General features: G+C 46.7%; 1 protein-coding gene across 1 annotated transcript; it reads left to right on the top strand.

The window, feature by feature from the left end:
• Positions 1-19494: 19494 nt before the first annotated feature.
• On the top strand, positions 19495-68806 carry ISM1 (isthmin 1). Its single transcript, XM_054981060.1, has 6 exons — positions 19495-19689; positions 52586-52825; positions 58937-59207; positions 60039-60182; positions 65452-65541; positions 67691-68806. Exons 1-6 carry the CDS (start codon positions 19567-19569, stop codon positions 68206-68208), a joined length of 1386 nt encoding a protein of 461 aa, XP_054837035.1. The 5' UTR covers positions 19495-19566; the 3' UTR covers positions 68209-68806.
• The last annotated feature ends 2978 nt before the right edge of the window (positions 68807-71784 follow it).

The raw sequence follows: 71784 nt of genomic DNA, 5'->3' as shown, positions 1-71784 counted from the left end.
GCCCCACTGGAAGCAGTGGGTTCTTCCAGTAAACGTGCATGGGATTGGTTTGTCAGGCTGACGAATAATGGAACTAGACAGCATACAATGATTTTTGTTAACTCCAGGGTCAGATTGCTTCTCAGCTGTCTGTATGCGTCCGCCTGCCTGCATTTTGATGTCAACAGCTATGCAGTTTGAAATGGCTTCCAGTTAATTTGCCTGTCTGGTTCCTATCTGCTGGAATGAGATGAAGAGATGGACAGGAAGTAAATTCCACACATGTGAGTCAACAAGGTAAGGTGTTGCGATAAGAAGCATCCGAAGCTGTAACACAAAAGAGACGAAATAGGAAAAGATTGAGTGTACCAAGTTAAACGCCCTTACTCATTGTATATGTGCAGTCTACCAAAACTTTAAGACAACCATCTTGAAAATATTGAAACCAAATGAACTTCATCCCTTAAAAGTGTGGGAATTCATTCTTGGAATTCTTTGTGCCTTTCAAAACCTAGAGGAGGCACGATTGTCAACCCAGTTTTAAAACAATATGGGACGATTATAACATATTGTTTGCTCTCCCAAGATGAGCACATGTGAAAAGTATTCTATCAGAAACCAAAAGCCAACTGGATTTTTCAGGAAAGATCTGCAAACAGAAAACCAAATTCTGCACTGAATCTTCCTGTAAATCCCACAGCATCTTATTTCAAAAGCGATATTTTTTCATGCATATTTGTCCGCTGGAGATGCCTACACTGACAGGGATCATGCAACTATCCTCCGTGACCAAACTTCAAAGCCTTCCTCCCACCTGACGGGCATTCCTCCAAAGGAAGGCCCACATAAGTTGGGAGAAGGGTCCATGGGCTCAGTCCACGTCACTGTTTATAGCAATGTATTTTACCATGTTGGAGAAAACGTGGTTCAACACCTGCATTTCACTTACTTTTTGGGATTGCTCCCCCACCACCACCTCCCTCCAGGATTCTCCTTTTATCTCTGTTTCTCTCTCTTTCATCTCTACACGCAAGAAGCATGTACTCAAAAGCAGTTTGCACAGATTCATGATCCCTTAAAGGCTTTTAAATGGAACGGGATCAGGCATTTCCCAAGTAACTCAACCAGAGTGCGCTCTCATGAAGGAAGTCCCATGTGGCCCAAGCTTTCCAAAATACAGCTAAGAGCCAAGCTACAAGGGACGCCTGACACAGGTTGGACACTTGTCAGCTTCCCTCAAGTTTTGATGGGAAATGTAGGCGTCCTGGTTTTACAGCTTGGCTCTCCATTACAGCTTCAAGAACAGGATGCCTACATTTCCCATCAAAACTTGAGGGAAGCTGACAAGTGCCCAACCCGTGTCATTCATCACTTGTAGTTTGGCCCTAATTCTACCTCTGGAGGTGTCTTGGGATTTCAGCAGTCTGGGAATGGGCTGCCCTGATAGTGTAGCTAGAAACTGTACTTGTGTGCATGGACTGCCCACATCACAAGTCATCTTCCCCACACAAATGTTTCTCTGGAGACAAACATGCTGCACCCCCTTGCAGAAGATCGGGAATATCTGAATCCGCACAGAGCAGCAGTCTGATAACAGAGAGGATTTCCACCACCTCTGCTGTTGCGTCCCGCCCTGCGTTTCACAACCTACTTCACCACAGTACAATCTGAACGTCCTGACACTTAGAGCTGTTTCTCAGCGGAACAGGCTTCGTCGGGAGGTGGAGGGCTCTTTCCTTGGAGGTATTTAAGAAAAGGCTAGGCGGCCACCTGACAGCAGTGGTGATTCTACGACTCAATATGAATGCATGCAAATTGAGAGAGGGAGGGCAGGAGGGGATGAGCCGTTGGTAGGCTCTCGTGCCCAATAGGGTTGCCAGCTCCACGTTTGTAAATTCCTGGAGATCTGGAGGGAGAAACCTGGAGAAAGTGGGGTTTGTGGAGGAAAAGGACCTTGGCATGGCATAATTCCATAGAGTCCACCCCCCCCCCCCAAAGGAGCCATTTTCTCCAGGTAAACTGATCTCTGTGGCCTGGAGACCAGTTGTAATTCCGGGAGATCTCCAGCCACTACCTGGAGGCTGGCAACCCTAGTGCCCAAGGCAATGCTGATTGCCACTTTGGGGTCAGGAAGGAATTTTCCTACAGGTCAGGTTGTCCAGGGATCCTGGAGGTTTTTTGCCTTCCTCTGGGCACAGAGCAGGGGTCATTGGGACAGTGAGGGGAGGAACCTGTGAATTTCCTGCATTGTGCAGGGGGTTGGACTAGATGACCTTTGGGATCCTCCCAGCTCTATGATTCTTGCCTGATGAGCTCTCCTGCATCTCCTCAGGCTCCAGCACATCAGCGGGGCCCTGATCCGTGCGCTGTCCTCTGATTCCATCATCCATGTGGTCTCTGCGGAGACAGCCGCTGTGGTGTAGCGGCTGGAGCGTCAGACTTTGCCTTGCCCCACAGGGTCATCGCGAGGATAAATGGAGGTGAGGAGAATGGCGTAATCCGCACTGGAGAGAAAGGCACGATATAAATGAAGTCAGTAAATAGATCTGTGCAATCAGTGGCCGCTCCTTCCTTATTCCCCAAGACTTGGGGCAAACAACAAACGGCATGTGAAAGAAGGCGATGCAGTGCAGGGTAGTGGCTGGAGTGCTGGAGTAGACCCTGGGAGACACCGGTTCAAATTCCCGCACGTTCCATGAAAGGGTGTCGGTTGAAGGAAAGTTGGGAGCCCTGAGCTCTTTGGAGGAAGGCTCTTTTAAAATGAAAAGCAGGCCTTGGGAGACTTTTGAGTAGAGGCACTCCCGCCCACCCCACCTCTCTGTGTGTAAGTAATCTTCCCCTCCTGGATCATGTTCCACTGTATTGCAGTTACAACTTTCCCTTCTGCTCAAAAAGTGCAGCCACCCAAGGCTACTTTTCATTTGTGTGTAATGTGTAATTTGCCTCTCGATTATACTATAAATGTGTTAAGCCCCTGTTACCCTGTTTCTGTATAACTTAAGTGTACGTCATCAGTTTATCCAAGCATTCAATTATCCATATGTTTTGAATGTTTCTGTTCCACTCGGTTAAATGAGTCATACTCTTAAGTAATCATGGGGAAAAAATACATAAACAAGAGTTTTATAGTCAACAATGCTGCTTTCATCATCTTTCTTCTCTCGGGGCTAAGTTCCAAAAACATTTTCTTATGTCTTCCTTCAGGGAGAAAAAAAAATTAAGCGTAAGCTTTTCTGGTGATCTATTTTGAAATCAATTACAGATGGATATTCTAAGTGGGACTCTCACTACCCTTTTCTAAGTTTTAGAAATATTATTCACGTTGCACAGAATGAAGTGGTGACTGAGGTGGTAGGAAGAATTTTGGACGGCCCTGCTGCAGACTGCTGTCATGTGTGCCATGTTGTACCCATTTCCAGGGCAGTGTAGGGGCCTGAGCATTGGGCTAGAAATGGGAGACACTGAAGGCCAAGCTATTCCCACTGTCTTAGCCTAACCTACCTCACAGGGCTGTTGTGGATAAACTGGAGGAGGGCAGAACAGTATATACCACCCAGAGCTCCTTGGGGAAAGGACTAAAGATATGTGCAATAATTTGTGCAATAATATGTGCAATAATAATGTGCAATAATAATTACTCTGCATATAGTAATCGTGAACATGAGGGAGAAACAAAGAGAAGAGACACACATACCTACTTTCTAAAGTGTAACAGTCCAGAATTCTGCCATATCATTCTCCACATATATACATATATAAACTCCTTGCAAATAGAATATTATCGCTGTACGCAGAAAGAGCCTAGATCCTGGTCCATTTCTTCTCTCACAGATGTGCTAGTTATCTTATTTAGAGGTGCATTTTAACAAGTTTCATCACGTCTGTATGATTAAACTGCTTTCTCACAGCTGCACACACACATACCTGCTGGTGCTGATTTCTTAAAAGGCACATTGTTAAAATGGAAAGGGTAACTCTGTTAGGCATTAGACATTTTTGACTTGAGACTTACTATTTGAGTGTCTCTGTGTGTCTTTAGTATCAGTCTGCCCATGAACCTAGTTAAGCTTGTAGTCAGTTTTTGCAATGTGACATCATAGGCACCAAAAAACCCCACTAAATGCCACGGATCCAATGCAGATCATTTAAATGAAGCGCAGGCACAAAGGGATAAACAGCATGTGATTCTGTGCTTAGCAGGTAAGCCACTTCAACAACATGACCATAGCCCTGGGGCTAAATTTATCTTCTGTAGTAACAGAAGATTTAACTAAATTCATTATTTGTTACTCGCTACCAAGTGCCCAACCTAATCCTGCTGTATAAGCAGCTGCCATGTTGGTCCAACTGGCTTAGCATGGTGGTTGAGATGAATGTTGGCCGTCTCATCTGGAGTTCACCTTGCATGTAATCAAGGGCATTCAAAATATGTTTGTCGGATGACCAAAGTTCTCCAGACGTCCAGTTTAAATCAGACCTCAATGTGGACTGGATCTGAGAAGGAGGCCCACAGTCTCCTGTGACCTAGTCCACTGAAGGAGGCATGCCCTGTTTCACCCAGAGTGACACAGGAACTCAGATAACATCTTCTATAAACATGGTTTTTTTAAAAAACACAACTTTTTTCACAAAGCAAAGAGTCTTGTGGCACAATAAGGGCTAACAAATGAATGGCAGAATAAGGTTTCATGAGCCAGAGACCGCTTCATCAGATGAACAGAGTGGTACACTCTGGGGTCAGAAGTGCGTACGTGTAAACACAGACCGAGAGAGAGAGAGAAGTACACGTCTGAAAAGATACCCTTGCTGCTGAGCCATAGGGTTGCCAGCCTCCAGGTGAGAAAAGAAACCACCCACTGTGAAAACAGGCTAATTAGAAACAAGGTTTAACCAAAGTGTTTTATACAAGATCTCCTACACAAGCATACAAAACAGCAATTTAAAGACAAATGAACAAATTATTACAATTAAATATAAAGTGTTCTATATCCAATATTTACAATAGCCACACCACGCACACAAATAAGGTCCATATAGATTTCAGGCAAATAATTTGAGAATTCCAACTTCAATGTTGAACTTCTGTAGCTAGAACTTATGTCATAAAGTGCCTTCAGTTCTAAACTTGTACTGTTTAGAACTTCTGTTCACCTGGTGATCTCCCAGAATTACAACTGATTTCCAGACTGCAGAGGTCAGTTGGAGGAAATGGCTGCTTTGGAAGATGGATTTTATGGCATTACTAGCAACAAAGCACATTGTGGGGGAAAATGCAACGGGCTCTAGAAAGGGGAGGGCGGGCAGGTGGGCAGTCCCTCCTCCTCCGTCACTGACGACAGCTGAATGAAGGCAGGGGGGGCGGGCATGGCCACTTCCTCTGTGCCTGAGCCTGGCCGAGTGAAGGGGAGAGGGCACTGCCACCTGCTCTGTGCTTGATCCCAGCCAGGTGAAGGGGTGGGCATTGCCGCCTGCTTTACACCTGATCTCGGCCGAGTGAAGGGGGGCGGGCAGTGCCACCTGCTCCACTCCTGATCCCAGCCAGGTGAAGGGGCGGACATGGCTGCCTGCTCTGCGCCTGATCCCAGCCGGGTGATGTGGGAGCAGGCATTGCCGCCTGCTCTGCAACTGATTCCAGCCGGGTGAATCAGGGCAGGGGGCATTGCCGCCTGCTCTGCACCTGATTCGGGTGTGTCTTTTTGGACGTCCCGTTTCTTCCAACACTACCTACACCTGTAAAAGAAGAAAGAAGAGAACACTGATTATTCAGTGTCCTACGGAGTATCCCCTGCTACTTTCATTTACCTACTTTTTGGACTATTTTTGATTTGGAATCTTTGGACTTATTGGACCTCACCTGTTGGATTGTATACTGGTATGGCATTGTTACGTAACAGCAGCTTGCCTTATGAAGATGTTTGCTAGACTACATTATTTAAGTATATACTTTATATGTTTCCATTGTGGAAATACATAGTAATTTTGGAATTTGATACTTTTGACTTACTTCATATTGATTTTGACTTAAGTATTTTCCCTCCCTGTACAGTTTATTCTGTTCACAGTTTTGACTGCACCTGATTCCAGCAAGTTGAACTAGGGTGGGCATTGCCTCCTGCTCCAAACCTGATCCCAACCGAGTGAAGTTGGGGGGTGGGCATTGCCACCTGCTCCATGCCTGAGCCCAGCCAGGTGATGAGGAGGTGGGCATTACCTCCTACTCTGTGCCTGATCCAGGCCGGGTGAAGGGGGGTGGGCATTGTCACCTATTTTTCGTCTGATCCCAGTCAAGTGAAGGGGGTGGGCATTGCCTCCTGCTCCATGACTGATCCTGGCCAGGTGAAGTTGGGAGGGGGGCATTGCTACCTGTGCCACCTGCTTTGCTCCTGATCCGAGGTGGGTGAAGAGGGGATGGGCATTGCCACGTGCTCCACTCCAGATCCCAGCTGTGTGAAAGCGGTGGGCGGGCATTGCCATCTGCTCCCCTCCTGATCCCAGCTGGGTGAAGGACAGGCGGGCATTGCCACCTGCTTCACTTCTGATCCCAGCTGAGTGAAGGCGGAGGGTAGGCATTGCCACCTGTTTTGCTCCTGATCCCAGCTGGCTGAAAGCGGTGGCAGGCATTGCCACCTGCTCTGCTCCTGATCCCATCTAGGTGAAGGGGGAGTGGGTACTGCCACCTTCTTCTGATCCCAGCTGGGTGAAGGCGAGGGCGGGCATTGCACCTGCTCCACTCTCGATTCCAACTGTGTGAATGTGGGACGTAGGCATTGCCCCCTCTCTGCTCCTGATCCCAGCTGGGTGAAGATGGGGAGTGGTCATTGCCACCTGCTCCGCTCCTGATCCCAGATGGGTGAAGGTGAAGGATGGGCATAACCACCTGCTTCACTTCTGATCTCAGCTGGGTGAAGACAGAGGGCAGGCATTGCCACCCGCTCCAGATCCCAGCTAGGTGAAGGCGGAGGGCCGGCATTACCACCTGCTCCATTCCTGATCCCAGCTGGGTGAAGGCAGGGGGCAGGCATTGCCGCCTGTTCCACACCTGATCCTGGCCTGGGCTTCCTGCCGTGGCGCGCTCTCTGGAGGTCTTGCTGCCTCATCTGGGGTTCCCTCCACAGCAGTGCCCTCTGGAGGTGCACCACGGTAACAAGTGAGTTATCTTGAATACGCTTAGCCTTTTATATAAGAGGATGCCCCACTGAGCTCCCTCCTCTCCCCAAACCCCACCCTTCCCCGGTTCCATCCCCCAAATCTCCAGGAATTTCCCAAGTCAGGATTGGCAACCCTACCTGGGCAGAATCAGGTATCTGATGAAGTGGCTGAGAGAAGCTTCTGTGGTAGTCCTTAAGGTGCCTCCATACTCTGTTGTTTTGGCCACAGCAAGCCGATAGGAGTTTATAACTCCGCAGGAATGTATAACTTTTCTCTTCATCAAGGATCAAAAATTCTGCAAAGTCCAGAAAGAAATTTCACTAGATTATTTTTCTCAGACTCTGTGATGTGGCTTGTCTGTTTAATAGGCTGTACACCCCCCTGATAGGAGTTACACGTAGAACCTGAAGGTCGTTTGTCGCTTACAGATATAGCAGAGACATTTCTGCTCAAAAGCCGGCATTTCCAAACCTCACGCCAAGTGCAAAGAGAAGGGTATCGTACAGCAGGGTTGTCACACAGCAGGGTCAGGCAAGGATTGGTTTTAAAAGTTAGGAACTCAGGAGTCAGGAACACACACAGACTTTAAAAAAACATTAGCCTAGAAAGGACAGTAAGAATTCTTGGGCCTTTGAGAGCCAAGCCACAAGTGACGCCTGACACGGGTTGGACACTAGTCGGCTTCCCTCAAGTTTTGGCGGGAAATGTAGGCGTCCTGGTCTTGCAGCTGTAATGGAGAGCCAAGCTGTAAAACCAGGACGCCGACATTTCCCGCCAAAACTTGAGGGAAGCCGACTAATGTCCAACCCGTGTCAGGCGTCACTTGTAGTTTGATGCCTGGGCGTGTGTCCGTTGAGTGTTGAAAGACGGAGCCGACGGAGATTGCTCCAGAGGGGATGGATTCTCTCACAGCCCTCCACAGACCCGGGGGGGGGGGAATGATTTCAGAATGATACAATTGTGCACTTTATTTCTATTATTACATTATTATAATGAAATACTTACACAACTTGCCACAATGCCGAACCCGTGGGAGCCCTGAGCTTGTTTTCCTGCAATTAGACGGTCCTATCTGGGGGCTCCCTGGAGCCAGCTCTGCGCTCGCCCACCACTCACCTCCTGTGCGGCCCGGTTGCTAACTGGCCATGGATCGGTACCAGTCCGTGGACCGGGGGTTGGGGACCTCTGCCATAAAGGGAGACACGAGAGGCGGTGGAGGGCTGTGAGAGTATTATATCAGAATGCCGGCTCTGTCATTTCAAAACTACACTTCCCAGCTAACATTGCATCTCTGGACATGTGAAGAACACGTCAGATGTCTTGTGTAGAGGGACTCTCAGTTGCCTGAGGAGCATAGGAAAGCAGCTGCTAATTTACTCATGCTGAAAACTAACCGGGGATAAAGGGGGAAAGACGCTCCAGCCCACCATGACTTCAGACCAGAAAAGCTGTATTCTTTCCGGACTACTCATCGTGCACTGGCTGAGAGCCAAGCTACAAGTGATGCCTGACACAGGTTGGACACTTGTCAGCTTCCCTCAAGTTTTGATGGGAAATGTAGGCATCCTGGTTTTACAGCTCGGCTCTCCATTACAGCTGCAAGACCAGGATGCCTACATTTCCCATCAAAACTTGAGGGAAGCTGACAAGTGTCCAACCTGTGTCAGGCGTCACTTGTGGCTTGGCTCTGAGAAGATAACTGGGGGGTGGGGACAGGACATGTTGGAGGTTCGTAATACTATGCACAGAGTGGAGCAAGTGGATCGAAGAAGCTTTTTCTCTCTCCCATAACACTAGAACTTGGGGCACTCGCTGCGGAGAAACAGGGTTCAGGACAGACAAAAGGAAATACTTTGTTACTCAACAGGTAAATAAATTAAATTCCCTGCCAGTGGCTGTCTTGATGCCCTCGGCCTTGGATGGCTTTAAAAAGAGCCTCGATGGATTCATCAGTGTTTTTTTCCTAAAAAAAAGAGGCGTGCGTAGTCATGATGTTCGCCACCTAGGGGGCCCAAGCCCGCCAGCGGAAAGAGGAGCCAGTACTGTGGAAAGAGGCGCTGGCATTGGTACCAGTGTGTACTGTCGGGGGAAAGGCCCTGGGGTCCACGGAGGAGGGGTCCCTCAGTGGCTGCTAGCTAAAGGGCATTTTCATGGTCAGAGGCAGCAAGGCTTTGAAGACCAGGGCAGGGGGGCAGGGGAAGGCCTCGGCCCCTGGGCCCGTTCGTTGGCCTGTGAGGGATGGCTTCCAAAGAAAGCCCTTCCTGCCATATAGCCCAATTCTCTATACATTTATGCAGAACTTTGGGCTTATTCCCAAATAATTGTGCATAGGATTGCAGCGTTAAAATCATTCACTGGCTGTGTTCTAGATTCAGGACCAATCTTTTATTCCCCTGATTCCTTAAGTATACTTGAATTACACTTGTATCCAGAGTTCAGAGGAGGGGGGGGGTCTGATTTTCTCCTCACAAAAACCCCATGAGGGAGTTTAGGTGGGGTGGGCCCAAGGCCACCTAGGCAGCTTTGTGGCTGGGATTTTAACTCTCTCCCCTCTCCCCGGCACTGGCTGCTATGCTGCGTCCACAGCGTCTTTATTGCTTAAGAGCTGGTGTTTGGGCCATTTCTCACATGAAGCAGGTGCTGTTTCTCCCTGTTGTGCTAGCTTTCTCCTTGCAGGTCTTTTTTGTTAGAGAACACAGAACACTCTTTAACTCTGTGCTTTCTTGCTTCAAGCCTCCCACCCCACCCCTACCTATCACGTGGCCCTAGAACAAAGAGTAATAAGCATGCCTGGAAGCAGAAGGTATAAAACGGATTAAGATCCACAAGCCCATTTAAGACTGTTTTCACATGGAGATTTTCCCCACATGGGCACTGAGAAGCTCCGTGGTAAACAGGAGCATCCAGACAACATTGCGCCCAGTCTGAACATGCCTCCTGTCTGCCTTTTCTCTTTCCCTTTGCACCCAAGAAAATGAAGGCTCACTTTCTCTGGCTCAAACAGGAAACCGCGCTGCTGCTGGGGGGCGGCAGACCGAGGATTTCATCGGGACACTCTGCCCAGTGCCACTACAGGAAGGGGTGGCGCTAAGCTCTGCTCTCAAAATGGCGCCAGGCAGCCTTTTTAAAGGGCTTTATTCCCATCTTTGCCAAGCTGCAGTGCGGCATTACAGCACAGCTCTGTAAGGAAAGGGAGGGAAGTGTGGGGTGGGGTTGTGACAGCTGTGAGTAGAGCGAGGACAGCTATGTGAAGACCCCGTTATGGCCCACGTCTGCCCCACTTGCTGCTGCCGCCCTAGGGAGGGGTGTGGTTTCATGTCCCCATGTAGGTGTAGGCTAAACCAAAATATTTGCAGGTTGTCGGGAAGCAGGGCACACACACGATCCGGTAAACCAATTCCATTGGCATGCATGCCTTTAACTGGATTTAAACTCATCGGTTTAAGCGGAACCCAAACCTGCTTTAATCCAATCCTCCAGTTTAACCGCTTTGCAGACTGCAGTTGCAACGAATCAGTTAAACCAAAGCAGAGCTTTTTCGCCCGCATTTTTTCCTTTGTAGAGGGAAGGGGGTGCCGCTCGCTTAGACAATGATCTCTGGTCTGTTGGTTTGTGTCAATGAATTCATCATGTGTGCGGCTTTTGATTCCAAGTCAAAAGCCATCATGTGTGGGCTGCTTGACAGGCAATGGAGCAGAATTCCCCCCTGCCCCCGTTTATACTGTCTCTTGTTGCCTAAGTGCTTTTCCATTTCTTTTCCCCAACCACCCTAAGCAATGTCGTTGGCACTGCTCTCTATAAGAGAGTTTTTTATAATAATAGTTTCGAAACAATGTGAACTCATACTTTTTCCAATAAGAAGAGAATCCAGCCTCAGCCTGCCAACTCCTCACTGCCAACCGTAGCGTTCCACAGTCTTTTGACTGTCGTTGCACAACATCTTGACACATAAAAGTTAAATGCTGCATCCGGAAACGCGTGCCAAAAACAGGCCTGCCTCAGATGGATTAAAGGGGTTTTTTTTTGTAATTCATTGGATCACGGTGAACTTGCATTACCCAGAACCCAGCTGCAGCTCATGTGTGCGAGGTTATTCTTTTCTTTATCATTCTGTCACTTAAGCTGGTATGCATTATGATCTTTCCATCGCTCTAGCCGCCAATCTGCAGCCTTAAAATACAGCGAAACACACACCGAGCTCTGTTTTCTCTAATAACTCAAAATCTACTAACATCCATGGTGTATGGTTCCAACCCTCCATAAAAGAGAGGAAGGTTTCGTCCTGTTATTTCCAGGCTGGAATTCGACCAGATTATGCTAGAGCCTCATGCCTCTACATTCAGAGGACACCCAACATACAATTTCAAGGAGATCTACGTTCCAATTCCAGGGAAGTAATGCCTACTACCCAGGAGTAAGTGCCTTTGAAGTCACGAAGACACCTCCAAAGGGGAGTTTCCAAGTGCAGTCTGAGAAACCTCTTAAGGCCCAACATTTCTTTTCCCGACATTTTGAATTGTTTTCCTGACATTTTAACATTTACCTGTTCATATTTCCCTAGCACAGGGGTTCTCAAACTAAAGGCCTACACACGTATCAGGATTTTCTCCCAGGTAGTTTGCAAGGCCAGGAGATGAAGAAGAGAGGGACCGTGTGAGCTGGGAGAGGCAGTCTGCAAAGCTAATCGGCAAGTTGTTCTGCCTGTTAGTGTTATTATATTTATTATATATTAATTTTATTTATAGCAAACCCTTGTCACTGAGACTCAGGGCCGATTTCCACACATGAAAAGAAATTCAATCCGTCAAACAAAGACCTTTAAAAAGCAACGCAGCAAGACTCACTGTTTAGAGAACCAGAAGTTGATGCGCTCTCTGCACAGTGACTGACAGTCTATTGCTCATATTTATAAAGGCTACATATTTATAAAGAGGGAGCACGAGTATAAAGTTGCTCAGTGTTAGCTGATACCAGATTCCTGCTTTTTATGTTGGGCAGCAGTTAGGGAATTATTAACTGAGCCCAGAAGCTATTAAAACGATATCTATAACTGGGCCTTAGCAGAGTGGCATCAATTGCAGAGAAAATGAAGTAGGTGTTTGCAGTATGGCGGCTGGCGTATGAGAAAGAAAATAACAAACTTAGCTTAGGTTTAAAAAAGAAGAGCCCTTTATTATATGAACTTTCTGATTTTTCCCCTCTGAAAACTGAGGAAAAGGCGATCGTCAAATCCTCCGAGCAGGAAGGAGAGTTAAGGTGTTCTGGAAGCCATTCCTGAAAAAGTACTTTTAAGTTTAGATGTGGTCGCTCTAACACGTACGAGCATTCCCCCCTATGTACATCACAGGTACTGCTCAAACGATGCTCAAATTAGCCATCTTGGGAGCACATTGGCCAGTTATCGCCACACCAAACGCATCCAGATTAACACTAATGTGCTCATTGTGGGCGTTGCCTTTGAAGCTTTGACTGACACTGACAGCAGCTGGTAGACGGTGATCTGGTACCAGTTACAGGTCTCACATCTTGCCTGCATTAGAGCAACTTCACCTATTCGCTTCTGGGCCCAATTCAAATTTTGGGTTAGTACTTTGAACTCCTAAATATTTTGGGACTAGGAGAAAGAAAACAAACCCCAGAAAATGCATCAAGTGCCACTGTGTTCATGGGTGTCACGTTGGTCAATTTTGCACTAGAATAACACATTCCAGAGGGGTAGCCGTATTAGTTTCCTGCAGCCAAAAATAACAAAGACCCTTGCAATGCCATGAAAACAAATGAATTTATTGTGGCATAAACTGTTTGTCAGTTTACTTTTCAGATTCATAAAGTATTACCTCCACCGGGTAGAACGATTTATACCCAAAGCTGTAAATGGAAGAACTGGGAAGAAGTGGGTGAGGGATGTGTAACAAAGACAGATCAGTAGGTCCCATTTCCTAGGACAAGGGCCGTTTTTACACTGCTTACTGGCCATGGAATATCGCACTAAGCTCCTGGAATGACAGTGTCTTCCTGACGCGATTTCGCATGAAAATTCGCGCGAAATCGCGTCAGGAAGACGCAGTCGTTCCGGGAGCTTGGCGTAATGTTCCATGGCCGGTAAGCAGTGTGAAAATGGCCAATAAGCAGTGTGAAAACAGCCAAGGTGTGAGAAAAGATCCAGTCCAAAGAGTAAACAATCCAATCCGAGGGACCATTCCCCACTTGGCAACGTATGATGAGTTTAAGCCTGACAGAATTAAATCCACGTATGAATTCCATTTATGTAAACTTGAATCAGACCCTCGGTCCACCAGGGACAGTCTTGCTTACTCAGACCATCAACAGCTCTTCAGGGTCTCTCACATCACTTACTGCCGGTCCTTTTTAACTGGTGATGTCGGGGATTGAACCTGGGACAACGAGTAGATATGGGGACGGAGCTGGCATGGAGTTTGCTACAGGGATGTTGTGGATTTATATTAGGCCGGTTAAGTGTTGGCTTCAGGTAGAGGAGCTGCTGGTAAGTGCAGATTAGCCTCCCTCCCTCCAAGTCTTGTGAGAAAGATGGATCATCTCCTTGGAAAAGTTATAGGTCCCTATAACTTCTCCAAATAGATGATCGCACTAGAGAAGTTTTATCAGGGAGCCACAGGTGACAACCAGGGGCATAAAAATGAGAGGAAAAATCCAGTGGGGAAGTATTTTCAACTGCCTGGGCATTCAACACTAGACACAAAAGTTGCACTACTTCAGTAGGAAAGAACTTCTGCTGTTTGTAGCATTGGTACAAATCTCTCTGCCAACTGAATATATCTAATGAAGTTCTTTCTATGAATGAATCTGCTCATGCCTCTGATGAAATGAATTCTGACTCTAGGTAGAACAAGATAGGTAGCTGTGTTAGTCTGTCTGTTGCAGTATAAAAGAGCAAGAGTCCAATAGCCCCTAAAAGACTAACAAAATTTGTGGTAGGGTATGAGGTTTTGTTAGCCACGAAAGCTCATACCCTACCACAAATTTTGTTAGTCTTATAGGGGCTACTGGACTCTTGCTCTTTTCTGACTCTAGAAAATTTGTGCCACAATAATAAAGTCACTAGTTTTTAAAGAACCTCAAGACTCTTTGTTGTGAGAACAAAAAGTTTTGTGACACTTTAAAAGCTAGGGGATAAGCTTTTGGGCACCTGAGCGCAATAAACTGATTAATCAAAAGTATGTCAAAGTACAGTGAAAGGAATAAGGCCAGAAGTGCACAACTTTACCTGACAGTAAATCCTACTGAACTCTGGGACACTTGGAGAAAAAATCTGGAGTAATATATATTTGTCAATATGACAAATACGACTTTGAGCAATTTAAAAATGAATTTGAAATTGCCCTCTGTAGAAATGATGAACATGTTATTTCTAAAATGTATAAACTTTTGTTGAGGTTTGAGACAGAAGAAGAGCAAGTAAAAGAATGTATGATTAAATGGGCAAATAACTGTGGACGACATATTAATGGGGCAATGGGAAAATATGTGGACAAGGGGGTTGCAATTTACATTAAGCGCTAATATCAAAGAAAATTTCTACAAGATGATGTATCGTTGGTATGTGACTCCTGAAAAACTTGCTAGAATGTATAAGGATGCTTCAAATGTATGTTGGAAATGTGCTAAACAAGAAGGGACATTTTATCATATGTGGTGGATATGTAAGAAAGCAAGGAGTTTCTGGTTGCAAATACAATAATCGATTCAGAAGATTTTGAAGATTAGAATCCAGTTGAAACCGGACATTTTTGGGGGGAATAATGGACAGCCAGTTGGAAAGAAGCTTTGGAATTTTGTTTTTATATTTGATCTCGGCAGCAAGAGTACTGTATGCACAAAAGTGGGAAACTCCAACATTGCCTACAGTGGAGGAATGGTGGATAAAAGTGTTGGAGTTTGCGTCAACGGCAAAACTTACTTCACTGATTAGGGAAAAGACATTAGTTACATTTTTGACTGAATGGAAACCGTTTATAGACTTTTTACATGAAATGGATAATAAGGACTTGATGACATCTGGATTTATGGATTAAAAATCATGAACCATAGAAAAAAGAGGCCCTTATGTTTAACTTAGAATAAGTGAGACATTGAAAATGATCTATATTTGTAGCGGAGAAAATCAGAACTCAATCTGTAGTTTAGTTTAAGGGTTTTTCTTTTTTCACTTGTTTATATAGAATGTTGTTTTTTTTGTCTTCTCTGTTGTTTATAGCTTTTATGTTATTGTTTATAGTTTAAATAAAGGAAAATTCCGGAAAAAAAAATTCTAAATAAATAAATAATATTGCCTTTAGGGAATCTATCTATCTATTGATCAATCGATATAGAGATGTAGATATTTGGATTGACTGATATAAAGATATAGATATTTGAAGTATGTCTTGCAAAAAGGATCATAGAAATAAAATCAGGTAACAAAAACACACAGTAACTGAGAAAAGAATAACAACAAACATCATAGCCGAAGTAGCAGAAAAACAAACAAAAAAGCCAAAAGTACATTTGAGGAGCCAAATATCATCTAAGATGAAGCAGGCTTTGCCCAGCACCTGAAGGGGGAAAGCAGGTATTCCTTGAGAAGAATTGTAAAACTTTGGTGCCTCTCTCCTTACCAATTTCCATATTATTTAACACACTGTGTCTAATATTCCATGCTTTGTTTCACATTTCTGTAATCCTAGTCCCTATTACATCACTTATTAGATGTCTCATGCTATCGAGTCCATCAATTTACACTGTGCAATCTACCTTGATTCTCATTAAGAAAGGCAGACTATAAATATGGCAAATAAAATACAGTAAATAAACTTGCAATGCAACCCTAAGAAGAGTTACTCCAGTCTAAACCCTTTGATTTTCAATGGGCTTAGACTGGAGTAACTCTTCTTAGGATTGAACTGTTAAACTACTGTATAACCACTGCTTGCATGGGGAGATACATAGCACTCCCTTTATGGAAGATCTTAAAAGATCTCTGTGGAAGATCCTATACGATGTATCCTGGACCTGGGCTTTTTAAAACTAAGCTCAAAGCAAACTGTCAGCCAGTGATGATGTTGCCTGCTAAACTGCTAGTTATTCCAGACATCCAAATATTATGCAAGTTACTTCTGTTGGGTGGGGGGTACCAAAAGTAAAAGAAGCAAGATTATCGTTGCAATCCTAAAGACAGTTACACCCTTTTAAGCCTATTCACTTCAATAGATTTAAAAGGGGGTAACTCTGCTCAGGATTTCACTAGAGTAGAAGAGTCCAATGCATGCTTACATGGGAGTAAGCAGCGTTAAACATAGTGTGTGAATATACACACTTAGGACTATCCTATTATATAAAAGGCAAACATGTTTCTGACGACTCACCTCCTTACCCGGGTGAGCCTCCAGAGGGCGCTGCCGTGGAGGGAAGCCTAGGCGAGGTAGCTTGTCCCTCCAGAAAGCACACCATGAAAGGAAGCCCAGGCGGAGATCATGAGGGGGGAAGGTGGCAATGCCTGCCCCTCGCCTTCATCCAGCTGGGATCAGGAGCAGAAGAGGTAGCAATGCCCGCCCCCCTCTTCACTCAGTTGGGATCAGGAGAGAAGCAGGGGGCAATGCCCACCCACCCACCCACCCGTTACCCAGCTGGGATCAGGCACGGAGCAGGAGGTAATGTCCATCCCCTTCTTCACCTGGCCAAGAGCAGGCGCGAAGCAGGTGGCAATGCCCACCCCCTCACCTTCAGCTGGCTGGGATCAGGACCAGAGCAGGTGGCAATGCCCTCCCACACTTCACCCAGCCAGGATCAGGAGCAGAGCAGGCAGCTATGTCTGCCCTCTGCCTTCACCCAGTTGGCATGGAGCAGGTGGCAATGCACACCCCCTGCGATCACCCAGCTGGGATCAGGACCAGAGTAGGTGGCAATGCCCACCCACCCTTTCATTTGGCCAGGATCAGGGGCAGAGGAGGTGGCAATGCCCCCCCCCGCCTTTACCCAGCCGGGATCAGTCACGGAGGGGGAGGCAATGCCCATTTGCCCACCCTCCCCTTTCTAGAGCCCGTTGTATTTTTTCCCACCATGGGCTTTGTTGCTAGTACTATATAATTACGAATTCTTAAAGCTCTGTGTGGGGATCCCAGTCACTGGAGCAGAGATCCAAGTGTCTAGGTAGCAAATAACTTATTAGATAATGTATTTATTTTTAAAAAACACTCCCTGCCTTACAATCATTCCTTTTTTATTTTAAACATTTCTACTCCACCCCTCAAGCAGGAACACAGGGAAGAAGAGGGTCCCTTGGAGCTCCTGAAGGAACCAGCCCTGGCTTCTCTCCACCTTCCTGAAGCAGGAGGTGCTTCAAAGGAACACTCGAGGGGCCCCCTTTGCGTTTGCACAGGGCAGACATTTAGAAGAGCAGCCCTGTCTGGCAACAGACAGCGTAGTGTAGTGGTTACGGCACTTGGCTAGGGGCTAGGAAAATGAGGTTCAGCTGAATCCTAGCCAACCGGACAGGGTTGGTGGGAGGGGGGCATTCCTTAGGGGAGGGGTGGGATTAAAATGCCCAAAATAAATTTTAAAAATTGTGACTGGCCCCAGCACCCTACAGGAACCATGTTGGGACTGGCTCCGGCTGACTTAGCAGCCATTTTGTGGCAGTGCCCACAGTCCATTCTCAACAGGGTCCCCAAGATGGAGAGTCCCTAGTCAGGTATCTGGCTTTCTTAACACAGGAGGTGGGAGAAATGGGAACGTGAAGAGCTCAGTCTGGACATCCCGTGGTGTGCAGAGCAGGGTAAAGGTCGACCACTGCCCAAACGAAGTGTTAGCATGAGGTGTCACGAGGTAAACAGGGGGAAATGACTCTCGTATGGTTTTCTTGCAGCAGGAATTTTGGCTCTGATCCTCCAGGGCCAACACGGAGGTCGTGTTGTGTAGGAAGCTCTGACTCTCAAAAACTCATGTGGCTGGACTCAGATCCTGGTGTGGTGCAGAGCCATGTGAGGTTCCAGTGGAAGATCTGGGAGACCCCCGGTTCAAATCCTCCCTGTGCCGTGACCTTGAGCCAGTTGTTCCTTCTCTCAGCCTTACCCACCTGACAAGGCTGTTGTGAGGATAAAATAGAGGAGGGAATCGTGTACACAACCGGGAGCACCTTGGAAGAAGACCTGGGCCACAATGGGTTTTAAATAAATAAGATATAAACAAGGGCCGAGACCATCTGGTTTGATCTCAAGCGTGAAAGGAAGCCAGGGCAGGCTGCCTGGGGGGCTCAGCAAGAAGGGGGCCGAAGTGCCACCCTTGGGATGTTTTGAGACACTCCTGGTAAAAAGACAGTCGGGGAGTTATTAGGGTTGCCAGCTCCAAGTTGGGGAATTCCGGGAGATTTGGGGATGAAGTGGAATTTGGGGAGGGTAGAGTCCTCTCTCCAAAGCTGCGCTTTGCTCTGGAGCTTGGGCCCCTGCCTGTCACTGCGGGAGGGCCCCGGGCCCCTGCTGGAGGCTGCCTTGGGCTGGGCATTCCTGGAGATGCGGGGCAGACCCCGAGAGGGGTGGGGAGCACGGGGGGGGGCCTCCGCGGGGCGCAACGCCAAGGGGTGTCTTCCCCCCCCCCCGGCAGCCCCTGGGCCGGCGGCTCTGCTCTAGTGGCGGAGCCCGCCAGGCCCCGCGAGCAGGTGGGCACCGCAGCGGCGCTTCTGGGCCGCCGGTGGGTCGGGAGCGTCGGCGGCCGGGGGCGCGGCGGGCGCTGCAGGGCGGCGAGGCGAGGCGAGGCGGGCGCTCGCGCTGGCCCGGGGAGCAGGCAAGGCCGGGCAGGCGGCGGGGGGTGGAGGGGAAGCGCGGCGGAGGAGGGCGAGCGCGCCTATAAAAGCCCGGCCACGCGCCGCGGAAGGCGGCAGGGCGGCGAGCCGAGGCGAGGCGAGGCGAGGCGGGCAGGGCGGCGGCGCTGCGCAGCGCCACGCCGGGACTGGGAGCAGGAGGCGGCGCTGCCGAGGCGGCCGGCGAGGGCCGAGCGGGACGCGGCGGCGGCGGCGGCGGGTGTCGGGCGCCTCGGACGGCGCTCCGTGCAGCTGACAGCCCGGCGCCGAGCGGGCCGGGGGCGGGCGGCGGGCTCGCGCGGCGGCTGGGCGCGGGGCCGGGCCGCCCCCCCGGGCCGCCCGCCTTGGATGGTGCCGCGGCCGCCGGGCCCGGGGCGGTGGGGGGCGCCCATGCCGGCCCCGCCGCGCGCCGCCCGCCGCCCGCCGCGGTGGCCCCGCCGGGCCGGAGGTGGCGGCGCTGGCGCTGGCGCGGCTGGGGCGGCTCCTCCTCCGCCCGCCCCGTCGATGCCGAGAGCGGCGCGGGGCGGCCGGCAGTAGCGGCGGCGGCGGCGGCGGAGGCTGCTGCGCGCCCGGCTGCCCCGGCGCCCGCGGCCGCGCAGAGCCCCAAGGGCGCCCGCTGGCGGAGGATGGCGCGCCTGGCGGCCGAGCTGCTGCTGCTGCTGGGGCTGCTCCTGCTCACCCTCCACATCACCGTCCTGCGCAGCGCCGCGCCGCCCGCCGGCCCCGCCAACCACAGCCAGCGCCGGCAGGTGAGTCCGGGGGGGGGGGGGCGCTCTCCTCTCGGAGCCGGGGGGCCCGCGCCACAGCCCGGCGAGGGAGGTTCGGCTGCGCCTTGGGTTGGCCCAAGGGGTGGGCGCCAGCACACGGGGCGACCCTCTCCCCGCTAGGCAGCGCTGCCTCTTTCTCTTGTGCCCCCCCCTCAAAATCCCTCACTTAGCTGTGGTTTTCCACTTTGGTTGTTACCCCCTCAGAATCCGGCTCGTTGGAGGCATCTCTGGATGCAGTGGCGGTGATTTGATCGGGGCAGGGGTGGATCGGGCCCCTCCCGCCCCCTGGCCCCTTGAGCCGTCGTTTTTGTGTGCGGAGCAGGTGCCTCCCGCCGAGCCCCGGCGCCAGCGGCTTCCAAGCCGCCTGGCATGTTCTTGGGCGCCTCCTGCCCTCTCCCACCTGTGCCTGCCCCACCCTGCCTGTGGGACGGCAGCATCCATAACTGATCTCCAAGTTGGAAGGCAACCACGAGAAGCTTTATAGGTTTGTTTCATTTGCAACTCGCTTTTATGATGCCTGCGTCCCTCTCCCGCTACATGTATCTAGAGCGCTAAACACGCTGTGCACCGCTGCACACTTCGGTCTAGCTTGGAAGCCCCGGGGAATGTCTGGCCGCTCAGAGAAAGGGGCTGCTTGGAGCAGCAGCAGCCGTGCTCTCGGAAGGGCGATGTGTCGTCGCTGTTTCTTGTACAGTCCGGGGACGAAATAGTGGCTACATTTTTGTGACATGCAGCACTGGATGGAGAGAAGTGAAGGGCCTGGAGCGCAGTCTCCCCCGCTCCTTGTTTCCTGGTGCTTTGTTGAAAAAGGAGTGGGGGGCATTACTGCATTACTGTGGGGGGCAACACTGTAGTAGTTGGAGGTATTCGCAACCCAGAGGAAGTGGTCGCCTGCATTTCCAGCCAGGGGCACAAGAAGTGGGCATGGCTTGTGTGAGTGACAGGTGCTGCAGTCGGGGAAATCTGTTTCTCATTAGAAGCCCCCTGCCTATCTTTGGATAAGAAATAAGGTAGAAATTTATACTGCCCTTCTGCCTTTGATTTCTGTCCAACTGGCAAGGCTAAAGACACCTTGTGGCTTTTTTTAAAAAACGTCCTTCAAGCACATGGCTTTTGCCACACATTGACCAAATCTTGATTTGTGGAGGCATTGGGCAGAAAGTAAATGTAATGTGAATCCCCCCCCCGACCCACCCGTCAAGTCTACACACACCCCTCCTCCAGCACCAATAAATGTTGTCCTCATTTGTTTTTCAATACGGATAGGTGCGTGTGAGTTTGTGCAGGAGGCACGTGCTTCTATCAGCTTTTAGAAGGGGGGTTGGCAGAGGGGTAGCTTGCAGGGAGAACAGCAGTTTTTGTATTCTTGAGTATTTTCGTTTGTTTGTTTGTTTATAGTCCGTCCACTCCACCAGGTAAGCATAGAGATGAGTGTTTGAGATCAGCTGCTGTAGCGAATCAGCTCTCTGCTGGTTCGACTCCCACTCCTGCCGTGAGCTCAGTAGGTGGCCTTGGGTAAGGCACTCCTCTCGGCCCCAGCCAGATTGTGGGGATAATGATAACACTGACCTTGTTCATGCTGCAAGTGGGGCACTAATCTGTCCAGAAGAGTGGTATATAAGCGTTGTTGTTGGATGTTAACTCAAATGGTTGTTGGATGCTAACTCAAAAACCATAGGTAAGTCCAGTGGCTCTTTGTCACGGCCGCCCGCCAAGTACTGCATATTGTCATGGGGAACTGGATCCCCCCCCTTAATTGTGCTGTGCGAAAGAAAGAAGGGGGACGAGGAGGCCAGTGTACGGACAAGAACAAGCCGTGTGTCATGTACAACCTCTGTTACTAGTTGTGACATCTGAATGCAGAGACTTGTTGGATGAGCTGGACATTTCTCTGGAGGTCTGAAAACATGAAGCTGCCTTCTAATGAGTCAGGAAAGACGGGTGTCAGGTTTTGGGGGGGGCTGGGTAAGGGGTGCTCAGGGGCCTCCATGCCCACTGTTAGGCTCCCCTTCTTGCCCTCCCACCAACATGCCCCCGCCTGCCTATACATCCTTTGCCCACTCGCAAGCTCTCCCACCACCTGCACCTACCCACACTACCTGCATGCCTGTGGTGCTGGGAGGTGGGTACAGCTCAGAGTGCCACTGTCATGGCCACCAGGAACACTGGTGCCTTGTGCACCACCCACGTGCCCTTCTCCAGCAGCGCTAGGCAGCATATACGGCTGGGAGCAGGGGTGGCAAAGAGTGCCCCACCTCTCTGTGCACTGTCACCAGCGCTGAAATCAGTCCACTGGTCTGTATAGATCATTATTGTCTACTCTGACCAACAGCAGCTTTCAAGGTCTCAGGCAGAGGTCTTTCATGTCACCTTTTACCTGATCTTTTAAACTGACACGGTATAAGATTGTTTCAAAGAAAGAACATGATGCTAACTTCCAGGCATGGGAGTGCCAGGAACCGGGGTGAATTAGGATATTACTTCCAACGGAAGTCCTATGCATGGATTAAGTAGTGTGTGTGTGTGTGTGTGAAGTTATCATTCCAGCCATGTGTGGCCCCAAACCAAATCAGGGTCCACTGGGCTGTTTTTTCATATTAATGCTGGAAAATGTAGTCACAGATCTTCCATACAATGTATAGCTTGACCCATAAAAAGTGGGCCGTTTTTGCATGAGTGATTCCCCCCCCCCTCTTTTGGTCGTATACCTCTTTAGGTTTCCTTCCAAATTCCAGACACTTAACTCCCCCTTCAGATTTCTGTGTGTTGCAGGCAGAAAATTTGGAAGAGAACCCTTGAAATGCCACGTTGGGCTCTGAAGGGGGAGTGAAAAATCAGGAATTCAGAAGGCAACCCAAAGAGGTATGGGGCCAAAAGCAGCAAATATCGCTCATGCAAAAAAGGCCTTGGTCCCATGGAAGTGTATCCATATTTGCTCTACTTCCTTTGCATAGCTTTAAAACACGTCTCTTTTAATTTCTCTCGTGTTAGGAAATTCATTGGGAGAGGCTGCATGCGTTCTGATGGTCTGTTCAACAGCTTGAATTAAGTATTCCTGTTTTTAAAGCCCCCTTCTTATCTCACTTTATTTAGTCCAGTATGTCATAATCCAGGGAGGTCAGGCAGAGATAAAATCGCATCCAGCTCTCCAAACTTAAGGCATGCGCCCAGTGGCTCTGTGCTTTTACCCCCATGGAAAAAACATGTGAAGCATAGGCTTCGTATCTTATATACTCATAGCCACGTGGCCCTGATCCGTTGATACTTAAATCTGAAGAATGGAGCCATTAATAGACAAGACAGATCTTCCTTCACACCTGAAAAATATATTGAGGGGGGTGAAAAAAAACACCAAAATGATAAAAGGAACACCTGTAGCTTTAACCTGATGCCTTCAGTGTCTGTTACTAGGCAACCATAGCAGTTTAGCTAGGGTTCCACGCTTGGTTTCTGTCTGTAGGAGGAGGCGGAGGAGTAGGGCCCTTTCTGGAGTTGTTTTGGCTTTTGAGGGAGGACTCATTTGGGCTAGGCTCAGAAGCAACCACTGGAGGACTTGATGATGATGATCGATGATGATAATATTCAATTTATATACTGCTCTTCAGGGCAACTTAATGCCCACTCAGAGCGATTTACAAAGTGTGTTATTATTATCCCCACAACAAATGGTGCCAATTCATATAGATCAAAAGATTTTAAACGTGGCAGAAAGTAATAAATGATTTTATATGGAAAGGGAAGAAACCAAGAATTAGATCTAAAGTATTACAGGATGAAAAACGAGTCGTATTGGCAGTACCGAATATTAAATTGTACTGCCAGGCAGCGGCATTGGTTTGGATTGGATTATAAATCTGGTTAGAAGACACATTTATTTATGGCTTACGAAATCAGTAAAATCCATTCAGAAGCAAGACGGTGTTCATATACTAAAAGACGAACTACTTAAAATATGGTTTTAATGCGGAAATAGATTGAACCCACCAATCTCGCCACTGAGGTCGCCAATAAATGCTTACTGTGATGCCACCGCTAGAAACAGAATGGATCGGTTCAGCTATGAATTTATGACAGATGAGCAAGGTAATGAGAAAACTTTGCAAGAAGTCCAAGCTCCAGGGGAAAACATTCCGTAATTGATTGACAGTATCGAAGTTCAAAGAACAAACTCCCAAAGACGGTGGCAGATTAAGAGAAAAAAAACAGAATGCGAATTACTAATAAGCTTGATGACTTGAAGCATTTACTAAGAAAGATTTATAAAATTCTACGGCAACACCACACAGAAATGGAATGAGTTAAAAACTGTTATGTTAAAATGGATGAAAAAATTCAGAGAAACCATCTCCATGAATCAATGGGAAGATCTATGGACCAAACCTATTAAATTTTCAGGTTGCCAATTGTTAAGAGAGAACGGGTACAAAATGTTCTTTAGAAGGTTTACTACACCCAAAAATATCGCGAGAATTAGTAAGGACGATAGTGGACAGTGCTGGAAATGTCAATGTAGGGATCGAATGTTTGATCACGTGGTGGATATGTAAGGAAGCACCAAGTTATTGGATAAAGATACACCGAGAGATGCAGAAGATTCTTAAACTCAGGTTTGAGCTGAACCTGGAAAATAAGCTATTAAATATTTTACCTAATAACGTTACAATAGAACAGGGAGATCTTTTCCAGTTGTAAGGATCTGCCAAGCAACACTCAGAAAGACTCCACTGTAGCAGTAAAAGCACTTTATTGAAAAGCTGCCAGTATCAGGATCTTACTCCATCTTTGCCAGGAATGACAGTTACATGCAAACATCGAGCATATATAGGCTTTCAAAGCGCAGGCAATTACTAACCACCACCCCCGGCTAACGGTCAGCTAAGTGAGAAAATAGCAGGGATGATGTCGGAGCTTCTAAAGGCCTTTCAGGCACGTCTTCCCAGCGGAGGAGACAGGGCACAGAGCACACACAGATAACAGTGGGGATGAACACCTCCCTGCACATAGCTTCACATGGTGGGTTTTAAAGACCAATAAAGTAGCATCTGCAGTTAAAGTACAGAGTAGCCTCATCGGTTAACCATAACAGACAGCATGAGTACAATCATGAAAGCAGGGTGTGGCTGGGTATGACAGGTGACGACAAGCACCTGACACCAGTATACGGTGACAGATGCAAGAGTACAATATGCAGCAAAATAGAAAACAGATCCGAGCCATGACAGGCCTGAGTGGACAGACAAGATGTATGAAGATGCTACATTAACTTCCTATGTGCACCGTAGTCCAATATTGGAATTCTGGAGAAAATGGAAAGATTTCTTCGATTATTTCGGTTTAAATTAAGGTAAATTAAGGTAATTATATTATAGAGATAAAATACAGAAGAGATGACTGATTAAAAATCATTGACATTAAAGTCTGGCTATAAGCAACTAAGGAGATGGGAAGAGAGCTGTCATAATTTAGTTGTGCTGTTATATACTTTGAATATAATAATAATAATAATAACATTCAATTTATATACTGCTCTTCAGGATGACTTAACACCCACTCAGAGGAGTTTACAAAGTATGTTTTTATTATCCCCACAACAACAATCACCATGTGAGGTGGGTGGGGCTGAGAGAGCTCTGAGAGAGCTGTGACTGACCCAAGGTCACCCAGCTGGCTTCAAGGGGAGGAGTGGGGAATCAGACCTGGCTCTCCAGCTTAGAGTCCCGTTGCTCTTAACCACGACACCAAACTGGCTCTCTACCACAAGACTTCTATGACTCACCCAGGCCTGGCTGCTAGCTACTGTTCAACAGCAACCTCCGCCCAAGCCAATGTAGTGTAGTGGTTAGAGTTTCAGAGTAGGGTGAAGGAGACCCAGATTCAGATAACCACTCTGCTGTGAAAAGTCACTGGATGGCTTTGATCCAGTCACACACACTCAGCCCAGCCTACCTCTCAAGGTTGTTGTGAAGATAATATGGAGGTGAGCGGTATGATGCAAGCTGTTTTGAGTCCCCAGGGGAGAAAGGTAGTATATAAAGGAAGTAAATCAGTAAATGTAGATGAAGGAGGGATAGATAAAATACAAATTGTTTAGTGGGTTTGAAGGAGAGAAGGACATTGGGAAAGGTGACCATATGGAGGCTGCCAGGAGGGGGGAAAGAGGAAATAGTGTGGGGAAGGGGATACAGGGGAGAGTGAAGTAACGCCCCAAGTCCTTGCAGGTTCCCTCCATGCAACTGGGCTTGGCTCAGCCGGCACCACAAAACTGGGCCGTAAGGGAGGGGCTGCCTGGGGTGGAACAGGGAAAGGTGAAAACAGGGCCGGACAAGGGTGGGCGGGAAGAAGGAAGCAGGAAAAGGGGCAGAGGCTGTGGGGGTCAGGGAAGGGAAAAAGGCCGTGGTGCAGGAGGGGAACATGAGATGCCCCCCACAAGTCCTTGAGGGTCCCCCACTTGTATGTCTCTAAACACCTGATATATTTTAAACCAGGGTCCTCCAGTGGTGCCAAAGGTTGCCCATTCATGGTGCCTACCAAGCTTTTCAGAAATCAAGGCAGGGCTTGATTTTTGGCTGCCCTCACTCAGTTTCATCTGGAGGATGGGTCAGCCCCTGGGCTTTTCATAGGAGGTGTGTGGTTCAGGCTTTCCTTCTTCCTGGGAGGTGGGAGGTATTCCTCTTGCTTTGCCTCCTGTGGCAGCCATTTTGGGGTGGTGCTCGGCACTCGCTCTCCAAACACCAAAAGCTCCAGAAGGGGTTGGGGACCCCTGGTTTAAAATATACTCTCCAGCTTTGGAGGTTGGCAGCATCTCAGTGAATCAAAGGAACAAACAGAATAGAAAGAGCCCCTTGAGCTTTACCTTGATGTATGTTCCATGTCTGAGCAACTTGCCAAGTGAGTGATGAAGACCTGAGACTAGTCTAGGTCACTCACTCCATACCTGAACTGTTCAGGGGACCTGGCCTCTCTTGGTGTGGAGTTGGCAACTAGGGAAGAACTGGCTGTGGAGTTTCCAAATCATCAGAGCTGTTAATTGAAACATTTCTTGGAGACTCTTGTTTTACAACATTTTTCATTCCTAGAGGTTCTCTTAAAAATATATTCGGGGTGCCTAGCTGTAACATAGGAAGTGGGTTTTTTGGGGGAAAAATGAGACAATTGCTACCATCGGAATTTCCCTCTCTTGACAGGGAAGTAACATAATGAGGAAAACAGATGGGCAGATGTAAAATCTTCCCACAGGAGTACGTTGTGTGTTACTGCAAGGAGGGGTGAAGGTGATTCTCTGGTTTTAAAGGCAAAAAAAAATATGAAAACTCAAGTTCTACTTTGCAACAGTTTATACCTTTCTATATGGGCTCCTGTCCTGATTTCAAGAATTATCTACCATTTCTCTTAAGCCTGTCTTTTAAATTGTGTTTTTGTCTTTAAGTAACACTGTAGAGCTAGCGCGCTAGTAGATCTCCTTCATCCTATTCCACCATGTGCAGCAATGCTGAAGTTTTTATACTTCCTGACTCAATTGGTTTTGCAGCTTCAGAGATCTGAATCTTGAATACATTACAGGCAAAGAGTATATCATATGTCATTCTAAGCATTTAAGCAGATGGAAATGTGAGCGGCGAATGCACTTCTTCTCTAGCCTGAAGTATAGTAACTTGCCCTAGATTTGCATTTCAAAGCACAGCTCAACGGATGCTCTCAGGTCTTGGAAAGCTTTAGTGACGCTCAGTTTTCCAATAATGCAGTCCAATGTAGAATTACTCTGGTCTTAGTCCCTTGAAATCCTGCATAGGATTGCACTGTAAAACTTTGAGAGAGATTTCAAAGAGAGCAGGATGCTGTCTTGTTATCTGTGGTGTGGAGATAATCTGCTCGTCAAGAGCGCTCCGTTGTGTGAACGGAAGAGGAACCTTAGTTGCGGCCACAAACCGATAGTAATAAATCAGGCGCCGAATGGCAGTTTTCGTTGGTGGACTATATCTGCCTCTGAGATAGCTGTAGTCAGCTTGATTTACATAGTACTTTGGGTTTTGTGTCTTTTTCTGCCTTGGGGAGAGGTACTTGGAAAGGTATTCAACCCTTGTCGCGCCTTCATGATTAAAGGAAATTTGTGCTCTCGCATCTTACAGCCTGCTGGGAGAATGAGATTGATGTTATGATATACACGGCATGAATTGTTGTTGGTTCGGCTGTAACCCTTGAAGAAAGTCTGTCTGAAACAGGCGTGCAAGCCGGGCCCTGTCAGGACCACAGAGCCGCCCTGTTTTCCAGCGATTGCTTCCATCAGAAGCCTAATATGCCCTTTGCTTTCAGTTGTATTATTTCTTCCTAGACTATAAGGCTGTTTCTGCTGAATTTGGACAAGCTAGTCTGTACTGCTTAGAATCAAGATTGTGGCACAGGGCCACCTGTAAACTGGTTAAATATTTTGGTTGTTACGACTTCTGTTCACGGCGGTACTACAGCTTGTTAATGTTAATTGAGCCAGAAGTATTGATTGTGCAACATTGAACACTGGAGTACTTTAATCATTGTATGCTGTTGCACTTTACAAAGATTTTATAATATATCTTAGATATAAGCATGTTTGTTACATGGCATTTTTTTATGTACTAGCAACAAAGCCTGTTGTGGGAAAAAATACAACAGGCTCTAGAAAGGGGAGGGTGGGCAGGTGGGCATTCCCTCCTCCTCTGTCACTGATAACAGCTGGATGAAGGCAGGGGGAGCGGGCATGGTCATTTCCTCTGCGCTTGATCCCGGTCGAGTGAAGGGGGGCGGGCAGTGCCACCTGCTCCGTGCTTGATCCCAGTCAGGTAAAGGGGTGGGTCCACTCCTAATCTTGGCCAAATGAAGGAGGGTGGGCATTGCTACCTGCTCCACTCCTGATCCCAGCCAGGTAAAGGGGCGGGCATTGCCACCTGCTTTGCTCCTCATCCCAGCTGGGTGAAGGTGTAGGCAGGCATTGTCATCTGCTCTGCTCCTGATCCCAGCTGGGTGAAGGGGGAAGTGGGCATTCTCACCTGCTTTGCTCCTGATCCTAGCTGGGTGAAGGCGGGGGCAGGCATTGCCACCTGCTCCGCTCCTGATTCCAGCTGGGTGAAGGCGGGGGCAGGCATTGCCACCTGCTCCACGCCTGATCCCAGCCTGGGCTTCCCACCATGGTGTGCGCTCTGAAGGTCCGGCTGCCTCATCTGGGCTTCCCTCCACAGCAGCACCCTCTGGAGGTGCACCAGGGTAGCAAGTGAGTTGTCTTGAATACACTTAGCCTTTTATACAATAGGATTAATGAATTGCATAGTACGTTTGTCAGGGTTTACCTGTTATTCTAGTCTTTCCCATGATTCTGTCTCTGCTCTGTATTCTCTACACATGCAGTTCCAAAATGGGGCAGGCAACTCCCCTTCCCCCTCATCTGGGGCATTTTGGCTCAGAAAAACTGTGCAAGGGAAAGGCAGGAGCCCCTTTCTCCCCAGCAGCGAGATCTGGCCTGTTGGAAATCTTATCTCATGGCACATTGCTTTGTTTCCTAGAGAATTTTATTTTGACTAGGTCCAACTTTCTAGTCAGTGGAGCCATTTCTTTCTCTTGAGTGGGCAACTGTATAAATAATCCTACTCAAAGAAATGTTCCTTTGGCACACTTGGGAAGTGACAGGGGCTTGGGTCAGACGTTGTATGAAACCTTGGTTCAATTAAGCTAACTGTGGTTAGTGTGAGAGCAAAATTTGGGTCCAGTAGCACCTCAAAGCCCAGCTAGATTTCCAGGGGGTGAGCTTTCCACTAAAGCTCAGCCCTCACCACTAATGACAGCTAGTTAAGTCTAGCAAGCCATGATCTGAAACCATGGGTTGAAGTTGGTTTATTAGCCACAGTTACTCTTAACTATGGTTTCATGCGACATATGAATACAGATATCCTGGTTTAATTCTGCCACCTGGCCAGAGCAAAACTGATGGGCTAGCCTTTGTTGAGGTAAACTAGGATGTGAGCATGTAGGGATGGGACATCTTCAAATGGAACCCAAAAAACATCCAGACAGTTCTCAAAGAGGGAAAGGGCACATCTTAAAGTGACCTGAACAGGCAAGGGAACAGAGGCAAGATGGTATTTTCCCCAAATTGTGTCCGTGATGCTCTTGAATGCCATGGTGCCTGCCAATACCTTTCCTGCCACCCACCAAATGTTCTTATAATGTGGGTGTGTGAGGCTCTTGCCCAGCAGGGCTTCAGATCTGCCTCTGGAGATCCAATTGGCTGGGCAGATCAAAATAACTTGGTTTCAGCGGCAGCTGCCACTACAGCGCTGGTTTTATTCTCTCACTCCTCTTTCCCAATGTATTATTTAAATTACCCCTCTTATTTTTAATGTATTATTTAATGTATTATTTAAATTACCCCTCTTATTTAATGTATTATTTAAATTACCCCTTCCCCCATGTACTTGGGCGTCCTCTCTGTGATTGCACCCACCATCCTGTGTCCGAATTCCCAAAGTGCCTGCAGACTGAAACAGGTTGGGGGCTCCAGTTGTAGATCCCCCATCTCATCTGATAAATCACGATCTGCTCACAGCTTTCTAGTTACTATTATATAATGGAAATGAATAACTTGCAGTGTGTTAGCTTCCTGAACAGAAAAGAAGAATGATCTCCCATCTACCTTGCTGGGGAGGGAGAAAGAATTGCCAGGAGATTATTCTTACTTGGCACTGGTAATTCTCCAAATTTATATAGCTAAACCTGCATCATGTAGAAGTTACTGGTCTACAAAAGCTGGAGAGGAAAGATAAGTTCACCAATATTGGGTTGATTAGATCCTAGGCTAGTAGCTTTTGACATTCAGAACCGAAATCCGTGCATGCTTCTTTGGAAGTAAGTTCTATTGTGTTCCGTGAGGCTCACTTCCAAAGAAATGTTTATAGGATTGCAGTTTAATCCGTATGGCTGCAGCCAACTATAGACAGTGCTTCAAAACACCTTAGGCAGGTTTCAGGTCTGCCCAGATGGGAAGCTGCCTGTCAGAAGCCTGCCAGCAGTTAAAGAATGGATTTTCTTAAAGTTTGGCTTCTGCAGTCGCAGGAGTGGAGGGAAGCTGACGAATACCTTAATGTCGGATCGTAGGGAATTGCTCCAGATACATCTTTTTATGCTAATCCACAAGGAAAAGCTTGTCCTTCTCTGTAACCAGGAATCCATTAAAAGCCCCCCTCCAAGGCAAAATATACTGCCTTGAGATACAGTCACCTTTAATCTCTACTAGCGTTGCAGTTTCTCAGTGCACAAAACAGTGGCTTTTATTCTGCTGTCACCAAACAGTGTGCCTCTACGGCCAGCCTTCCTTGTTTACGTTTACAGTTGCACAAGCTGTATTTGTTTGAGGAATCAACTACAGGTTATAGTTCCTTTCATGTTTTATTTTAAACATGTTTTTCTTTTGCAAATGCAGCCACCATGGTTGCATTATCAAGGAAGAGACTGAAGTGGGGAGAAGAGAGACATTCTAATCCAGGGATCTCCAACAGGGATGGCACTTTGGCCCATGCTGACACCTTTCCTGGAACCCTCAAAAGTTTTTTTAGAAAGTGGGTGGAGCCAGGTGAGCCTTTTGCCTAGCAGGGCTTCTGATTGGCCATTGGAGGTCTAATTGGCTGTGCAGATTCAGAAAAACATTGCTTTCCTATCAGCTGACATTGCAGCACAAGGATCATAGAATCATTATTTTATTTATTTTATTTTATCGTATTTATATTCCGTCCTCCCCGCAAGCAGGCTCAGGGCGGATAACAACATTAAAACATTTAAAACATTTCATTAAACATTAAACATTAAACATTAAAAACATTATATAAAGACATTAAAAATAGCAGCACTCTTTTCTTGGTGGCGGCAATATCGTTGATTACAGAAAGTGCAACAGTGCAATTGAACATGGCAGCAGCTTCAGAACAGTGGTGGGCAGCTCTCATAGGGAGGGGAGTAGACGTTATATCCTTTGAAGAGTTGGAAGGGACCTCTAGGGTCATCTAGTCCAACCCCCTGCACAATGCAGGAAACACAACTATCTCCTTCCCGCAACCAGGGGCGGCGCAAGGGTTTGCGGCGCTCGCGGATGGCCGGGTGCTCCCCCGTGCACGTGCAAGCATGCACGCACAGGCCTGCGTGATGATGTCACACATGACGTCATCACGGGAGCGCGCGCGCCGCCGCCAGCCCAATCGCTGTGGTGGGTGGCCTCCAAGCTCTCCCGCTCAGTTGCCTGAGCCACCACAGATGCCTGCCCGTGGTGGCTGCGCCCGACCGGGAGCTTGTTCTGGTGGCGGTGGTGGTGCGGGGTGGGGCGGAAGGGATAGGAGGCTGCTGCTTTGTGGTGCGAGCTCCCGCCCCCCGCGCCTCCTCCGGCGCTCCCTCCGGCACCCCGTGCCTGAGGCCACCGCCTACCTGGCCTCAATAGGCGCGCCAGCCCTCCCCACAACCCCAGTGACCCCTGGTATTTACTTTGTGACTGAAAGTAAACTGTGGATGCAGGAAATATTTTTGAACAATACGTTCATTTAAAAAGGCATCCAGGTTAAGCAGAGCTTCTGCCTGTAATGATGAAGGGTTACTAATGGAGTTATGCATGACCTCCCTCCCTGACATTTTGTGGTTGGCTCTGCCTCCTGCGGTAGCCGTTGTTGCACCCACCGCACTGTGCCACAGGTCCCAAAAGCTGGTGGACCCCCGGCTCCAACTCTCCTCCCACCACTCTTTTTTTTTTTTTGTAAAAAACCATCCCCGATCTGTTCTTACCCCACTATGGAAAATCTACAGATAACTATATTTTTCCTCATGAGGGTTGTGAAACCCACTTTTTTACCACACGGAAGGAACGGGGGCAGGGGGAGAGAGAGAGGGTTAAAGTTTTTCCTTCTCTCTTCTGTTGCTGAGGGGCAGTGGTTATTTTAAATCTGGTGACAATAAACTCACAGGTATTGAAGGAAAAGAGAGTTATTAAAGTAACTTAGAGAAGTTTACTGAACTCCTAAACATCCCACTTCCCAATACAATGACAAGACATTGTGATCTGGTAAGATGGAAAACATGTTTTTAAGAGAGGGAAACACTTTAGGACCAAGCTAGAAGTGACGAATAACACTTGAATGGCAAGTGAACAGACTCACGTGTATTCCTCCCTGTTCACTTGCACTCCACTCAATCACGTAGTGATCAAATGTATTCCTCCCTGTTCACTTGCACTCCACTCGCACTCCACTCGATCACATAATGATCACATGTATTCCTCCCTGTTCACTTGCACTCCACTTGCACTCCATTCAATCACATAGTGATCACATGTATTCCTCCCTGTTCACTTGCGCTCCACTTGCACTCCACTTGATCATGTAGTGATCACATAGTGATTGAGTGGAGCACAAGTGGAGTGCAAGTGAACAGGGAGGAATACATGTGAGTCTGTTCACTTGCCATTCAAGTGTAAATTGTCACTTCTAGCTTGGCCCTTAGATTGCCAAAATAGTATGTCCAGGCCTGGCCTACCGAGCACTCTGCGCACAAGAGGGAGGCACTGTGGCACACCACTAATTCCCTGAGTTGGGGTTGCCTGGCGGGAGGGGGAGACCCAGCCCTCACTTTCTGAAAGCCTTTGCACACGCTCCTGGCACAACTCAACAACAACACTTCCAGGAGTGTCGTCATCACACAGGCCCTGGGAGGGCTCCTGCACTTCCCATTCGGGGCCCAAATCTGCCCGGCGTGATGCTCAGGAGCCCTCCTGTGGCCTGTGCAGTGACGGCACTCCGGGAAGCGACGCTGTCACGCCACGCTCGAAGTGCAGCCCAGGCTCATTCATCTTCCCCTCCTGCATGATGTGTCCCTTCTTTCCCCCTGCCGGCCACGTGAATGATGTCAGGGGGGTGGAGGGTGGGAACGGGGGATCCCCCGCCCTCACCGAGGGACCAGCAACCCTACCCTCGAGTTCACTATAGTCTTCTGCATGTGCCACTCTGTCCCCCAGCTGTTCTCTTGGCTAAAGCTATCCTGTCAGCTAAACTTACAGGGTGGGTGTTTAAAATAAACCTGGAAGAAACTATGAAGTGCGGTTGAGCCCTCAAGGAACTTTGCGGCCTGATTCCAGTCTAATGGCCAAATCATTGTGAACAGGCTTTCTGTTGTGCCGTTCCCTCATGGTTTCCAGTGGAAGTGCAGAGACAAGCCATGCTTTGCGAGGTAGGGATGGCCACTGCAGCAAGTCATAGTTTGCATGAACCAGCAAGCGAGGGAAGAAGTCAGGACATGTGAAGCCTACAAAGACATGGCAGCCAAACTGTTTCTAAGCAGGGACGGCCATCATTCATCTTCCTCTCCTGCGCGATGTGTCCCTTCTTGCTCTTGTAGCGAATAAGGGCCAAGCGAAAAGTGACGAATGACACTTGAACGGCAAGTGAACAGACTCACGTGTATTCCTCCCTATTCTCTTGCCCTCCACTTGCACTCGACTTGAGTGGAGTGAGTCTGTTCACTTGCCATTCAAGTGTCATTCGTCACTTCTAGCTTGGCCCTAAGAGTGTGTGGTGCGTTTATTGAAAAAGGTTACTATTACTTTTTCACTAATCTGACGGATCCAGTCTCACAACCGTCCTCTGTATTGCCTTCTGCCTCTCCTTTTCACAACAGTATCAAAAACGAATTAGTAACACAACCAGCTCATCTCTCCTCTGATGTTCCTGCTAGTTAAACCTAGTTTGCCAGTGATCCATTTTCTGTAGGCAGAATTGCTTGACCTACTAACGTCTTGCTCCAAGTTTTATCCTGGATGCTTAACATGCATCCTGATCCTTCGCACGCCAACTCAGACAGAAAATCCATGGATTTCAAGTAAATAAGTATAGGATTGTAGCTTTAGCACTGAAACGAACACATTGAAACATTCAGACCTATCAGGATACTTGTATGTACAGGAAGTGTAAATCTGTTTTGTTTTCTATATCTCTCCTGACATTTGGAATGGAAAATTTTAACTTTAAATAAACAAGGGCAGTGAATACCACCAGAATCTGGGCCTAGCTGTGAACCCCTCCTCAACGCTTATGCTGTTTGGCCGCTAGAACTGTGTTTGCCAAGTGCCTCTTACGGAAGGCAAACCCCCAGCGCTGAGAGCCTCTGCTGCTGATCATCAGCTGTTTGGCAGGAGGAGGGGAGGGGGAGGGGGAGGTCCTCATCTCTGTGTGATGACATCACTTCCAGTGTGAGCCAGAAGTGACAGCATCATGCCAGGGCCAGTTCTTTAGCCTGTGGCCAAAATGGCTGAGCGCTAATGAATTGGCCCCAGCCTGATGCCGTAGCTTCCGGGTCGTACCAGAAGTGCCATTCATCACATGGCGGTGAGGATCACGCACCACGCCCATAAGTTCCCTCCGCTCCCCCACCTCCCGCCAGTTGCAAGGGGGGACCTGGCAGCCCTGCCTAGAACCCACTCCTGTAAGCCTGATGACTAACATCAATTCACACGCTACAGAACGTACAGGTTTATTTATTTAAAACGTCTCTGTGCTGCCTTTCCACACAAATAGGGTTCCCACGACACCAGACATTAAGACATTTCAACATTAAAACATCAAGACAGCATTTAAAATATAAGCATATATGAAATATTTAAACAATTCAGTAAACACATAAACACACGTAACAGCACAACCATGGAAGAAGGCTAATAAGAGTTAGTGAGGGAAAGCCAAGCAAAACAAAAAAGTGTTTACCCCTGGTGGAGGGAGTTCCAAAGTTTCAGCACCACAGCCGAGAAGGCTTTTTCCTGGGTTGCTACCCATCTGGCCTCAGATGTCAGGGTACCAGAAGCAGGGCCTCTGGAGATGGTGGGAGTGGGTGGGAAGGTTGATACGGAAATAAACAGCAGTAGGCTGAGTCTGGGGCCTTCTCCCTCTGTAACATTCACATGTGAGTTGCAGGTTCTCCTGCCCAATTTAGAGAACGTGTGGGAAATGGGCTTAAGCCTTCCCCTCCCTTGTCATTTTCCCGACCTGAAACGGTTCAGCGGGGGCTGCTTGGCCCTCTGGGGAAAGCCATATGTTTTGACTGTGACTCCCAATGGGGACCCCAGACCCACGACCACTCATGAAGGAATTAGTGCCTTTACAGAGAGACACCTGAGAGCCTAGTTCAAATGGTTACTGGATTCTGCTACCTCTCTTTTTACCATGGTTTTGGTATATTTGTGTTCATTCTCAACTGATGCATTCTGCCCCAGGCAGCGGGTGATCGCTTCTCTTGGAATTTTTCAGAACTCCCCTCCCCAAGACTCCATCTTAATCCCAGAAGGAGTCAGACAGTATTTTAAAAAAATATATGAAATGAAGAAGCACTGAGAAGTAGTGCAAATACCAGGGACATGAATGATCAAACTCTTTCATGTTGTTCAAACTCTGTATGCCTGAAATTACTGATTTTAGCAGTGTTCCTGATGTTGTTTTTTCATAGGCCAGTAAGAAGAGAATGTTGTTCTCTCTCTCTCTCTCTCTCTCTCTCTCTCTCTCTTTTCCTTTTGCTTCTTAAACTAATTCCTGACTGTCTGCTGCCGGCGGCTTACATTAGAGATTGTTCCCGCAGTTTCGTGCTCACACAAGGAAGGACACCACATACACGCCTTCTCTGGCACAAGGGGTGGGGTGCTTTAAAGATCACCCCCTTAATTAGCTCATCCTCTGAGTTTACCAACATCCTGTGGAAAAACATAATTCGAAACAAAAGGGTATTTATTTTTAAAGCTGAGATGTTTGACATCTTTTTTGTAGCAGCTCTAGATCATACTTAAGAGTGTAGATTTCTTCCCCTTTGCCTTCAGACAATGAAAATGTGGATTTGATCTGTCCAATAATGTTCATTTGCTTCGTAAGAATTTAACTTGAATTGCACTTCTGAGAGTGGTGTGCTTTGCCTAGCACTGGCTCTTCAGAGCTGCCTACATTATTGCTTTCCAAATAAAATTACAATCAGAAATGTCCCGTCTGCATATGTCCTCAGTTCTTGGGTACAAAAGGGCCTTAAAGGTTTCCTGCGTCCTCTGACCAATCTAAGATAAGTTGGAATTGAAAAGATCCTTTAACAGGAGTACACCTAGGAGTACACCTAGCGGTGCAGAAAGGTAGGGGCGTGCATATGTTGCAAAGTAACCAATGAGACACTGTACATGCAAAGAAATGGAGGTGTGAAGAGAAACAGACACAAACAGTTGGTTCAGACATCACAGGAAACCGTGGTTTTATTTTAACTATGGTTAGTTTTTGAAACCAGGATTCTGCTTACATCACTCAAACCCTGGTTTGGAATCTGACAAAAGATGCTTTCATCACCTTTGTTCTGTAGCAAGGGATGGTGTTGTTCCCTAATAAACCAGGTTTGAGTCAGGATATCTGTGTCCATGTATCACACACAACCATAGCTAATTCTGATTGTGGTTAATAAACCAGATCTTGGCTTCACAGGTTCTTAACTACCCAGGGACACTAGAGTGTCCTGCATTCATGTAGTCTCACTAACCATACTTAGTTTAATTTAACCAGGGTCTTGAGCAGTGTCTCAACTGAGCTACAGACTAGTTATGATTATATGAAGCTGCCTTATGCAGAGTCAGGGCCTTGGGTCATGCAGTCCAGTATTGGCTGCTGTCATTGGCAGCAGGTCATCAAGGCCAAAGGCCAGGATACTTTCGAAATACCTTTGATTGTAAATGCCAGTTTTCACCATTTTCTTGTAACAACTAGAGCACATGCCTAATAAATACTTGAGAAGCTTAGATACTCAAGTTCCCGCCTGCATGTGGTTGTCCCTCAGTGGTTTGAATAGCTGGATTAAATGATCAGTTACAAATGAATGTGTCACAACAAATTGCAGCCAGTTCTGAATCTGGAAGTTTTCAGCCTTGGTGCGGCTCGGTCTCTTTGCCAGCAAGCCATGATTTGCAGCCTAAGGCTGCATTCAACCATCGCAATTGTAGTTTGTATAAGCAGCGCTTTATCATGCAAACCCTCATTAGTCTAATAGACCACATGTGTGTAAAGTGCTGTCAAGTCACAGTTGACTTATGGCGACCCCAGCAAGGGGTTTTCAAGGCAAGTGAGAAGCAGCGGTGGTTTGCCAGTGCCTTCCTCTGCAGAGTCCTCCCTGGTGGTCTCCCATCCAAGGACTGACCCTCCTTAGCATCCAAGATCTGACGTGATTGGGCCATACCATGCCGCCTTGCCCCGAACAGACTACATAGCAGAGCACAGTTTGTTCATAAACCCAAGTTAATCTGCCTCTGTCCTCCTTTATTGAAGTCTTTAGCATTGCCAGGCCTCGTGCTATTGGTTGAGTGCTCTACATGGGAAGGAAATCAGTCTGGGGGAAGCATACAGGAAGCCAAGCATTCTCCTCGCTCTTAGTTAAGGGCAGGGCTTTTTTCCAGCTGGAACGTGGTGGAACGGAGTTCTGGAACCTCTTGAAAATGGTCACATGTCTGGTGGCCCCGCCCCCTCATCTCCAGACAGAGGGGAGTTTAGATTGCCCTCTGCGCCGCTGGTGTGGAGGGCAATCTAAACTCCCCTCTGTCTGGAGATGAGGGGGCGGGGCCACCAGACATGTGACCATTTTTGCCGAGTGCGATTTAAACTTTTAAAAATTCCCCTTGGTCCAGCTGACCCAAAGTGATGTCATTGGCCCTGGGAGCATGCGTGCACTTTGCGTACGCACATGTGGTATCTGGGGTACCACCTCTCACCAAGAGTTGCCCGCTGTGCTGGCAACCCACTGAGTTCCACCACCTCTTTTCCCAGAAAAAAGCCCTGGTTAAGGGTCTCCCTTCCCCTATTTCTATCTGGCTGCTTCACTGAATTCTTGTATGTTTAAACTCAGAAATGAAATATATCTTTTACGTTCCCCTTTCTGTCCAGTCACATCAATGCATCTCTTAAACTGTCGTTTGAAGCAAAATAGTTCTTTTATATATATATCTCCCCCCTTAACTCTTGACATTTTGCTGCCTTTTAAATTTCCTTGCAGGAGAGGGCCAAGCTACAAGTGACGCCTGACACAGGTTGGACACTTGTCAGCTTCCCTCAAGTTTTGATGGGAAATGTAGGCGTCCCGGTTTTACAGCTTGGCTCTCCATTACAGCTGCAAGACCAGGATGCCTACATTTCCCATCAAAACTTGAGGGAAGCTGACAAGTGTCCAACCTGTGTCAGGCGTCACTTGTGGCTTGGCTCTCGAAGTCTCTGAAGCAGACTGCTGCTCAGTGACTCATCGGGAAGGGGTGGGCATGGAGAGGAGGAATGGGGGAGAGGGCAGAAGTACCCTTAGGAACCGTCATCAGAAGCTGGATACAGGTGAGCCAGCATGGCCTGCTGAGCCTCCGGCGACTCCCAGTGTGCAGGGGGCTAAGAAGGCCCAGGGTTACTGAACAAACTGGAATTTCTGCATTCAGATATCACAGTACGCTGATGTTTTAATCAAACTCCAGTTTATCGGCTGTGGGTCATCGTGACCTCTGACAGAGTTATCATGCAGGGAAACATGAACTGCTTTGGGGGAACAAAACAAAGGATCTACCCAACGAGGCTGGAATGTCATGACTGAAATGTCTTTCTGGCCCAGTGATGTGTTTATTTTAGTGTGTCTTAGACTAAAAAGCCAGAAAATGACAGTCTGACTTCAATTTCAGGTCTGAACATCTCAGAGAGGTCAGATGACTAATAGCATTTCTTGGAAGTTTTATGTAGACTCCTGTCAGTTGTGTACAGCCCTGATGGGTGTTTTTTTCATTTATCCATAACAAAATGCAGATTTATCTCCTGGTAACATTTAAAACCGTTGTTTTGTGGGTTTGGCATCTGTAAAATAGGACATAAGTACATTATATTTTAAACAAGGAGAACTTTTGTTTTTTAAACCACTCGTGGAGGCCTCTTTCTGCCCATCTTTCTGTTTGTCCAGCTGCCATCTCACAAAGGGGGCAAGTGGCATTAATGCTCATTTGGGGAAAAAGCAACTTGGATTAAAGGGGCTGTTTATGCTCACAAGTAGAGCAGTGGTGTCTTGGGGAGAGCAGCAGCGTTACAGTGGCCAGTGGGCTTCTGAGGACCGGGTGAGATGGGATTAATTTGCATCCGCTCCATCGCCGCCCTCTAAGAATGAACTCGCAAAGGGTGGCTACAACCACAGCTTGCCTCTTTTAATGTGGATTGTCAGCACTGAGCAAAACATGGGGGTGTGCATACTTGATAGAAGAGGCCATCAGCGCAAGATGTGACCTTAAACCTGCGGTTGCAAATCCCAGAAGCTCTTTTATGTGCAGGAGCCCTTCCTTTCAAAGCAAGAATGTCTGTTCTGATAGTTACTATGCTTAAACCATTCCTGTGGTGTTTTTCACAGAAATCCCTTTATGGACAGTTGTGATCAAGGAAGCCAAATCCTGTCAAGGGGGCCCATTAGTGTCTTGCACCCAAGAAAATGCCCGTTCCCTCCTTTTTGTATATACGGTAACTGACTCAAAACTCCAGGGATAATTCGTATATCTCAATGAGTTTCACCTGGTAAGAAGCTAGAAACATTTTGAATCCGTTGAAGAATTAGCAGGCTGCCCTTCTAAAGTTTTCTCATGTGCACACTAACCAAGCCCACCTTGGTCCGATGCATTCCAACGACCACCAGCCAGTGTGTATTGATTCATATCACAAAATTTTCCTTCCTTATATGAATCATTCATATAAATGTACGAGTCTGGAATTTTTTTTACCGAAGACGTGTGTAAGGTGTTTGGCCTATGGGGACATAAAAGGCATAGTTCCCCCCATCTTATATTTACACAGTATATATTTACTATTGGTATTAATATTGAATTATGAGTATGAAGATAGTTGCATTTTTACAAGCACAATTAGAAACATAGGCATCACTTTTTATAATATTTGCTATATGGTAGTAGCCTTCGGCCTTTTCAGACCTGGTACCCACTTTTAACCCTGGCCTGAAAACATGGAGCACGTTTTCACAGCCCGCCCTTATGCATGTTTACTAGAAAGCAGGTCCCCACATGGTTCAAGGGAGATTACTTGTAAGCAAGTGGACCCAGTTTTACAGTATAATAATGCAACCTTAGTGCTTCGGATTGCACTGTGTTTCACCTTATATTACCACCTTTTCTTTGTATACAATCTCTCCCTTTTGATCTGCCTTCCAATTCCTCCATCTTCCTCCTTTTTAGAGAAAATACTAGACAAAAATTGTAAAGTTACTACTCACGTTTAGATCATGGTGTTACCATTTTGAGTGTCTCGACCCAACTATGTCTGAAGATGAATGATCTTCCATAGGCAGTGTGACATGAATGTCTGCTGTTTCTTGGCTATTATCTTTCAGTCCCTGGCAGTTAGATCCCCAAGTTCTCCACAGTTAACACCCACAGGTGTTCCAGTTGAAGAAACTTTATTAGAGATCCATTCAGTACAAGGTGCATAGACAGTGGAATTGGCAGAAGTGACGTATGTGGGGCTAGCAATGCTAGTTATAGGGAATCTTCTTGCCTTGGGAAAGAGGACCGTTAATGTGGGGGGGGCAGGGCGTTGAAGTGAAACATTGTTTTAGAGTAGACAGAAAGATGAATTTATCTTTGGTTCTCAAGAAGGATACATTTTGAGCCAGTTTCAGCTGGCAGTCAAAAACACTGGCTCAGTAGAGCAAGAAAGAGAAAGTAAACATTTGCGAGATAACCTACTGGCGTTGCAGCAATAAAGAACTTCCCGTACTCTCAGAGACCAGAGGCCAATATGCATTCATGGCAGATATGCAGGGGGCATATATGACATTATCTGTGTCTTCTATCCATGTCCCTGAACCTGTGCATACGTAAACAAATCATGCCCACCGCATGCCACCCATGTTGGAAGTTCTACATATGTGTAATAAAAGAAACCAAGGCTTGGATACTGGAAGGAGCAGGTGTGCAGATGGAGCCCCGAAGGATGTCTCCAGGGTGGAAAAATCGGGGAGTGGAGCTGGTCTTCACGGCAGTTTTATTGAAGTCTATAGCCTTAGGGAGTCCAGAGCATGATTACGATACCTCTAGTTCTAAAACCAAGCGCTTGGCAAGGGAGGCGCCGCACAACGATATTGGAAGCGGCCAGCTGTGGCTCGTTTCTGCAAGTCTTTAATTGAAAGCTCTAACCTTTTGAGGCCAGATGCTTGCTGGAAGCAAGGTTGTGCTCCCAAATTCAGGATGTTTTAGGCAAGGTTGGTTCTCTTACAAGACGTGTTTGCAGCTGTTTGCAAATTGCACTCTGAGTCATATAATTTATTATTACCAGGTGATTAACAATTCTGCAAATTTATCCATGTCTCACCTGAATTAGCTCTTGGAAACTCCCCACCGTGGTTAGTCCGTTATTCTTAAATTTGTCCCGAAGGCTGTTCTCCCACACAGAGAGAATTGCAGCTATTTTGGGGCTACTTTGTCAAACTGGCTGCCTTCACTCTGAGGAGAAACCACAATGCCTGAGAAGAACTAGGCTGGAGGGAGTATTGCGTGCAGCTTAGTTCCTGACCCTCTCTGCTTTTGTATTTAAGAATGATGAGGCCAAGCCCTCCTTCCCCCTCTGCCCCTGTTCCCATGGGGGCAGGCTCCATGAGTGCCCCATCAGCTGGGGATGAAGGGTAGCATCAATGTGGTCCAGGTGAATAGGATGTTAGACTTGGAATTAGAGGTGGGCACAGTCCGGAAAACGGACCTAAGTTTTAGACGGACCAGCCTGGTTTGGCTGTTTGCAAACCGGGGGCCATGGGATGCCCGTTTTCCCATGGACCCACGACCTTTGTGCAGGTCCATCAGTCCGTTGGTCTGGGTTTTTTTAAAATTTAAAGCGCTCCCAGCGTTGCTTGCAAGCGGCGCTGAGAGTGCTTTAACCCTTCCCGCTTGCTCCAGTCCCCAGAAGTAGCACCACGGACCGATGGACCACGAATCCACAAACCTGTCCGTGGGGTTGTGAAAAGTTCGTGGTCCGTGGTCTGTGAAACTCCACGGACCACAGACGGTCGGCCTGTAGTGTTTTCCCCGTCTGTGCCCACCTCTACTTGGAATACAGGATAGTCAAAACAGGCTGAACGAGGGTTGCCAACTAGTGGGGACAGGCTGGGAAAGGAGCTCAGCGGGGATGTGATCAACCTACAGTCCACCCTCTGAAGCTACCATTTTCTCAGGGGGAACTGATCTCTAGAGTCTGGAGATCAGCTGTAAAACAAAACAAAAATAGGTTCAACATACCTTTGTTGTAATCCAAGGCCTTTGCTTTGAGGGCAGCCGGTATGTGTTCAAACAACTTTCACCACAACATAGAATCTCTCTCTGCCCTCACCCTTAGAATGCTCCATCTGTCTTCGCTCTCAGTACTGATGGGGCCTGAGGGACACCTTTTTTATTTCTTTGGCAGGACAAGGTTTTTATGCTTCCAAGTGTTCCTCCTTCATTAACCTTGAAGCCTGCGATGGCTCCGTTTTTAACGTAGCTGTAGCATCTGTAAATGTTAAAATAGCTTAGTAACCAGGATGGATTAAATTTCTTGTTGTGAATGAAGATGTAGGTTCTGGCAGTGCTACGTGTAACTGATCTCAAGCTATTTGGTCCAAGCAGTTCGGAACAGGAACAAAAGAGTTTAATAGGGTTGTGAATGTTTTTCACAGAAATGCGCAGCTCGTTTCATGATCCCAAGTATTAAATACTGGTATATTGTCCAAAAATTAGATGTTGTGATAAAACATACAGGGGGGGGGATCTTTTTTCCCTCCAGTGTCTAGATTTCAGTGAAGTATGTTTAAAACTGAGGAGATCCAGTTATAGATAGCAGTACCATTTTACTTTGGACTTGGTTTGTTGAACACAAAAATTTTAAACTTTTTGGGTGGTTCTTTAAGAAAAAAATATCTACAGCATAGAATGTTTACGTGCATAGCCTAGTTAATTATCTAATCAGTTAGTTGGTTGAATAAATATATATACTGGAGGGCTTTGAACTGTTGCTGGAATGCTCCAAGCATTTTTAAAAAGTGGTAACCACAGTGATTTTTTTATAAGGAATGTTCACCTCATGGAGATTCTTTAAAGGTACTTCTCGTTCGTTAGTTTCTTTCTTTTTTTAAACATAGTTACAGCACCACTTTATTGTACACGATGTCCTGTAAAGAAGATCTATGCCTGTGATACCTCTTTGAAAGAGGGCCACGGTGCTATCCGTTTAAAGAGAAGGCAGTCAAGCAGTAAATGTAGGGAGCCATCTCTTTTCATATTGACTGTATGCGAGCCAGCAGTCGGTCTTTGATGTTGTAACAATAGAACATCGGCAGAGGAGAATATTAAGGCTTGAAGAATGTCGAACGGCGGCTGCATTCATTAGTTTTCAGGCGAGGGGCTTCTAATGTGTAGCAGAACTCTGCTTTTCTTGTTTGCAAGGAGCGGCTGTGTAGTATCACAATTCTTGTAGGCGCTCAGACTGGAGTCTGTGTGTAAACATTTAATTATAAGCCAGGTGCTCTGGAAACCCGGATTGTACGCACCGTGCTTTACAAGCTCCATAAAGACTTTTTCTTCCCACTTTGGGCCTCTTCAAGCTTGTTAGTCTGGGCCACAGAATATCGTAGAAATACACAAGGCAGTTTAGAAACCAAGACACTTTCTTCACAGGTTTGGTTTTAAGTTGTCAAAGAAATATTAAAGGGGATACCAATTTATTCTCAGAAAGGTTTCTGAATGGTCAGATGATGAACATTCGTTTTAGACTGAAAAGTTGTGTGTGGTGAAGGAATAACTGGCAAGGAGTGATATTGTTAAAACACATTTTAATTATTTTATTGTTCCAGACAAAGCATTTCACACCATTCTTCACTCTCCTGGCTTTTCGTAAACGATGCAAAACCGAACTATTCAAAAAGGCTTTTTACTCAAATGGGAGGGCTGTATTGTAGGGAAGATGCTTTGCTAATGAGTTAGGAACCATAGACTTTATCATTATACCGCCTTACATTTTATCTGTTGCTTTAAATATGTACTCCTTTGTACTACCTGTGCTTCATGTTGTCTAATGTCAGTCCTAGAATTGCTTATGTTCTGTTTCAATATTTCTTCTACTCTGTATTGGATTCTTGCTAATGCTATGTCTTTTTAAACTTGTGTCTGTTTACCCTATGGTATTGTTTATGAAATGTCCTTGATACTGTATGGAAATGTACTTGATACTGATTGTACTAATCTCATATTGTGTAACCCGCCTTGAGTCTCAGTGAGAAAGGCGGACTATAAATGACATAAAATAAAATAAAAACAAATAAATAAACACTGGGATGCAGGTGATAGATGTGTCTGATTTGCAGATAGGATAACGAACTTTTGTTACTTCAACAGTTATATTTTCTATTCTCACTGAAGTATCAAATATACATGTAGAGAATCCTTCTTGTTAGTGGAACCTGTGTATAAACTGGATGTGTTTTGCCCACAAAATATATAAGGGTGGACCAAGCAAGCTGCCCTGCTGGTGTGTATTGCTATTCATCTGCACATGGGCGGTTAATGAATGGCGCCTATGTATCTTGTATGTTGAATTGGCCTCTTAGAACATACTGCGACGTACAAGGTAATATATTTGTAGTCATATGCAGAGTATTTATAGTGACAGAATTTATAATTTTGAGACGTTCCCTTATATTTAAAGGATGGGTAACTGCTAGTTTGAGGACTTGACTCAAGATCACATGACCCTAGTAAATTCCTTTTTTTTAAAAAAGTATTTTTATTGTTTTCCACATATGTATAGAAGAGACATGAGAGAGTTATCGTTATGCGTGCCTATATCCATTATCTGGTTCTTCACCTCCTGTATTTCGTCCTACTACATCATTAACTGTGAATTCTATTGTATCGTATACTATTACCCTTATATTTAATCATCATATTTATTTGTCATCCATTTGTAGAAGGGACCCCATGTGCAGAAAAATCTTCTTCCATTTGCCCTTTTATTAGCGAATTTAATTTGTCCATTTCTGCAGTTTCCGTTACTTTCACTATTAACTCTTCTTGTTGTAGAATTCTTTGTTGTTTCCAGTAAGTCGCTAATAAAATTCTAGCCGCCGTTACTATATGAATTGTCAAATGTCTTCGCTCCTTGCTCATATCCGGCATACAATTTAATAAAAAAGTTTCTGGTTTGAGAGGAATTGATATCTGCAAAATAGTTTGTATTAGTTTGTGTACCATTATCCAGTGTCTGTGCACCTCTTTACAGGACCACCACATATGAAAGAACGTCCCTGTACAATTCTTACATTTCCAGCACTTATTTGACATATTTTTAAACCCTAGTAAATTCTTGAACAAGGCTTACAGAAGACAGCATAAAATGTTTTAGTTGCTTCTTGCATTAAAATTGTTTTGAGCAGGGGTCATTTCGTAGAAAAAGAGCTGGAGGAACTCATTAGCATAACTCATTAGCATATACCACACCTCTTGCCATCTTCGGAAGTGTGTCACTGGTGTCACTGATTTGCATATGCCACGCCCCCTGACATCACCTATTCTGGCTGTTTTGGACCTAATCCTGGCCATTCAGGGCCAAAATTGGGCCTAAAATGGCAAAAGGGGGCTGAAAATGACTGAAAAGGGGCCCAAAATGGTCAGGATCAGGCCGCTGATGAGCAGGAGAGTGATCCACCACCCGTCAGAAGCCCGAGCCGGGCCGTTTTGGCCCCAGTCCAGACCGAAATGGGCCCAAAATGGCCGAGAGTCAAGTGTCCAGGGCTACCTGACATGTGACCTCTTTGGGGAACTGCCGGAACTGCATTCCTGTGCATTCCCCCTCAAAATGAGCCTTGGTTTTGAGACAATCCTTATTCTGGTAGTTTTTATCTGTGGACCAACCCAAAAATATTATAGCATTTATAACTGAGGTAGGGCTCCAGTCAAGCCCTCTGTATACCAGGGTCATTGCTCCAATTCTCAAATACCTTGTGGCTTTCTATTGAATCAGGAAGACTGGGCTATCGGCTATCTTACTATCTGCTATAGTAAGCTCTAGCTTCATTTTTGTCAATAAGTAAATTTAGGAGAGGCTGTAGGAAGTACCATGAGAAATAACCCCCATTTTGTTTAGTACCTTTCCTACTCTAAAATGACGCTTTCTTTATTCTTCCTTTTTAAAAAAAATGGCCTTAACTGCTTCCCATACTAGTTGCTGCGGAACATGAAGGCAGCAAGAACTGTAGCGTCCCTAAAACCATTAGTAAGCTACAATCTTAGTAATGGTTTTACACAAGACTCTGTGCTCATCCTTGGCTGCCCATCTGCAGTATGGGGATAATATTACTGAGCCAGCCATTCTATGGGGCTGTTAATGTAAAGAAATTTGAGAATTACCAGTTCTGAGCCTAGAGTTGCCAGCCTCCAGGTGGTGGCTGGAGATCTCCCGGAATTACAACTGATCTCCAGGTGACAGAGATCAGTTCCCCTGGAGAAAATGGCTTCCTTGGAAGGTGGACTCTGTGGCATTATAGCCAGCTGAAGTCCCTCCCCTCCCCAAACCCCGCCCTCTCCAGGCTCCACCCCCCAAATCTCCAGGAATTTCCCAACCAGGACCTGGCAACCCTATCTGAGCCTGAATGCATTAGCTTGGCAATTTCCTATTGCAGCTGTACACCTGATTGTAAATACTTAACCCTAATATAATAGTACACGCAAGGGCTGAGGGAGAGTGACAACACAGGTTTTTCACAAACATATTATTTACTTGGGGAGCTGCACAAGTTTCCACTTGAGCCATGAAATGAAAACGTGTATACCTCATGCCTCTTTCTCCCACATCTAAAGTGGTCTTGAGGGCCATGAGTGATATTAATTTGACAGTTCAATCCTCAGCCAGTTTGGTGTAGTGGTCAAAGAGTGCGGGATTCTAATCTGGAGAGCCAGGTTTGATTCCCCACTCCTCCCCTTGAAGCCAGCTGGGTGACCCTGGGTCAGGCACAGGTCTCTCAGCTCTCTCAGCCCCACCCACCTCACAGGGTGATTATTGTTGTGGAGATAATAATAACATACTTTGTAAACCACTCTGAGTGGGTGTTAAGTTGTCCTGAAGGGTGGTATATAAATTGAATGTTATTATTATTATATTATTCAACATATTTACTCAGAAGTAATTCCTACTGAGTTCGTTAGGACTTAATTCCTACTCAGTATGTTTAGGAACAATGCCTTGATGACATCTATGAATCTTACAATTCCAAAGAGTCTGTGCAAAAGTCTGTGTGGGGCTGTGCCAAAATGCTTGGGTTTTTTTCTCTTTGGCAAAGCCTGTAACATGCCTGGGAGGGAGGGGAAAGCAGCCATTTAACCCGTTCCTGGCTTTTAAAGCCAGGAGGAAAGTGCAGTAACGTTACAGTGTTACAATCAACCCATTCTTATCTTTGAAAAAAAAGAGCGTATGTGCATACCCCAAGGGAGAATGGGAAAAGCAGCCATCTAACCCTTTCCTGGATTTTAAAATCAGAAGGGAATTAGCAGCAAGCTTAAGAATTGTTCCTGGCTTTGGGGAAAAAATAAGAGAGTGGGTGCATACCCGGGAGGAAGGAAACCAACGGAGAAGCAGCCTTATGACCCTTACCTCACTTTACTGATAAAAATGAAGGAAAAGGAGTTTAGAGAGCTGAGGAGCGTGGGAGTGGTTAATTCTACACAGACCAGTCAGCTCCCGGGGAAAAGGAGAGAGGGGAGAAGAGAAGCAGAAAAGGAATATAGAGTTCACACTGACATTAATCGGGCTAGACGCGACTTGGCAGTGGCTTCAAAACAACATTGCGGTATGTCCACGGGGAAAAATCAGGGATGCTGTGGACAAACATTGGTTCTGCGTCCCATGACTACATTGCAAGTGTGAAAGTCCCGCAAACATGGGAAGCAGAAACGGTGCTGAAATGCTTTAAGGTCCCAGTGTGAAAGGGATGGTTAAGATTGTGGCCCACTCTGGGGCGTACTTCTGAATGAATATTAATAGAATTGGGTTGTGGAAACAGCCCAGGAATAAATTTAGCAAGGTTAGTGAATGATGATTGGGTTGGGGGAGGGATAAAGAACAGAGTATAGCTGCTTACTGAAAACTATTAACAGCTATGGGAAGTCCCTGAAAAAAGCCACCTCATTTTCAAGCAAGCCGTTCCTCTCAGGTAGCGCGAGAGAAGATAGTTTCAGTCCACCTGAAAAGGAACGTATTTGGCTGCAGTATTTATCACTAGACTAGACGACTTTCAGAGAAAAGAGTGCCACATACGTGCTTGTGTGGGATGAAAGAGTTAACTAAATGAGGGGTCTTTGAGTGATCCAGATGTTCTCCTGCAAGAGACTCTGGAGAAGTCTAATTTTCCCTGCCCTTGAGATACAGCACATCATTCAGAAGATGCGATTCTTGAGCTGCTTTCACCCACTGCTGTTGATGTAGGAGGTGTGGGTGCATCTATACTGCACCCTAGTTCCTGTGTTACTGGGCGTGATGAATGATACATATTGGCACCAGTGTTGGAAGTTTTGTTTTAAAAGTTACGCTTCACAATTCTTCCATGCTCCATCCCCCTAAAGGGTAACTTGAGTGTTGACCATGAGCTTCTTCTGTGCAGAAGCCACAAGGGAGACGACTGAATGCTGTTGTTCCCTGTGATGCGTAGCCTCCCCATCCGCTTCCCCCGCATTGGTTTTTATGAGGCAAAGAAACAGATTGTCGGCATGTATCCAACCCTACAGTTCCTCCAACGGAATGGCACTTCTGTTTGCCTAAGAGGGGGTGGCATTTTCAGCCAATTCTCTCCCACCGCAGAGCCTTACCTCATTCCCACACTGTTCTTGGAGTCCGCTGTCCTCCAGGAACAAAGTCTGGGGGTCACTCAGTGGGCTGCAGTAGGAAGGGGAAACAGGAAAGTTTCACCCCACAAAAGTCCACAGACGACTGAGTACAGGCAGAATGGAACCAAGAGTGAAAGAGAAGAACATGCAGCAACATGTGGTTTGGCTCTCGGATATGTTCAGGAGAACAGTTGGGACAGCCTTTGGTTTCGATTGCCTAAGAGGGGGATTAGACAAATTAGTCAGTCGGGCGCTACTTGTTCAACAGCTAAATGGGATCTCCATGTTCAGAGGTAGTGCATCCCAAATACTGGAAGCAGTGGAGATCTGTTAGCTTCCTGCGTGGCTTGTGGATGTCCCAGGAGCATTTGGCTGGCTGCTACAGGACGTCAGAGGTTAGACGAGAGCGGCCCCTTGGCTTGATCTAGTCAACCCTCTCTTACATTCTTATCTGTCCAGCTCAATTTCTCTTTCCCCCTCCTCGTAAATGGAAAAAGTAGTCATCGTAGTCTTCCTGATAATATGCCCACCTCCCAGTCTTTGACACACAAGATTGCATCTTCATTCATTCACTTGCTTCATTTGGACCCCACCTTTCTCCCCAGTCTGGACCCAAAGCAGCTTGAGTCGTTCTCTTCCCCTGCATTGTATCCTCACAACCTTGTGAGATGGGTTGGGCTGACCGGCCCAGGGTCACCGGAGTGCTTCCATGGCAGAGAGGGCAGCAGGGTTGGACTCCCGTGGGAGCGTGGGATTCCAGCCTTGGGCCTTTCAGATCCAAGCCCGATACTCTTCACCACCACCCCAGGCTGGCTGCCTTTTGACAGTGTGTGGGGAGGCTCCATCTTTGGTATTTCTCTTTGTCTGGAAGGACTGAAGCTGTCTCATTCTGTGTGTCACAGTTGCAGTGGAATTTGTCCTTCCTGCTATGCCAGCAAGACCAAAGAGTTTATATAACTGTACAAGGTTTTTTTAAATAACTTTGGTGCAGCTTCTAGCCAAACTCTGGTTTTGTGTTATGTCTGAATCAATTCCTTGCTTTGTTGTCTTGTTTTCATGGCCATGAAATAAAATCTGAAATGCAAACTAAACAAAAATCCAACAATATTAATATAAAATATATTCTTTGGAACCTTGGCATTAAATTCCTGAGTGTGGTTTTTAAGCATGCCATTGGACCACATGGTCATCCCACGAACTCTTTGGGAAGTAATTGCAGGCGGGTAATTTTCAAAAGTGTCTTCCTGTGGTGGCCGTAGTAGCTGCTTCTGGAGAAACAAAGGCGGCACCTCCTGAGCTTTTCTAAATGACCTCCCACTCCAGCGAGGCAGAGGAAGGCTCTTTGTTTGGTGGAGAAGAAAGTAGGCACCAAAAAACACACTGGCGGGAAGTGTGTTGGGGATCACTACATTAACCTCTTGGAGGCTGCAGAAGTGTAAACCTTCATGTGTTGTCATGCAGAACTGTTAACCATTAGACCCCTCTAATGTTGGGAAAGCAGATGTGTGTTTAGGCTGAAGATTTTATGCTTACCTACGTACATATGTGCAGTCAAGTTGCCACTGACTTACGGCAACCCCCGCAAGGGGCTGTCAAGGTAAGGGAGAAGCAGAGGTGGTTGGCCGGTGCCTTCCTCTGGAGAGTCTTCCTTGGTGGCCCCTCGTCCATGTACTGACCTTGCTTAGCTTCCAAGATCTGATGAGATTTCATGCTTACGCTGTCAAATATCTTGTGGTTAGAGCACAGGTGCAGCAGGTGTACCTTGTAGTCGGGCAGTAGGGACAGGTTTTGGTTCCAGTGCCAAAGCAAGACTTGCTTTTGTATCGTTCTTACTAGACAGGGGCATGAACATCATTACGAACAGAAAAAAACCACAAACAGCCTAATCTGCTGTTCTCGAACAAGCTGTTCGTGAGACCCCATCCTAAACGAACAGGTGGTCGTTGCAAGCCTCATTCGTTGCCTTCGGCAACCATTTGGCAAGCCAGACAGTCTGGCACCTGCAATCAATCCCCTTGGCAACCGGAGGCAGGGAGGGACTGAACTCTGTCTGAACTCCTTCCGGCTTTAACCCTTCAAAGTACTTCCAGCAGACAGTCCCGTTTTTGCCACTGTGAAGAGAAAATGACAGCCAACGGGGAGACCCGTGGATCATGCCTTTCACGGGGTGCAATCTCTCTGAAACTTGGGGGGTCTTCAGAGGACAGTGAGAACTATGTCCCCTGCAAATTCGGTGGGTATTGGACATTGGGAAGGTCATTTTGTAACCCCTCAAACTAGCTGCCAGCAGACTGCTGTTTTTGCCAGGACAGGGCCCTTTAAACTATCTGCGGGCAGTGGCAGGGGGGAATCCCCCCCCTGCCGCCTGCCAGCAGATAGTTTAAAGGGATCTTTAAAGGGCCAGGTAAGTGGGTTTGAGGGGAGGTGGGGGCTAAGTGAGGGTGGGGGTGGGGTTCTGCCCCCCCACGAACAACAAACATGTCCTGGAACAGTTCATGTTCGTCCATGTTTGTTGTTCGTGGTTGGGAACAACGAACAGAGTATTCGGGGGGGTTCGTTCATGCCCATGTCTAGTTCTTACAGTGTAATCTTAAGCAGAGCTACATCCTGCTAACTCCATTGACTTCAGTAGACTTAGAAGGCTGTGATTATGCTTAGGTTTGCACTGTTAACAGGCAGTCTTCTGTGTAGTAGCAGAGCATAAATTGATCCATGGGGTGCTTTCAGAGATTCCTCTAGGGCTGCCTCCCTGTCTTTAGGTTCTCTTTACTTAAGAGAAGCCTTTTCCAAGCAGCCTGCTCTTTTCCAGCATGGACTTTGTTTGTTTAAATGGTTTGTTGGTGCACCGGTAAACAAAGGGAGGGGGATTAGACAAGAGTGTCATCATTTGAGATCTTCGGAATTTGCGCGAGTCATCACACTCCCTCTTGACTCTTGCGTTGGCTTCCTTTCCTCTTTTTCATCCAGGACACGCTCAACGCAGACAGCCGTTCATCTTCTGACTCCAGCTTCACCCTAAATCCAGAGGACAGGCGGAGCTATCCTGACCCCCAAGCAGCACACAGGCCGTTTGCCAAACAACAATTCAGGCAGGAAAATGAGCAGGCGTCTTTACAAAGAGATGGGCCTCGGTCTTTCCTTCTGGATCTCCCAAACTTTCCTGACCTTTCTAAAGCAGACATCAATGGACAAAATCCCAACATCCAGGTAAATCTGCTCTGGGAGACTGACTGTGCAATCCTATGCAGCGTTATTCCAATGAAATCAGTGGGCTTAGGCTAGAGACTGCCTTGTTAAATTCTTACTTGACACCGTTTTCCAGACCAGCCTCTCTCCTGGCATGGAAGCAAATTCAAATTGTTAGAATAAAATATTGAAAAGAGATCAGATTTGATGGTACATTAACTGCTGTATTGACCTATATAAGATCCTATAGCATAAATGGAATGTGCAGTGGAAAGGGACATATATAGGCTTGGAACTCTACCAGTTCGCTGCAGGCTTTGCATTTTTTGCTACAGCTTCTTCCCTGTCCAAGCTGTTCCTAGGGGAGGGGGCAGTGTTAGGAATGCAGCCAAGAAGTGGAAAGCAGAGCAGAGGTTACCTGCCCACTACTTACAAAACCATCTCTAGACAAAATGACATGGCTGGTGATTGCCCCGTCTCTAATCTGACCTTTCTGGGCAAAGCAGTGAGAGAGCAGCAGCAGACCAACTCCAGGGGTTTTTGGATACCTCTTGTACTCAGGACAGTTTTCAGGCTGGGATGGAGAAGGCTCTCGTGGCTTTAGTTGATGACCTCCATCTTAATACCGCGCTTCATCGTTGCTCCTCCTGGATCGGTCTGCAGCCTTTGATACAGTAGATGCCATCCTGTTGAGGCACTTGGAGGCAGAAGTCGGTATCAGGGGATGTGCCGTGAACTAGTTTAAATTGTTTCTCATGGGACAGACTCAAAGGGTTGCTGTTGGTAACTAGCTATTTTCAGTGTGAGAATTACCTTCTGGGTGTCATGTATGCCAGCATACCTACTACCAATATTGTGTTTTGCATTTTGTGCTGATGATAACTGTTTGCCAAAGTTGTATTCTTTTTTTTTTAATAATTTTATTTGGTGGGTCAATATATAATCAGATTAAAACACAAATACAATCCATTTCAATTCCCCTAGATATATTTCCCCTCCCCCTCCCCACCCCCTTTTCCCTGTTGACTTCCAACAGCATTCCAGCCCCCCGTTTTTAATATCCCATAGTTTCTATACTATAGTTGTTCTTATCTTGTTATTGGTAAAGATCTTAACTATATCTTACCCTACTTAGTATCATTAAAACCCTTCGAAAGACCATAATTGGCCCTTAACATCCCATTTCTTTTCCATATATTTTTTCAGCTTTTTCCAGTCTTCCAAAAATATTTTTGGATCTTGATCTTTCAAATTTCTTGTTAATTTGTCCATTTCAGCCATGTACAACAATTTCCTTGTCCATTCGCCAAAGTTGTATTCTGTTCTGTCATCTGAGAGTGTGTAAACTGCTAACATGAAATGTACAGGAGAGCCAGTGGGGCCTCTCCGTTATCTGTTGAAAATATTTACTTTCACTTTTGTAGCAAGTGTCCTTGGATGTATCTTTTCTCAGAGACTAGGATGATTTCACTTTGTACTCTTATCTAGTCTAAACTAATCAGTTCCCATGTCATTTCTTTGGGTTTTTGCGCCAGAATGTCAACGGACCCAAAGGGCGGGAAGTTTCCCTATAATTAGTAATGCCTTTGTTTGAATTGTCACTTCTGCCAATTGTTACCTTTGTGTGAACACCCTGAACTGCATGGGTCTCTAATAAAGTTGCTTCAACTGGAACACGTGTGTGTTAACTGTGGAGAACTTGAAGGGACAAAACTGCCAGGGACTGGTACTGGGTTTCCACAGGGCACAGTCTTACCTCCCAACCCCCGTTGTTCAACGTCATTCACCATTTAACCAGGCTCTGTTCACGGTTTGGGCTATCATAGACAAAGCTCTTCGTGGCCTTGGCCCTTCATATTTATGGGGCCCCCTCTGTCCCTGTACGCTGCCATGGAAGCTTCATTCATCTGAACAGGGCCTTCTGCAGATACCACCAAGCAAATGGGCAAACTCAACAGCTGCCTATATACATGCATTCTCTATAGTGGCCCCCACGTTATGGAACAGCCTATCTGAATAAGGAAAATTCCCACTCTTCCCGGTTTCTGCAAACTGAGCAAAACCAAATTATTCAGGAAGGCTTTTTTACACAGGTAATGGGACTGTATTGTGGAAGGAAGTGGTTCAGAGAGATGCTTTAATAAAGGGATATGGATTGTAGACTATACTACTGAGTACTGTCTATTGCTGTAAGTAATATCTTACTGGGTAGTTTCCCCATCATTTAATATGTCATGTCAAATTGCTTATGTTTTGTATCAGTTTTGTATCGCATTCTTTGCTCTCGTGATTGTTTTTTTCAAATTTCTGCCATCTGTACCCTATTGTATTGTTCATTGAATGTCCTAGCCATTGATCGTATCGACTTACTCTGTGTAATCTGCCTTGAGTCACAGTGAGAAAGGCAGACTATAAATAATGTTAATAATAGCAACAGCTGAGGCAAGCTCCTGAGGTATTGGCAGTGCCTCCGAGGCTCAGCTTACTCCCAGTAGGCCTGATCAAGTACAGCCCTCGTCTGTTCTCCCACCCCACCCTGTATTTACTGGTGCACCAGCATCCTTAGAGGTAGACATTGTGGGAGGGGGGAGGCCAAAAAAATATTGTCAGCCGTTGTTACAGTGAACAGATACTCAATTTTACACCCACATTTCAAATCCCTCTAGTGCACTTGCAACAACAACAACAACAACAATAACAATAAATTGCAGTCATAGTGACTACAGATCAGCCATTCTTAAATATAAACATTGTCTCATGACAATACCAAATTACTCCCTTCTTATGACAGGATTTTCTTCGTCTTATCCTAGTGCCAACTGAAATTAATAACAGTCCTTGATGATATGGGTAGATCTCTCGCAAGAATTGAGTATTTTCATTCCGCCTCTGCACCATCTCTGCAGTGGCTTCAGCGTTAGCGAGACAAGAAAACATCTGAGCAGCTGTTAGTTCTGTGCTGCTTTCCCCCCCTTTACTAACTGAGTAGCCGAATGCACCATTGCTCTCAAGTAAATGAATTCATAGGAAGCTCTTGAAAAGGAGGTGCTTTTTAAAGCCAGTGGACATATTTCCTTTGGGAGCAGAGATCTCGTCCTCCTCGGTGAAAAGCCCCTTTGTCGGCCACCATTGATTTGACACATGCAGGCGCACAACACGCATTCCCGCCAGCCGTGCAGAGTTACTCAGTGTGCAACAGCTTCACTTCCTTCCTCCTCCAAAAAAGAGTGAGGTCCTGTGTCAAGTGACTGGGTTTGTTTGCCAAGTCATTTTCTTTGGGGTGTTCTCTTGCCTTTTCTGTGCATATGGAGTATAAATATGAACAAATGTCCTCTTTTTCTGCTTATCTATGAACATGACAGTATCAGTGACACACAGGTGGGCAAGAGACTTTGAAAGTCAGTTTACTACGGGCACTTGGGCGCCCTCCTCTCATCAACAGTTGGAATCAGTTGACTCGACCGTTACCAGTCTCATTTATTATCCTGCTTTTCCTCAAGGAGCTCAATAATAATAATAATAATAATAATAATAATAATAGATTTATATACTGCCCTTCAGGATGACTTAACGCCCACTCAGAGCGGTTTACAAAGTATTTTATTATTATCCCCACAATGAAACACCCTGTGAGGTGGGTGGGGCTGAGAGAGCTCTGAGAGAGCTGTGGCTGGCCCAAGGTCACCCAGCTGGCTTCAAACCCGGCTCTCCAGATTAGAGTCCCGCGCTCTTAACCACTACACCAAACTGGCTCAAGCAATTTTCAAACAAATGATAAATTGCTGGAGAATTATTTTAGAAAATGTAAAATAGTGTTCCAAGGCATGATCAATGAACTTTCTACATTTGTCAGTAAAAGACGTTTCATACCTGTGACTAACAGAACTATACATAATTCAGGGTAGGCAATATAAAGCATGCTGGGAAGTGCTGTAATGCGTGTGGTTTATCTCAGTGCCGTTTCTACAGGTCATTTTAATGCACCGTTTGCCCTCCTGCCGTCTCTTTGAACCTTCTTGGGCCCAAACCAGTTCAAAGGATATAACATCTACTCCCCTCCCTATGAGAGCTGCCCACCACTGTCCTGAAGCTGCTGCCGTGTTCAATTGCACTGCTGCACTTCCTGTTGCCACCAAGAAAAGAGTGCTGCTATTTTTAATGTCTTTATACAATGTTTTTAATGTTTTATGTTTAATGTTTAATGAAATGTTTTAAATGTTTTAATGTTGTTATCCGCCCTGAGCCTGCTTGCGGGGAGGACGGAATATAAATACGATAAAATAAAATAAAATAAAATAAAATAAAATAAAAGCAGCGTCCATTGCAGGCCACTTCAACGGGCAGGGCGCTAAGTGTGTTAGCTTTTAAAACTGCAGGACACTTTTTGGGGGAAATACTGAGTTCTATCTCTGTCTGATGGCCTCTGTATGTAGCTTTACAAAATCCCGGTCAAGAAGCCCTTTCTCTGCTTCCTGGTGGTAGAAAGGCTGTGCTGGATCAGGCCCAAGAATACCATAATGGGGGAATGCGCTTAATATTGTGCTTTAAACAATTCCTTGTGTTGTCTAGTTTCCCAATATAAGGTAGGGTTGCCAATCTCCAGGTGGGGCCTGAAGATCTCCCGGAATTACAACTGAACTCCAGACTGCAGAGATCAGGTCCCCTGGAGGAAATGGCTGCTTTGGAGGGTGGTGGACTCTGTGGCGTCATAACCTCCCGAAACGCCGCTCTCCCCAAGCTCTACTTCCAAATCTCCAGGAATTTCCCAACCCTGAGTTGGCAATCCAAGGTGGAGGCCTGGCGGAAGTAAATGAGCCCAGTGTGAAAATCCTCTCACTGCTTACGCAGTTGCAGCTTTTAGCCCAGGTTCAGGATCCAGAGGGATATTTTCATCTGGTTGAGGAGAAGCCAGATTTGCACAAGGCGAATTGGCTGCTTCTTCCATCAGCCATAAGGCACATTTCCCCTTTCTCAGAGAATCACTGACTGACTGGCTCTCATCTCCATCAGGGACCTCTTTCCTCCCCTCCCCACTCAGTTTCAAAATGGGGAAACAGGAAGGAAACCCTTGCATCTTAGGTTACTGTGCTGGCCAGACAGGTAGATGACCAGGCCTCATGTTAGAGGAAAAGAAAGTAGGCAGCCTACCCATCGGCCTTCTTCCTCCCTGCTTCCTGAATGCAAGGCCAGGTGTATGTGTTGATGTGGCTGTGAAGGTGGGGAGAAACGGGGCTTTCCCTGCTACACCTCCCCTCTCCACACACACCTCCTCTTATTTCAGTGTGCAGCTGTCTCCAGCCTACATTTCTCAGGTTCAAGTCTGGTTTCATTTCCCCGCCTAGCTTTTTCTGAATCTCTGTCTTCCCACAAACCCACTGATGGCAACCTTTTTGAAGTCGAAGACCCCTTTTATACCCAAAACTACATTGAAGGTCCAGCTTCCCCCCTTTTCTCTGCACATGCATAGGAGGACAAGCTCTCCTGTATTTAACAGGAGAGGCTACGTGTACCAAAATATCGTCTGCGCAGTTATTAAATATAAAGGAGCTCTGTTCTCTTTTGCATCACATGTAGTCGCCCTTTTCTTTCACTCTCTCCAGACAAACCAAGAAGATAGTGGTGGGGCCCATCTTCGGCTGGCAAGCAACTGACCTGCTAGTTGAAGACCAAAGCTGCAGAGTACAAAAGCAATACTTTGTTTGATATAAGTCATTGACTTATGGTTTCTCCACTTAGTTTCCACAGCCCTTTAGGCTGTCACTTCCAGATCGCATCAGCCCTTTGTGTCCGTTTTAAAAAACCAATCAGTGATACATTCTCAGCAGGGCTTTTTTTCTGGGGAAAGAGGTGGTGGAACTCAGTGGGTTGCCCTCGGAGAAAATGGTCACATGGCGGGTGGCCCCGCCCCCTGATCTCCAGACAGAGGGGAGTTGAGATTGCCCTCCGCGCCGCTGAGCGGCGCGGAGGGCAATCTCAACTCCCCTCTGTCTGGAGATCAGGGGGCGGGGCCACCCGCCATGTGACCTTTTTCAAGAGGTTCCGGAACTGCGTTCCCCTGCGTTCCCCCTGAAAAAAAGCCCTGATTCTCAGTATCGTGAATGCTGACTTAGTCACTTTTCCCTAATTCTTCAGGTTACTATAGAAGTCGTAGATGATCCGGAGTCTGAATCAGAGAAGGATCTCCAAAAGGGAAGCGGTAAACCCAGCTGGCCTGTACCATCACCAGACTGGAGGAACTGGTGGCAGAGATCACCATCCACCGTCACGCGCATGAGTAGCGGTGACCAGGATTACAAGTACGATAGCACGACTGAGGACAGCAACTTCTTAAATCCTCTTGGCGGGTGGGATAGGCACGCCCCAAGTCACCGGACATTTGAATCAAAGGAGCAGCCGGAGTACGGTAAGAGTTCCAGGTCTCTTGTTGGCCTTTGGAGGTGAGGGGAGTGAGAACAGTTGGGGGTAGGATAATGGGAGTGGGGAAGGGACAGTCAAGTAGAAATCAGACGAGAGAACTATGGGTTGGAGCCAACCAGTTTTTCTGCTGGCGAAAAAGAAAGGAGAGGTTCCCTTGACCACCAAAAAGGCTCTGCTGACAATCATGAGCATAAACAAAAGGCATATTATGGGATGGAGGTTGTAGTAAGGAGAGGAATGAGGTGAGATTGAGAGCTAAGCTACAAGAGAGAAATTCCACAAGGACGCGCATGTGAAGGGAGTTGCAATATTAGCTGGGAAGCTGAGTTTAAAAAATATATTGGAAAGCTTTGTCCATTTCCCTTCTCTACAGAGCCGGCAAAGATCACTCTTCAGAGGGTTTGGTGATTTCCCCTTTGCCTCCCAAAGGCTCTGTCAGTTTCACCTCCCCTTTTTGGAGGCAAAGAGGAAATAAACAAAAGCTCTGAAAAGGATCTTTGCTGGCTCTGTAGAGAGGGGAAATTGACAAAGCCTTCCGGTCTCTTTTAAACTCAGCTTCCCGACTAACATTGCGACTCCCTTCACATGAGTGTCTTCGTGTAATTTGTCTCTTGTAGTCTAGCTCTGAGTGGTAAAGTCAACCAGATCCAACCCAGTGCTTTGAACTAATTAATTACAGTTAATATTTCATTTTTCTGAGGGAAGGCAAGTATAAATGCCTAACATCACCATTCCAGGGATGGCAAAATGAATTCTGTTCTTTGCCTGTCCACTTTTATCAACAGACCATTATTTTTCCACCTTTTTGATGTTGCAGATTACATAGATGGCGAGGGAGCCTGGAGTTCGTGGTCCATTTGCAGCGTAACTTGTGGAAGCGGCAACCAGAAGCGCACCAGATCCTGTGGCTATGCCTGCACAGCTACTGAATCGCGGACATGTGATAGGCTCCACTGCCCCGGTAAGGCCCGGCTGGATTATGTCCACCTGAGTTATGAAACTTGTGCAACCCAGGATGCTGGTGACAAGTATCATCTTCAGTGTAGCAATAGATTCCGCCAAACTTCTGGAATTTCCGGCTTTATTGTGCTTTTACAAGACTGGAAATGACATCAATTTGTCAAGACTGGAAATGACATCAATGTGTCAAGACTGGAAATGACATCAGGACCTTGGACAACACAGTTCATTCTGCACGCCCTCTGATCTCAACAGGACCTATTGATAATAAGGCAATAGAAAATAATTGCATTTCTTACAAGATGCACTAGGTGGGGCGCTGCAAAAAATGAACCATGCCCAGCCTTCTGAAGTTCTAATTGCTTTTGCCATTCTCATACTGCATCTTAAAAAACAGTACATACGAAACCTTGGAGCAACGGGAAGAATAACATTATGCAAGGTTTTGTGGGTGGAGTTGCTCATGCCCTTCTTCCTTTAAGACAACTACAGAAGTTCTCAGCAGGATGCGTCCTGTGCGTAGAGTCATGGCCTCCTGGATATCAAATATGTGCATATGTTGGGGGGCAGGGAAAGGGCTGCGGACCAGGGAGGCGCAGTCACACCACAGGTCCACCACCCGCCCTTGACGGGAAGCTTACTCCGCCCCTCAGCACTTGCCCTCATGGCCCGCACCCTACCTTTAGGAGTAGAGTAGGTGGTTTGGGCATTTGGCACTGATCCGTTTGTGGGGAAACGGGGCTCACAAGCTCAGTTTCCCTATTATAGGTAACCCCGCAAGGTCTGGAGAGTGAGACGTGGCAACTGTATGCCCAGCTTGGGGGCTGTCAGGTCCATCTCACTCCCAGGTGGCAGGAGATCCACACAGGTGTGCCTGCAAGGGATGCCAGACCCCCGGCGGGGGCAGGGGATCCCCCACACCCCATCCCCCACACCCCGCCCCCACTTACCTGGCCAGCGGGGGGTGGGCGCGCACCTTCTGTGTGCGCTCCCCTGTGGCTCAGCATGCGTCTGCAGCAGCTGCTTGGATCTGGCCTATTTTGGCCCTGATCGGGGCTGCTGCGGAGTGCGTGAGCGCTCCTGCCCTCCACAGTGGCTCAAAATATGCCCGTTTCAGCCTAAATCGGGCTCGTTTCAGGCCCATTTTGGTGTGGATTGGGTCCATTTTGGGCTGCTGCAGAGCGCAGGAGCACTCCCACACTCCACAGTGGCTCAAAATGGGCCTGATCCGCACCAAAACGGTCCCGAAATGAGCCCGATTTGGGTTGAAACAGGCACGTTTTGAGCCACTGTGGAAGGCAGGAGCACTCCCGCACTCCGCAGCGGCCCCAGTCCGAGCCCCTGCAGCACGTGGGCATGCTCCCAGGGTCACTTCCCAGAAGTGATGTCATCACACTTGCGGGAGCACGCATGCGCCCGTCCCCCGTCCCCCCCCACACACAGCAGAGGTAAGTGCCAGGAGCCAGTCCCCCACCGGGAGGTTGAGAGGGCCTGGCAACCCTAGTGCCCACCCACGTGGTATCCCACTAACTGTCACCCCCTGGTTCCTCCCCTCAGCAGAGGATGTGGAGGTCATCGGCTAGCAGGCGGGTTGGCCGATGCTCGGATCCGTGCCCTATGCAGCGCCAGTGCTCCACAAGCTGTAAATCCATAAAGCTGTGGCCTCTTTCAACTCTATCACAGTTGTTCGGTGTGTTTTGTCGCCTTGCCCCCCAGCTCTCCTCCCACCTTCAGCGCTAGCCTGCAACCAGAGGTTGCCTTGCTCTTCGTTGTACTTCCCTCTCATCCTACCTTTAGTATTTATATGGCATTTTCAGCTCTTCACTATATCATGTTGTAACCCAACTGCCCTGTAAGGTAGGCCTGTACCATAGTTCAAATAGGGCTGGGAGGGGCTTGTCTTGACGCCACCTAGCAAGTTTGTGGCAGGAATGAAATTATGAACCAGGGACCTGTCTCTCTGTTTAGTATATTTTTATTCCACCCTTCCTCCCAGAAGCTCAGAGTGGCATACGTGGTTGTCCCTTCATCCTCAAAACAACTCCATTATTAGCCTGGAAGAGAGAGGGACAAGTTTCATGGCAAGTCAGGGCTTTGAACCCAGGTATCCCAGGTCCTACTCTTTACGCCACACTGGCCGACTGGTTCCTCCCAACTCATTCTGTTAGCCGCAGTACGATCCTAACCAGCTCCATCATGTTGCATTAAATTTAGTGGTGCATTTATAAAACATGCTCAGATACTTAAACGTTTTTAAAAAGTTTTTACTTAAAGGGTTTTTTAAAGAGAACTAAACAGCGGTGCAGTCAAAAGAAGTATATGGTATCCTAACAGTATTCACTTGGGAATTCAGTCAGGCGAGTGTCATATTTTGCCGTTAAGGATCCGTTGACCATTTTGAAACATCAAAACATTGTTTATGCTGCAAGCAGAAGTATCGGAATGGTTTCCGGAATATCTAGCTTCATCAGCCATTCACACACGCTGTAGGAGAGAAGACCAGTGATTTATTGTGAAGGGGGCTGTTTTGATATGCAAGAAGCATCGAGCTAGTGGTGTCGAGATCAAAAGCCAGAGAAAGCGCAGTGCAAGACGAGTTGCACAAAAGTTATGCCTTGCGGCTGTGTGCTGCAGACATTGTATACTGGTTGACATTTGGTAATGACTGGCTGTAGACGATCAGGGTACTCTTTAGGCTACGTAACCTACTGAAAAGGACTTGGTGATAGCCTGTTCAAGGGCATCTACGCATGATCTATACCTTTCGCTTTTAAATGTTTCGCTTTTGTTCGCTGCTTGTTTACGTGACCGTGGATCCTGGAATGAAAGTGAGTGAAGAACACCTGGGGGGTTGTGCCTGCGTGCACACGCGCACACATGCATGCTCACACACACCCCACAGGTTCTTTCCCTTTCTGCAGCTCCTGATTCCATCATTTAATAAGTTCATAAACTCTGAGAGGTACCCGGTGGGCTCTCCTGACTGTTCCGTCCCTGTGGCTAACGTGCATGTCCTCTGTGAGAAATCGGGCATGCCCCCGTGTGGCCCCGCAAGTATGGAACAGTTTGCCAGGTGATGTGCACCTGGCCGCATCTCCACGGGAGGGCTTGTAAGATAATCTTGTTTTGGAAGGCATTTTGCCAAAGTATTTTTAGAGACAGAATTTTTTGGCATGGCAATCTACTGTTTTGTAATGTTGTGCTTTTGTCAGTTAATTGCTCTGGCCGATGCAGTTGCCCATTTGAGAATAACCATCTTAAATCAACCCTTTTAGCCTGGGGATAGGGTGACTGCCTAAATGGGGGGTGCACCAGAAAGCCTTTTTTCTGCCTTCTGGCTCAAACAGAGAACTTGGGCAAAGGCTGGTGCCCATCCAGACCGCCTGACTTGGTCGCCACCAATAAGAGGCAACTTTGAGGTTTGGGTGCAGAGCACGGGAACAACCACAGAGACTGAAATACTGAAGCATGCTAGAGACACATCCCAACGTTCCCAATTTAATTTGGCAAATCCATCGCTCTCCTGTTGGGTGGAGTCGGGAAAAACAAAAGGTGGCACTTTATGATGAGGGCAGCAGCCGTAATTGGTGCTGTGTGCTGTAAATGTGGTGCCAGGGAATTGCCTGGTGCTGTCGATGTTCTACCTGGGCACTTTAGGTAGACAAAGGGAACACATGAAGCTGCTGCATACCGAGTCAGACCATCGGTCCTTCAAGGTCAGTATGGTCTACTCCGACTGACAAGCACTCTCCAGGGGTTCAGAAGGAGGTCTTTCACATGTACATTAATTCACCTTTCTTCTCAGCGGGGACCCGAGGAAGTTTACATCGTTCTTCCCCACTGTATCCTCACTGCAACCCTGTGAGGTATTGTCACAGCAGACGGGGGCCCAGGGAAGCTCTCTTTAGGCTGCCACCACGCTGGTACAGGTTTCCTCAGAAGGGCCCAGAGCACCCAACCGATCCCTTTTGTCCACTCTTTCCCAGTAGGTTTTATTTGTTACGTGACCGAATGAGGTGTGAGGAGGACCCAGGCAGAATAATAAACAACTTTATTTTAAAAGGTTTAATTATAACTGGTGTTCAAAACTTTGCAAGATGAGGAAAACAGTAAACATTGGCGAACAAACAAAACAAAACACTCTAACGCATCTAGCTAGACTGCTCCCAGCTATCTCCTGATGACTGGCTTCAAGTTGACTCCCTGCTTCTGGACGAGGGATCCCTTTGTCTGCAGAAGCCTCTCCTCAGCTCTGCTCCCTAGGAGTGAACCTCTCCCCCTAGGGGCAAGGCCTTTTATCCCTTCTCTCTCAGGTACCCCCTTCCATTTTTCCTGGGTGCCTGCTGGTGGCGGGAAACCTCTGGGGGGTTTGCTACCTCCCACTGATTCGCTGGGCAATTGCTGGGTGAGAGGGCAAATCCCTGGGAGTTTGCCTGCCACTGGTGGGCCCCTGGGAACCCTACTACCAAAATGGGTCATTTAGACATTCTCCGAGCTATGTGGAAACTGCTTGACGATCCATAGCTCTCCTGTAACTGGCATAACGTCTCTGATTATTGCTATTGTTCTTATGCTGGTGGTTTCTTCAGGTCTTAACATCCATTTCTGAACATTTGCCCTGCCATATCTTTCAGACACATTGTCAAAAGAAGTCCGTAACACAAGTAGAACATCCCGTGTTTTACAGAGACCCACTGGCATAGCATCTGGTGAATTTTTTATGTTCAGAACTTATTTGTTTGCATTGCAAGTATAAAATAATGAAAAACCCGCCCTACTCATTAGCTTCCAGTCAATGCAAGAAATTGCTCTGATGTTTTATGAAGTCACAGAAACTTAAAACTCCACTTAAAAGTGCACAAACAAGTATTTACTCCAGACAATGGAGAGAAGACTGCATGCGTGTGTGTGTGTGAGAGAGAGAGAGAGAGAGGATGAGATAAAGGGTGCTTTCACTCTCGTCTGATCACTTGCAAGCGGATTTTCTGAAAAATCCAATTGCAAAAGATTGCGGGAGTGCGCTGAAAATGCATTATCCGATGTGTGTGAAAGCAGGTGAGATGAGGTGATTTTTGCCCTTTGTTTTGTGGGCGAGGCTTTCCCATCTTCATTGGGACCCAGAAGTCGATTTTATCCTCTTATGTTTTCTCTCTCTAAATAGATGCAAGTATTTAGAGTATAACGGGAGCAGCTGGTAGACTACTGCTGCAAGCCTGTTTCTTCAGTCTTTGATGTTTCCCATGACAGTTTTTAAAAATTGCTTTCTTTAGGGATTGAAGACACGTTCAGAACTGCAGCCACTGAAGTGAGTTTGCTTGCCGGGAGCGAAGAGTTCAACGCTACAAAGCTGTTTGAAGTTGGCAAGTAGCATCAGATCTCCTCTGAGACAAGCAGATTTCAGTCTTCACTGTAGTTTTCTCTTTTTTATACATTCAGATAAATATAGAGATATTCGATGAATTTATTAACCTTCTTTTGCCTGCTGTGTGCTTAAATCTCTAGTTCTCATGCAGGAAAATGGTTCCTCTCTCAGGTGGTTAACATTCCCAGTGCTAAGAGGGAGGGTGCTGAGTTCGTAGACCCTTCCCAACGACTATTATGCTATGGCTTTGATCTAGCCCAGAAACAGAGCGCTCCTTGCCCTTCCCAGCTGGGTTTCTGAAGAAAACTGCATTAAGGAGTATTTTCTGCTCCCAGGTGTGCCAAAGACTTCTGGAATCATCATTTAAATATGAAAGGAAAAGCAGAAATTCGACAGTACAGCAGCTTCTAGTATGATCGAGGAGGCTTTACAGAGAGTAAATAGAAATTCAGACTCTTAGCCACACAGCTTATCTGTAATTTACATTTTTATCCCACCTATCCTGTAGGGATTTCAAGGCAGCATGTGTTGTCTGCCCCTCCTATGTTTTATCCTCACACCACCCCTGTGAGGTCGGTTCGGCTGAGACAGTGGCTGATTCCACACACGTTGGATAATGCACTTTCAATCGTCTTTAGAGATCATTTGGAACTGAATTTTTCGTGTGTGAAACAAAAAATCCACCTTCCAAATGATTGCTAAAGTGCATTGAAAGTGCATTATCCAACGTATGTGGAATCAGCCAATGACTGGCTCAAGCTCACCCAATGAGCTTCATGACTATATTGGCTTTAGTCTTTGACACTCTGGTCACGATACAGCCTTGGCTTTCCCCCACTTACTCCTCGAAATTGCCGAAGGATGCTGAAGTTGTAAGGGCTGCTTGCCCTGGGCTTGGTTCTCTTCTTTGTTCTGGATTCATGAGAGTTCTGCCATTGGGATCGGCAGCAACATCTTCCCGACGCCCCACGTTTTACTCAGCTGGAATCCAGGCCACTTCTAAAGAGCCAGAAACACCTTCTAAAGCGGTGTTTGCCTATCATCAGTTTTTAACTGACGGTTTCTCTGTCTCAGCAGCCTGAATTGCACAGTTTGGCTCAAGCTTGTCAGGGCTTGGGAGCTAAGCAGGATTGGCCGTGGTCAGTTTTTGGATGGGAGACCACCAAGGAAGACGAGGTTACTCCCTAGAGGAAGGCAACAGCAAAACACCTCTGCTTTTCTCTTGCCTCCTTGAGGGGTTGCTGTTAGTTTTCTCCTCCTCCTCAGCCTGAAAATAGGAGAGTGGATAAGGAAAGGTCGGTAGGGTGTGTAGCCGTGATTAATTCAGGAACTCCTGAATTAATCCTATTGTCTTAGACTCTATTGTCTGAGGGCCAAGCTACACATGACGAATGACACTTGAATGGCAAGTGTATTTCTCCCTGTTCACTTGCCCTCCACTCAATCCACTTGCCGTTCAAGTGTCATTCGTCATGTGTAGCTTGGCCCCCAGACTCTATTGTCTTAGGGTCTTTGCACATCTCTGGGGCGTGGGGTCTGTCAGCTGGCCCCGCCTGACATCTCACATGCTAGCAATGTTCCGTCTCCCAGACGGATCTGGCTTCCCTATTTCTACCTGCTTGGGCAGTATTTTGTGTCTGAAACACATGCAGAGAAGGGGCTTATGGCATAGCCATATTCATAAGCCTTCTTAATGTCGTGAGGGCAAGGCTGACCACTAACAGTTGGGTCGGGTGAACATAAGAAAAGCCCTGCTGGAGCAAACCAGCAGTCTGTCTAATCCAGCATCCTGTTTCTCACAGGAGCCACCACAAAATGGCTGCTAAGGCTTCCAAGGCCAGTCACAAAATGGCTTCCATGGGGCCAATCATAAAATGCTTCTTTAGTAAATGTTAACTTCTCTTTCCGTCCAAGGAGCCCAGGGAGACATATATCGGTCTCCGCTCCTCCATTTTAGCTTCACAGCAATCTTGTGAGGTTAGGCTGAGCGTGTGTGACTGGCCCAAGCTTACGCAGTAAGGTTCCCCAGCAGAGTGGAGATTCAATCGTAGGTCTTCCAGATCCTAGTTCAACACTTTAACCACTATCCCAAGCTAGCTACATTTTTAAATGCATTAAGCTGAGACTTCTGTCCCTCTCCTCCCCAGATACGGACAGCTGTGAAAGATGGATGAGCTGCAAAAGCGAATTCTTAAAGAAGTACATGCACAAAGTGGTCAATGACCTCCCCACGTGTCCTTGTGCATACCCCACGGAAGTGGCCTACAGCACTGCCGATATCTACGACCGGATTAAGCGGAAGAACTTTCGCTGGAAAGATGCCAGTGGACCGAAGGAGAAACTGGAAATCTATAAGCCGACCGCCCGTTACTGCATCCGCTCCGTGCTATCCTTGGAGAGCACCACCCTGGCAGCGCAACACTGCTGCTATGACGACAGCATGCAGCTCATTACGCGAGGGAAAGGAGCAGGGACACCCAACCTGATCAGCATAGAGTTCTCAGCAGAACTGCATTACAAAGTAGACGTTTTGCCCTGGATCATTTGCAAAGGAGACTGGAGCAGATACAATGAAGCCCGGCCCCCGAACAATGGTCAGAAATGTACAGAGAACCCTTCGGAGGAGGACTATTACAAACAATTCCAGGAAGCAAGGGAATATTGAAAAGACCAGCCCATCTTTTTCAAAGACTACAAAGCATTTGGGGGTGGGGGCGTGATGCAGAATTGAATACGCTCTTGCCAAATGGAGTTAGTCTGTTCTAGTAATTGTATATAGCTGTATCGGGTACACATTTTTCATAAGGGTATGTTATTTATATATGCACATACAAACATCACATGGGCCTCTTTACAAACAGACATGCTGTCACCTCAACAGGTATTTGCACGGTAATGCGCCATCAGAGGAAGCTGTTACGTTTAAAACCATGCTTGGTTGGGGGCTGGATTTTGATCTCTTGTCTGTAAGTCAGGCACGAGACTTGGATCCTTCTGCACTCCCTACAAAAAGCCAAGTAATAGTCAAAAGAATTGAATCTCAAGATTCTCCAATGCAACCCCTCCCCATTACTTTAACTGGGGATTCACCTAGTAGAGAGACCTTCCAGAGACTGGCCCATATCATCTCCTCTAGGGCTGTATCTGACAGCACAGTCTCTGCTCTTACGATGCCCATTCTCTACGCTGATTGTAGCCGGGGCAGAAATTAATACCAGGGCCGTTTCCAGACGGCTTACCTGCCTCCAGAACGTCACGCCATGTTGCGGGGAAAACGCGAAATACCGTATTTTCTCGCGCGAGAAAACGCGAAATTTCGCGTTTTCCCTGCAACATGGCGCAACGTTCCGGAGGCAGGTAAGCCGTCTGGAAACGGCCCATGTGAAATAGTACTTGTGCAAGAGGTGGATTCCTGTCAAAAGTGATGGCTTGGGGTTGAGTTCCACAAGTAAAACCAGCGATCTCTGCAATGTTACACCTCGTTCAAATGCCCTTCCTCTCTACGGAAGCTTGCAAGTTCATCTGAGATACTTTTACCAAATCAAGGGGCTAGATCATTTCAAAGTGAGTTTTTAAACATAAAATTATTTAATACAAATGAAGCTGTTAATCTTTATAATTTCATTAGAGATATCTATATCTATCTATCTATATATTAATGAAAGTATTTAGACATATTTAAGAGAAAATAATTTTAAGGAGGGAACAGTAATTATTTGAGCAGAAAAAGAAGTTGGGAAATACAGCAGACAAACCAAAACAATGCTCTCTCCATTCCCTTTCCAAGTCACGCTTAGAGCCAAGCTACAAGTGACGAATGACACTTGCCTGGCAAGTGAACAGACTCATGTGTATTCCTCCCTGTTCACTTGCCCTCCACTTGCACTCCACTTGGCTCAGAGACAAGCTACAAGTGACGCCTGACACAGGTTGGACACTTGTCAGCTTCCCTCAAGTTTTGATGGGAAATGTAGGCATCCTGGTCTTGCAGCTGTAATGGAGAGCTAAGCTGTAAAACCAGGATGCCTACGTTTCCCATCAAAACTTGAGGTAAGCTGACAAGTGTCCAACCTGTGTAAGGCGTCACTTGTAGCTTGGCTCTCTGTCTTTGCATTTTGCTGGGTATATGGCTAGGTGCAGAGAGCTCTTAATAGCTCTAAGGAGATAGAACTTTGGGAGGGTATTTTTATGCTACCCTCCAAAGACTGAACCTAGAAAAACTTTTGCAGGCTGTTTTTAAATGTATTTTAAGGACTGGTTTGCATGACGGTTTGGCTTTGACCCCTATGCTGCCACCACGCCACTGAGCAAAATGGAGGAAGAGACATTTAAGTTGGAGGAAGGCTCCATGGAGGATGGTGGGATCGACCCCATTTCAAGTTTCAATATATATTCAGAACATTTTAAGCATACATCTAAGAATGTAAATGTACATATGAGAAATACATTGACTAGACAGCTACCCTTGTGTGGGAACCAGTCAACAAACGTAGGTGGAGCCCTACACACTGATGGTATGCAAAGGCCCGAAGCAGCTTGGAACTGGCTTGCACGCTGAGCATTAAACAGGATCGGGGGCAGTATCCTCAGCGTTAGGGATGATAATTGGAAACAGCAGTTACTTGAGAAAGAATCGAACCCGTTTCAGTTATTGCTGAAGGTGCAATCTTCACCTTCCAAGCTATCCTAAGCAGAGTTAAGCCTTTCTAAGCCTATTGAAACAAATGCTTTTAAGAAGGCTACAGCTCTGCTTAGGACTGCTCTGGGATTGACATGTCTGGTTTAGATTATCACGTAATAACTTCAGTATTTGGATGTTTGAGCTTGCCTTAGGATTTCAGACCTGCCTACGAGAACCAGCCTTCTCTAGGTTGCAACACTGAATTCTTCTCCGTGGTGGTTCTTTGGGTACAAGGATGGGAGCATTTTCTTCACACTACAGAACAAGAGCAAAATCCAATAGGTGGTTAGGAGCACTTAAACTCATTGAAAAAGGTAGGGTTAAGTGCTCTGAACTCTTATGATGTGTTGAGACTCGTGTTTGTGATGGGACCAATGCTGTAGAGTTCAGTCATAAGAAACAGTTTAAAACAGCCTTCATGAATTGGCTGTATTGTGGTTATCAGCTCTTACCTTAGAAGAATATGCTGTAAAGAGATTTTTTAAATCTGTTAGTACACTAAAGAAAAACTGTTTCTTAAAAATAGTTCCAGGTGGGAAGCCATGTTGGTCTGCAGTACTAGAGCAAGAGTCACGTCCAGTAGCACCTTAAAGACTAACAAAATTTCCAGGGTATAAGCTTTCAAGAGCCAAAGCTCCTTTGATTCTTGAAAGCTTTATGCCCTGGAAATTCGGTTGATTTTTAAGGTGCTATTGGACTTGAAGCTTGTACTTCTTAAAAAGTTTCTCTGAATAAGTGAAGGGAAAGGCATTGGGAGTTAATATGTTCTTTAACTGAACTGCACTGTGTTTTGTGGTGTATTTATTAAAAATGAAGATAGCAGCATGAATCTGGAAAGTTTAAATGGCCTGCAAGGAGAGAGGTTGTCTTCTGTAAAGGCCCAAACATGTTCCATGGAGAATGAACAAAAAAGTCCAACACAAGTTTATAAATAAAGCAATGACGAAACATCTGTTAACTTGCATTCTCATTAGGTAGACAAAATGGAAGATGGAAGAAAAATAGAAAGTGCCGTTCAGTGAAGAAAGCCAGAGCAGGTGGAAGGACTGATCATTCATTACTACCTCCAAGCCTGCTGCTAGTATCTTTCGGTAGAGTAGTTAAAGATTATTTTTACATGCTTAGAGCCTCAATAAGGCGGTGTCTCCCCAACAGCCCTGGACAGAAACCACCTCCCTGGTTTTGTACGGCAGAGGGGCTATAGAAGGAAAAACCGAAAGGTTTAAGTAACACACCATTACATCGACTATCACAACAAACTCTAGTCAAGGTGGAAGGAGGGGATTGTTTCAGAATTCAACTCTCACCTCATTCATCGACATCTCATTGCTTCTGACCCGCCAAGGCCAGAAACACTTTGGCAGACCACAACAATATGTTTTCGAGCTTGCTAAAGTGCTTTCCCAGTACCGGCCCTGGAGCCGATCACAAGGGGGAAAAAATTCTCCCTCTGTGGTCCTCAGTAACAGCTTTTAAACATAATAATGTTACTGTTTTTGCTTGGAAAAATGATTTTATAAGCCATTAGATTTAGTATGCCATTGACAACTGCGAAAGAAC

The sequence above is a fragment of the Eublepharis macularius genome, chromosome 1 (genome assembly GCF_028583425.1).
Source record: "Eublepharis macularius isolate TG4126 chromosome 1, MPM_Emac_v1.0, whole genome shotgun sequence".
Taxonomy (NCBI): Eukaryota; Metazoa; Chordata; class Lepidosauria; order Squamata; family Eublepharidae; genus Eublepharis; species Eublepharis macularius.
The sequence above is the reverse complement of the archived record's forward strand: the minus strand, read 5'-3'. Positions and strand labels throughout refer to the sequence as shown.

Bases quoted from the DNA above. Each gene is read 5' to 3' on its own strand.
- ISM1 (XM_054981060.1), top strand. From the start codon at position 19,567: ATGGCGCGCCTGGCGGCCGAGCTGCTGCTGCTGCTGGGGCTGCTCCTG. The intron at 19,690-52,585 runs GTGAGTCCGGGG...TTTTTCATCCAG, and splicing joins ACCACAGCCAGCGCCGGCAG to GACACGCTCAACGCAGACAG. The intron at 60,183-65,451 runs GTAAGGCCCGGC...TGCTTTCTTTAG, and splicing joins TGATAGGCTCCACTGCCCCG to GGATTGAAGACACGTTCAGA.